We start from the raw sequence: 61,313 nt of genomic DNA, 5'->3' as shown, positions 1-61,313 counted from the left end.
GCCCGAAACCCTTCTTATCCCCGTTCCGCTCGCCAACAGGTTCTGAAATTCGCCGCTTTTTTGCCCACTTCTCTACGTTTTCACCATTTATCTCTCTCCCAAACGCTCCAACTGGGGCCTCGACAAATTTATTCTGGGGGCTGAACATCAGGTTTTTGGTCCCTTTGGTCTCGGAGGAGGCCGTAGGAGGATCTTGGAGGTGGGTTCCTCGCGCAAGCTCGTTGCCGATAATACGGCTATGATGGGCGTCGGGAAGGTCGAGGATTCCCGAGAATGTTGGGGTTTGGCTTTCGCCGCCTTCATCGTGGCGATGTCAGCGAGGAATTTTTCCACCACTCTCTCTGCTCCTCGTCCTCCTTCTCCTCCTCGTCCTCCTTCTCCTCCTCGTCCTCCTTCTCCTCCTCGTCCTCCTCCTCCGTCGCTCTGAGGTTTCGTTGACGTTGGACCTCTGGATTTGCATCGGCTCTTGGATTGGCTGTTCACCGTCTGGTTTTTTCCTGAGGAATTCCCCAGGATCACCGGCTGCCGTCTGGAAGGACACAGCGGGAGAAGACACGATGGGTTTGGGGCCACATCCTGCCCCAACCAGGCCAGGTTGCTCTGAGCCCCGTTCAACCCTGGCCGTGAACTTTTCCAAGGACGAGGCACCTCCCCACCTCCCTGGGCATAACGACCCCGTGCAGACGCCAGCCCTGAGCCTTCGGCCTCACCTGACCCGAGATTTTTTCCTCTTCTTCGGCACCGTGATTTCCCACAACGGCGGTGTTTCAGTGTTCATCGACTTCGGAGTAGCAGCAAATGGAAAACCAGAAGGTCCCACTGGAACCAGAAAGGAGACACCTCATCAGAAGAGCGTTCCCCAAAACCTCCAAAGGAGCCGTTCCGCTCCCCTGGGAGCCACCATGGCAGCATTGGTTGCCCACACGCTACGGGAAGGAGCCGCGAGCTGCTTTCACTTTCCGACCTCGCCCAAGAGGTGGCAACGTCATTCTTCTCATCCCTTTGTCCTCACCACGACCTTGGCTCGAGATCTTGAGAGCCCTGGGCGGTGGTTTGGGCACAACCTGCATTTCAAACCTGGAGACAAGGAGAAGACATGAGCCGGAGAACCACCAAGCCTCGGCACGACCATCTGCTCACAGGCAGTTACTGGTGTTGCCGTAAAGGCCCTTGTTTTCCCAAATCCACCCTATTTTTCCCCCAGTCTACCATGCCCCATCCCCAAGGATCATCGTGGGAAATGGAATCAACCAACAAAGAAGTCCAGGCCATGATGGGAAGAAAACGTCGCCTAAATTCTTCCGTCTTTCCCATCGCATCTACGTTACGGCAGGGACGATGCCTTGGGGACATCAAGGAGAGTCGCTGCCTGGTGTCTCCATGGCATCTGCATCCAACAGCGGCTACGGCCACCATCGTACTCACTCGGGAAAGAGGATGATGCGGCCAGAAAACGTCAGCGAGGCCACGGGCACCAGCGGGGACACCACCATGTCCAGCAGCCAAGGGACCTGCAACGGAGGAGCACGAAGATGGTGGCACGTCCTCAGCGTGGCTGAGGCACTCGCTATCGGAGGAGCCCAAAGAGGGCGGGATGGCCTCAGCGAAACGCTCACCTTAAAAACAGCTTTCTCCAAACTCTCCTGCCCAGAGATCTTCTCCAGGAATTCATAGTAGAACTTCATTTCTACCCTCGTGCCTTCCATGAGGAGCACCCCCACGCCCTTCAGGACAAGGGCGACGTTCTCCCCCTTCCACAGGCAGTAGGACAGGAGGGACACGGTGCCTTGGATGCAGTTCTCCGCTTTCTGCCGGGACACCGAGGCGGCATCGGCCACCTTGGCGTATTTGAGGGCCTCCAGCTCCTTATTGCCTGTAAAACCACACGAGAGGGATGGAGGTGCTCACCCAGTGCTCCTGCTGCAGGCCAACGTTTCCCAAGGGCTGCCTCTTGCAGTCACCCACAAACCCCCCCTTTTTGGACCTTCTCCGCAGAGAGGACAGTTTGCTTTAGAGAAGCGTCTCAGATCCAGGGGAGGGACGCGATGAGCACGCAACCAACCAGGGCTTAATCCTCCTGCTTACCGGGCAGGTAGTCCTTGTTGTCCCTGAGGTTGTGGACAGCCACGAGGTTCCTGGCCAGCCGAAACACGGGCCTCTGCATAATCACAACCTCGTCCCCATCCTGGATGCGTGTGGGGACCATGTCAAAGGAGCCAAGGGCGGGAATTCGGACCCCCTGCAAGCAGGGAAGAGAAGGGAAGGGCAGAAGGGTGAGGACTGGCCGGAGGAAAGAGCTGGAAGTGGTCCTGTCCAGGGATGGACCTCAAGGACCATCTGGTCCAACCTTTCTTGGCAAAAGCACGCTCTAGACAAGATGGCCCAGCACCTCATCCAGCTGAATCTTAAGAGTGTCCAATGTTGGGGACGTGTCCTCTCCCTCTGGACCACCCTCTCCCCACCCTGTGGACAAGGTGGTGGTCAAGGAGTTGACCCACCTTCTCCAGCAGCAGCTGTTCTAGGATATAGTTGGCCACTGCATCCCAGATGGCTGTTCTCTCTGGAAAGCAAAGGAAAACGAGGTCACACTCCGTTTGCACGAGGTCACACCAGCTCTTGACGGTCCAACAAGCCCTGAAGCGGGATGCGTTGGCAGATACAGAGTCACCACCCTCCCCAGCCCCAGATGCAGACCCCCCCAAGTCTCGCCAAGGCAATGCCACAACCCTTGGTCACCCCAACATCTGTGCGGTGGCTGTGGACGCCTGTACCTTCATCGGTGATGCTGGGCATGATGAAGGTGTACTCCATCCCGTCCCAGAAGTCTATCTTTCTCTGCCTCACGTGGGCGGGTTGCTCCTTAGTGGGCACAGGCTTGTCGGAACTCATCTCTGTTCGTCCTCTGGACACTTCTCCAGGGTGCGAGACCCACCGCCCTGCGGCTCCTTTCATACCCCTGTGTGTCCCAGACCCATTGTGACATCGTGGTGACACGGCCACTGCTGACTATGCTGCCCATTGTGACATGCCCACAGCTGATGCCACGTGGCACCTGCCGACCTGCTGCCCTCTGTGATGGGACTGCCGTCGCCCCTTCATAGAACGTTTTGGGTTGGAAGGGGCCTTTCGCGGTCACCTCATCCCGGCCACGAGCAGGGACATCTTCAACCAAACCACGTTGCTCCACGCCCCGTCCAACCTGACCGTCAATGTTTCCAGGGATGGAGCATCTCCCACCTCTCTGGGCAACCTGACGTGACCGTGGGCCTCCTCAGCAGGACCTTGGCCTTCTCAGGTGGACCTTGGACCCACCTCGTCCCACCTGGCTTCTCCAGGGACCTCTGGGTTGTGTCTGACTCTGGTTACCACCACTGAACCTCAACCCAACCCGTGTTCTTGCCTTGACCTTGGAACGGCCTCATCACCGCGGTCTTTGCCTGATGGTCTGGGCTTTGGGCTGATCTTGCCTTACCGAGCACATGACCAAGCTCAGGCCCCAGTCCCTTGGGCAGCAGTTGGCCCTCGCTACCCAGCAACTACAGAAACGTGGAACCATGGAATCGTTTTGCTTGGAAAAGACCTTTAAGATCGTCGGGTCCAACCGTTAACCCAACACAGCCAAGTTCAACCACTAAACCATGTCCCCAGGCACCACATCAACGCGTCTCTTAGATACCTCCAGGGATGGTGGCTCCACCACCTCCCTGGGCAGCCTGGTCCAATGCCTGACCACTCTTTCAGTAAAGAGATTTCTCCTCGTCTCCAATCTAAACCTCCCCTGATGCAACTTGAGGCCGTTTCCTGTCGTCCTCTCACTTGTTGCTTGGGAGAAGAGACCAACCCCACCTGGCTCCAACCTCCTTTCAGGTAGTTGTAGAGAGCCATCAGGTCTCTCCTCAGCCTCCTCCAGGCTCAACAACCCCAGGTTCCTCAGCTGCTCCTCATCAGACTTGTGCTCCAGACCCTTCCCCACGTCCTTGCCCTTCTCTGGACACGCTCCAGCACCTCAATGTCCTTCTCGGAGTGAGGGGCCCAAAACTGAACTCAGAATTCAAGGCTGAGCACAGGGGGAGGGTCGCTGCTCTGGTCCTGCTGGCCACACCATTGCTGACCACCCAGGGCTCGGTCACCCTCGGAGGGAAGACCTTTTTCCTCATGAAGGTCCCTTTCCAGCGGGCAGCTCTTCCCCAAGCCCGTAGCGTTGCCTGGGAGCCTTCTGCTGCCGCCGCGCCTGAAGAACCCCTCCTGGTTGTCCTCGACCTCCCTTGCCAGATCCAGTTCCAACGGGCCTTGGTCTTCCCCACCGACTCCTTTCTGGAACGTTCCTGAGCGCACACTGCGCCTCTCGGTGAGGGCAGACCCTGCCTACGGGGAACACTTTGGGTGATAAAAGGGGGAAACGCACGGTTTTGGCACGCGGCCCCCTTTTCCTTCCTTCTCCTTTTCCTTTTCCTTTTCTTTTTCCTTTTCCATTCCCTTCCCTTTCCCCTGTCTTTCTTCCTTCCTTCCTTCCTCCCTCCCTTCCTCCGGAGTTTTAAGGAAATTAGTGATTTAATTAAGTACTTGTTGTTACTCCTGATTACCGCACACCGGGGGTCAATTAATAAACTTTTGGCTTAATAATTTTTGGGGGTCAATTAATAATTTTTTTTTAGCTACTTAACTTTTGGAGTCAATTAATTATCTTCTGGCTTAATTATTAACTTGGACCACAAAAATGAAGGTTTAGACCCCACAAAAGGCGGGTTTGGAACCCCAAAATGGGCAGTTGGACACCCAAAATGGGGGTTTGGACCAAAAACTGCGGGTTTGGGCCGCAGAAATGAGGGTTTGGACCCTGCCATGAGGGGTTGGAACCCCAAAATGGGGGGGTTAGACCCCAAAATGAAAGTTTGGGCCCCCAAAATTAGGCTTTGGACCTCACAAAATGAGGCTCTGGACCCCAAAAATGAAAGTTGAGACCCAAAAGTGAAGGTTTGGACCCCACACAACTGAGGGTTTGAACCCTAACAGGAGGGTTTGGAACCCCAAAATGGCGGGTGGCACCACAAAAATGAAGCTTTGGAGACCAAAAACGTGGGCTTGGACCCCCAAATGAGGATTTGGAGCCAAAAGGAAGGTTTGGAGCCCTCCAAAGGAGGCTTTCAACCCAAAAAGTGAAGGTTTGGACACCAAGCCTGAGGGTTTGGAACCTGAAAATGAAGGTTTGGACCCAAAACCCAGGGTTTGAACCCCGCCAAAATGTGGGTTTGGACCCCCCAAAATGAGGTGTTGGACCCTACCATGAGATTTTAGACTCTAAAATGAGGCTTTCGACCCTCCAGAATGAGCATGTAGACCCTAAAATGAGGCTTTGGACCCCAAAAATCAGGTTTTGGACCCTACAATGAGGCTTTGGAATCTAAAAAGAAAGTTTAGATCCAAAAAGTGAAGGTTTGGACCACAAAAATGAGGGTTTGGATTAAAAAAAATGAAGATTTGAACCCTACAAACAGGGTTTGGAACCTTAAACACACACCACCCCCCCCCCCCAAAGCCAGACTTGGCGTAGTTTAGTAAAACTAAAACTGAAGCTTTGGACCCTACAATGAGGCTTTAGACTCCAAAATAAGGCTCAGGACCCCCCAGAATGAGGATTTAGACCCTCAAATGAGGGTTTGGAACCCCCAAAATGAGGTTTTAGCCCCCAAAAATGAGGGTTTGGACCCCCCAAAATCAGGCTTTCGACCCTCAGTCTTGGGCTTCGGACCCTCACGGCTTTGCCTGAAGGCTCAGGTGGCCTCCATCCCTCCCCTCTTTGTCCTCCCAAAAAGCAGATTTCTTTCCATAACGCCCATGGAAAAGGTGCCTCCGATGGAACAAGTCCTGAGGGAAGGTCCCCGAGATGACCCGACGTCCACCACCACCACCTGGGCTTGATCTCAGAGCAACGGCCAGCCCGAAACCCTTCTTATCCCCGTTCCGCTCGCCAACAGGTTCTGAAATTCGCCGCTTTTTTGCCCACTTCTCTACGTTTTCACCATTTATCTCTCTCCCAAACGCTCCAACTGGGGCCTCGACAAATTTATTCTGGGGGCTGAACATCAGGTTTTTGGTCCCTTTGGTCTCGGAGGAGGCCGTAGGAGGATCTTGGAGGTGGGTTCCTCGCGCAAGCTCGTTGCCGATAATACGGCTATGATGGGCGTCGGGAAGGTCGAGGATTCCCGAGAATGTTGGGGTTTGGCTTTCGCCGCCTTCATCGTGGCGATGTCAGCGAGGAATTTTTCCACCACTCTCTCTGCTCCTCGTCCTCCTTCTCCTCCTCGTCCTCCTTCTCCTCCTCGTCCTCCTTCTCCTCCTCGTCCTCCTCCTCCGTCGCTCTGAGGTTTCGTTGACGTTGGACCTCTGGATTTGCATCGGCTCTTGGATTGGCTGTTCACCGTCTGGTTTTTTCCTGAGGAATTCCCCAGGATCACCGGCTGCCGTCTGGAAGGACACAGCGGGAGAAGACACGATGGGTTTGGGGCCGCATCCTGCCCCAACCAGGCCAGGTTGCTCTGAGCCCCGTCCAACCCTGGCCGTGAACTTTTCCAAGGACGAGGCACCTCCCCACCTCCCTGGGCATAACGACCCCGTGCAGACGCCAGCCCTGAGCCTTCGGCCTCACCTGACCCGAGATTTTTTCCTCTTCTTCGGCACCGTGATTTCCCACAACAGCGGTGTTTCAGTGTTCATCGACTTCGGAGTAGCAGCAAATGGAAAACCAGAAGGTCCCACTGGAACCAGAAAGGAGACACCTCATCAGAAGAGCGTTCCCCAAAACCTCCAAAGGAGCCGTTCCGCTCCCCTGGGAGCCACCATGGCAGCATTGGTTGCCCACACGCTACGGGAAGGAGCCGCGAGCTGCTTTCACTTTCCGACCTCGCCCAAGAGGTGGCAACGTCATTCTTCTCATCCCTTTGTCCTCACCACGACCTTGGCTCGAGATCTTGAGAGCCCTGGGCGGTGGTTTGGGCACAACCTGCATTTCAAACCTGGAGACAAGGAGAAGACATGAGCCGGAGAACCACCAAGCCTCGGCACGACCATCTGCTCACAGGCAGTTACTGGTGTTGCCGTAAAGGCCCTTGTTTTCCCAAATCCACCCTATTTTTCCCCAAGTCTACCATGCCCCATCCCCAAGGATCATCGTGGGAAATGGAATCAACCAACAAAGAAGTCCAGGCCATGATGGGAAGAAAACGTCGCCTAAATTCTTCCGTCTTTCCCATCGCATCTACGTTACGGCAGGGACGATGCCTTGGGGACATCAAGGAGAGTCGCTGCCTGGTGTCTCCATGGCATCTGCATCCAACAGTGGCTACGGCCACCATCGTACTCACTCGGGAAAGAGGATGATGCGGCCAGAAAACGTCAGCGAGGCCACGGGCACCAGCGGGGACACCACCATGTCCAGCAGCCAAGGGACCTGCAACGGAGGAGCACGAAGATGGTGGCACGTCCTCAGCGTGGCTGAGGCACTCGCTATCGGAGGAGCCCAAAGAGGGCGGGATGGCCTCAGCGAAACGCTCACCTTAAAAACAGCTATCTCCAAACTCTCCTGCCCAGAGATCTTCTCCAGGAATTCATAGTAGAACTTCATTTCTACCCTCGTGCCTTCCATGAGGAGCACCCCCACGCCCTTCAGGACAAGGGCGACGTTCTCCCCCTTCCACAGGCAGTAGGACAGGAGGGACACGGTGCCTTGGATGCAGTTCTCCGCTTTCTGCCGGGACACCGAGGCGGCATCGGCCACCTTGGCGTATTTGAGGGCCTCCAGCTCCTTATGGCCTGTAAAACCACACGAGAGGGATGGAGGTGCTCACCCAGTGCTCCTGCTGCAGGCCAACGTTTCCCAAGGGCTGCCTCTTGCAGTCACCCACAAACCCCCCCTTTTTGGACCTTCTCCGCAGAGAGGACAGTTTGCTTTAGAGAAGCGTCTCAGATCCAGGGGAGGGACGCGATGAGCACGCAACCAACCAGGGCTTAATCCTCCTGCTTACCGGGCAGGTAGTCCTTGTTGTCCCTGAGGTTGTGGACAGCCACGAGGTTCCTGGCCAGCCGAAACACGGGCCTCTGCATAATCACAACCTCGTCCCCATCCTGGATGCGTGTGGGGACCACGTCAAAGGAGCCAAGGGCGGGAATTCGGACCCCCTGCAAGCAGGGAAGAGAAGGGAAGGGCAGAAGGGTGAGGACTGGCCGGAGGAAAGAGCTGGAAGTGGTCCTGTCCAGGGATGGACCTCAAGGACCATCTGGTCCAACCTTTCTTGGCAAAAGCACGGTCTAGACAAGATGGCCCAGCACCTCATCCAGCTGAATCTTAAGAGTGTCCAATGTTGGGGACGTGTCCTCTCCCTCTGGACCACCCTCTCCCCACCCTGTGGACAAGGTGGTGGTCAAGGAGTTGACCCACCTTCTCCAGCAGCAGCTGTTCTAGGATATAGTTGGCCACTGCATCCCAGATGGCTGTTCTCTCTGGAAAGCAAAGGAAAACGAGGTCACACTCCGTTTGCACGAGGTCACACCAGCTCTTGACGGTCCAACAAGCCCTGAAGCGGGATGCGTTGGCAGATACAGAGTCACCACCCTCCCCAGCCCCAGATGGAGACCCCCCCAAGTCTCGCCAAGGCAATGCCACAACCCTTGGTCACCCCAACATCTGTGCGGTGGCTGTGGACGCCTGTACCTTCATCGGTGATGCTGGGCATGATGAAGGTGTACTCCATCCCGTCCCAGAAGTCTATCTTTCTCTGCCTCACGTGGGCGGGTTGCTCCTTAGTGGGCACAGGCTTGTCGGAACTCATCTCTGTTCGTCCTCTGGACACTTCTCCAGGGTGCGAGACCCACCGCCCTGCGGCTCCTTTCATACCCCTGTGTGTCCCACACCCATTGTGACATCGTGGTGACACGGCCACTGATGACTATGCTGCCCATTGTGACACGCCCACAGCTGATGCCACGTGGCACCTGCCGACCTGCTGCCCTCTGTGATGGGACTGCCGTCGCCCCTTCATAGAACGTTTTGGGTTGGAAGGGGCCTTTCGAGGTCACCTCATCCCGGCCACGAGCAGGGACATCTTCAACCAAACCACGTTGCTCCACGCCCCGTCCAACCTGACCGTGAATGTTTCCAGGGATGGAGCATCTCCCACCTCTCTGGGCAACCTGACGTGACCGTGGGCCTCCTCAGCAGGACCTTGACCTTCTCAGGTGGACCTTGGACCCACCTCGTCCCACCTGGCTTCTCTAGGGACCTCTGGGTTGTGTCTGACTCTGGTTACCACCACTGAACCTCAACCCAACCCGTGTTCTTGCCTTGACCTTGGAACGGCCTCATCACCGCGGTCTTTGCCTGATGGGCTGGGCTTTGGGCTGATCTTGCCTTACCGAGCACATGACCAAGCTCAGGCCCCAGTCCCTTGGGCAGCAGTTGGCCCTCGCTACCCAGCAACTACAGAAACGTGGAACCATGGAATCGTTTTGCTTGGAAAAGACCTTTAAGATCGTCGGGTCCAACCGTTAACCCAACACAGCCAAGTTCAACCACTAAACCATGTCCCCAGGCACCACATCAACGCGTCTCTTAGATACCTCCAGGGATGGTGGCTCCACCACCTCCCTGGGCAGCCTGGTCCAATGCCTGACCACTCTTTCAGTAAAGAGATTTCTCCTCGTCTCCAATCTAAACCTCCCCTGATGCAACTTGAGGCCGTTTCCTGTCGTCCTCTCACTTGTTGCTTGGGAGAAGAGACCAACCCCACCTGGCTCCAACCTCCTTTCAGGTAGTTGTAGAGAGCCATCAGGTCTCTCCTCAGCCTCCTCCAGGCTCAACAACCCCAGGTTCCTCAGCTGCTCCTCATCAGACTTGTGCTCCAGACCCTTCCCCACGTCCTTGCCCTTCTCTGGACACGCTCCAGCACCTCAATGTCCTTCTCGGAGTGAGGGGCCCAAAACTGAACTCAGAATTCAAGGCTGAGCACAGGGGGAGGGTCGCTGCTCTGGTCCTGCTGGCCACACCATTGCTGACCACCCAGGGCTCGGTCACCCTCGGAGGGAAGACCTTTTTCCTCATGAAGGTCCCTTTCCAGCGGGCAGCTCTTCCCCAAGCCCGTAGCGTTGCCTGGGAGCCTTCTGCTGCCGCCGCGCCTGAAGAACCCCTCCTGGTTGTCCTCGACCTCCCTTGCCAGATCCAGTTCCAACGGGCCTTGGTCTTCCCCACCGACTCCTTTCTGGAACGTTCCTGAGCGCACACTGCGCCTCTCGGTGAGGGCAGACCCTGCCTACGGGGAACACTTTGGGTGATAAAAGGGGGAAACGCGCGGTTTCGGCACGCGGCCCCCTTTTCCTTCCTTCTCCTTTTCCTTTTCCTTTTCTTTTTCCTTTTCCATTCCCTTCCCTTTCCCCTGTCTTTCTTCCTTCCTTCCTTCCTTCCTCCCTCCCTCCCTTCCTCCGGAGTTTTAAGGAAATTAGTGATTTAATTAAGTACTTGTTGTTACTCCTGATTACCGCACACCAGGGGCCAATTAATAAACTTTTGGCTTAATAATTTTTTGGGTCAATTAATAATTTTTTTTTAGCTACTTAACTTTTGGAGTCAATTAATTATCTTCTGGCTTAATTATTAACTTGGACCACAAAAATGAAGGTTTAGACCCCACAAAAGGTGGGTTTGGAACCCCAAAATGGGGGGTTGGACACCCAAAATGGGGGTTTGGACCAAAAACTGCGGGTTTGGGCCGCAGAAATGAGGGTTTGGACCCTGCCATGAGGGGTTGGAACCCCAAAATGGGGGGGTTAGACCCCAAAATGAAAGTTTGGGCCCCCAAAATTAGGCTTTGGACCTCACAAAATGAGGCTCTGGACCCCAAAAATGAAAGTTGAGACCCAAAAGTGAAGGTTCGGACCCCACACAACTGAGGGTTTGAACCCTAACAGGAGGGGTTGGAACCCCAAAATGGCGGGTGGCACCACAAAAATGAAGCTTTGGAGACCAGAAACGTGGGCTTGGACCCCCAAATGAGGATTTGGAGCCAAAATGAAGGTTTGGAGCCCTCCAAAGGAGGCTTTCAACCCAAAAAGTGAAGGTTTGGACACCAAGCCTGAGGGTTTGGAACCTGAAAATGAAGGTTTGGACCCAAACCCCAGGGTTTGAACCCCCCCAAAATGTGGGTTTGGACCCCCCAAAATGAGGTTTTGGACCCTAACATGAGATTTTAGACTCTAAAATGAGGCTTTCGACCCTCCAGAATGAGCATGTAGACCCTAAAATGAGGCTTTGGACCCCAAAAATCAGGTTTTGGACCCTACAATGAGGCTTTGGAATCTAAAAAGAAAGTTTAGATCCAAAAAGTGAAGGTTTGGACCACAAAAATGAGGGTTTGGATTAAAAAAAATGAAGATTTGAACCCTACAATCAGGGTTTGGAACCTTACCCCCCCCCCTCCGCCCCAAAGCCAGACTTGGCGTAGTTTAGTAAAACTAAAACTGAAGCTTTGGACCCTACAATGAGGCTTTAGACTCCAAAATAAGGCTCAGGACCCCCCAGAATGAGGATTTAGACCCTCAAATGAGGGTTTGGAACCCCCAAAATCAGGCTTTCGACCCTCAGTCTTGGGCTTCGGACCTTCACGGCTTTGCCTGAAGGCTCAGGTGGCCTCCATCCCTCCCCTCTTTGTCCTCCCAAAAAGCAGATTTCTTTCCGTAACACCCATGGAAAAGGTGCCTCCGATGGAACAAGTCCAGAGGGAAGGTCCCCGAGATGACCTGACGTCCACCACCACCACCTGGGCTTGATCTCAGAGCAACGGCCAGCGCGAAACCCTTCTTATCCCTGTTCCGCTCGCCAACAGATTCTGAAATTTGACGCTTTTTTACCCACTTCTCTACGTTTTCACCATTTATCTCTCTCCCAAACGCTCCAACTGGGGCCTCGACAAATTTATTCTGGGGGCTGAACATCAGGTTTTTGGTCCCTTTGGTCTCGGAGGAGGCTGTAGGAGGATCTTGGAGGTGGGTTCCTCGCGCAAGCTCGTTGCGGATAATACGGCTATGATGGGCGTCGGGAAGGTCGAGGATTCCCGAGAATGTTGGGGTTTGGCTCTCGCCGCCTTCATCGTGGCGATGTCAGCGAGGAATTTTTCCACCACTCTCTCTGCTCCTCCTCCTCCTTCTCCTCCTCGTCCTCCTTCTCCTCCTCGTCCTCCTTCTTCTCCTCGTCCTTGTCCTCCTCCTCCTCCTCCGTCGCTCTGAGGTTTCGTTGACGTTGGACCTCTGGATTTGCATCGGCTCTTGGATTGGCTGTTCACCGTCTGGTTTTTTCCCGAGGAATTCCCCAGGATCACCGGCTGCCGTCTGGAAGGACACAGCGGGAGAAGACACGATGGGTTTGGGGCCGCATCCTGCCCCAAGCAGGCCAGGTTGCTCTGAGCCCCGTCCAACCCTGGCCGTGAACTTTTCCAAGGACAAGGCACCTCCCCACCTCTCTGGGCATAACGACCCCGCATGCAGACGCCAGCCCTGAGCCTTCGGCCTCACCTGACCCGAGATTTTTTCCTCTTCTTCGGCACCGTGATTTCCCACAACGGCGGTGTTTCAGTGTTCCTTGACTTCGGAGTAGCAGCAAATGGAAAACCAGAAGGTCCCGCTGGAACCAGAAAGGAGACACCTCATCAGAAGAGCGTTCCCCAAAACCTCCAAAGGAGCCGTTCCGCTCCCCTGGGAGCCACCATGGCAGCATTGGTTGCCCACACACTACGGGAAGGAGCCGGGAGCTGCTTTCACTTTCCGACCTCGCCCAAGAGGTGGCAACGTCATTCTTCTCATCCCTTTGTCCTCACCACGACCTTGGCTCGAGATCTTGAGAGCCCTGGGCGGTGGTTTGGGCACAACCTGCATTTCAAACCTGGAGACAAGGAGAAGACATGAGCCGGAGAACCACCAAGCCTCGGCACGACCATCTGCTCACAGGCAGTTACTGGTGTTGCCGTAAAGGCCCTTGTTTTCCCAAATCCACCCTATTTTTCCCCAAGTCTACCATGCCCCATCCCCAAGGATCATCGTGGGAAATGGAATCAACCAACAAAGAAGTCCAGGCCATGATGGGAAGAAAACGTCGCCTAAATTCTTCCGTCTTTCCCATCGCATCTACGTTACGGCAGGGACGATGCCTTGGGGACATCAAGGAGAGTCGCTGCCTGGTGTCTCCATGGCATCTGCATCCAACAGCGGCTACGGCCACCATCGTACTCACTCGGGAAAGAGGATGATGCGGCCAGAAAACGTCAGCGAGGCCACAGGCACCAGCGGGGACACCACCATGTCCAGCAGCCAAGGGACCTGCAACGGAGGAGCATGAAGATGGTGGCACGTCCTCAGCGTGGCTGAGGCACTCGCTATCGGAGGAGCCCAAAGATGGCGGGATGGCCTCAGCGAAACGCTCACCTTAAAAACAGCTATCTCCAAACTTTCATGCCCAGAGATCTTCTCCAGGAATTCATAGTAGAACTTCATTTCTACCCTCGTGCCTTCCATGAGGAGCACCCCCACGTCCTTCAGGACAAGGGCGACGTTCTCCCCCTTCCACAGGCAGTAGGACAGGAGGGACACGGTGCCTTGGATGCAGTTCTCCGCTTTCTGCCGGGACACCGAGGCGGCATCGGCCACCTTGGCGTATTTGAGGGCCTCCAGCTCCTTATGGCCTGTAAAACCACACGAGAGGGATGGAGGTGCTCACCCAGTGCTCCTGCTGCAGGCCAACGTTTCCCAAGGGCTGCCTCTTGCAGTCACCCACAAAACCCCCCCTTTTTGGACCTTCTCCGCAGAGAGGACAGTTTGCTTTAGAGAAGCGTCTCAGATCCAGGGGAGGGACACGATGAGCACGCAACCAACCAGGGCTTAATCCTCCTGCTTACCGGGCAGGTAGTCCTTGTTGTCCCTGAGGTTGTGGACAACCACGAGGTTCCTGGCCAGCCGAAACACGGGCCTCTGCATAATCACCACCTTATCCCCATCCTGGATGCGTGTGGGGACCACGTCAAAGGAGCCAAGGGCGGGAATTCGGACCCCCTGCAAGCAGGGAAGAGAAGGGAAGGGCAGAAGGGTGAGGACTGGCCGGAGGAAAGAGCTGGAAGTGGTCCTGTCCAGGGATGGACCTCAAGGACCATCTGGTCCAACCTTTCTTGGCAAAAGCATGGTCTAGACAAGATGGCCCAGCACCTCATCCAGCTGAATCTTAAGAGTGTCCAATGTTGGGGACGTGTCCTCTCCCTCTGGACCACCCTCTCCCCACCCTGTGGACAAGGTGGTGGTCAAGGAGTTGACCCACCTTCTCCAGCAGCAGCTGTTCTAGGATATAGTTGGCCACTGCATCCCAGATGGCTGTTCTCTCTGGAAAGCAAAGGAAAACGAGGTCACACTCCGTGTCCACCAGCTCTCGACGGTCCAACAAGCCCTGAAGCGGGATGCGTTGGCAGATACAGAGTCACCACCCTCCCCAGCCCCAGATGAAGACCCCCCCAAGTCTCGCCAAGGCAATGCCACACCCCTTGGTCACCCCAACGTCTGTGCGGTGTCTGTGGACGCCTGTACCTTCATCGGTGATGCTGGGCATGATGAAGGTGTACTCCATCCCGTCCCAGAAGTCTATCTTTCTCTGCCTCACGTGGGCGGGTTGCTCCTTAGTGGGCACAGGCTTGTCGGAACTCATCTCCGTTCGTCCTCTGGACACTTCTCCAGGGTGCGAGACCCACCGCCCTGCGGCTCCTTTCATACCCCTGTGTGTCCCAGACCCATTGTGACATCGTGGTGACACGGCCACTGCTGACTATGCTGCCCATTGTGACACGCCCACAGCTGATGCCACGTGGCACCTGCCGACCTGCTGCCCTCTGTGATGGGACTGCCGTCGCCCCTTCATAGAACGTTTTGGGTTGGAAGGGGCCTTTCGCGGTCACCTCATCCCGGCCACGAGCAGGGACATCTTCAACCAAACCACGTTGCTCCACGCCCCGTCCAACCTGACCGTCAATGTTTCCAGGGATGGAGCATCTCCCACCTCTCTGGGCAACCTGACGTGACCATGGGCCTCCTCAGCAGGACCTTGACCTTCTCAGGTGGACCTTGGACCCACCTCGTCCCACCTGGCTTCTCCAGGGACCTCTGGGTTGTGTCTGACTCTGGTTACCACCACTGAACCTCAACCCAACCCGTGTTCTTGCCTTGACCTTGGAACGGCCTCATCACCGCGGTCTTTGCCTGATGGTCTGGGCTTTGGGCTGATCTTGCCTTACCGAGCACATGACCAAGCTCAGGCCCCAGTCCCTTGGGCAGCAGTTGGCCCTCGCTACCCAGCAACTACAGAAACGTGGAACCATGGAATCGTTTTGCTTGGAAAAGACCTTTAAGATCGTCGGGTCCAACCGTTAACCCAACACAGCCAAGTTCAACCACTAAACCATGTCCCCAGGCACCACATCAACGCGTCTCTTAGATACCTCCAGGGATGGTGGCTCCACCACCTCCCTGGGCAGCCTGGTCCAATGCCTGACCACTCTTTCAGTAAAGAGATTTCTCCTCGTCTCCAATCTAAACCTCCCCTGATGCAACTTGAGGCCGTTTCCTGTCGTCCTCTCACTTGTTGCTTGGGAGAAGAGACCAACCCCACCTGGCTCCAACCTCCTTTCAGGTAGTTGTAGAGAGCGATCAGGTCTCTCCTCAGCCTCCTCCAGGCTCAACAACCCCAGGTTCCTCAGCTGCTCCTCATCAGACTTGTGCTCCAGACCCTTCCCCACGTCCTTGCCCTTCTCTGGACACGCTCCAGCACCTCAATGTCCTTCTCGGAGTGAGGGGCCCAAAACTGAACTCAGAATTCAAGGCTGAGCACAGGGGGAGGGTCGCTGCTCTGGTCCTGCTGGCCACACCATTGCTGACCACCCAGGGCTCGGTCACCCTCGGAGGGAAGACCTTTTTCCTCATGAAGGTCCCTTTCCAGCGGGCAGCTCTTCCCCAAGCCCGTAGCGTTGCCTGGGAGCCTTCTGCTGCCGCCGCGCCTGAAGAACCCCTCCTGGTTGTCCTCGACCTCCCTTGCCAGATCCAGTTCCAACGGGCCTTGGTCTTCCCCACCGACTCCTTTCTGGAACGTTCCTGAGCGCACACTGCGCCTCTCGGTGAGGGCAGACCCTGCCTACGGGGAACACTTTGGGTGATAAAAGGGGGAAACGCGCGGTTTTGGCACGCGGCCCCCTTTTCCTTCCTTCTCCTTTTCCTTTTCCTTTTCTTTTTCCTTTTCCATTCCCTTCCCTTTCCCCTGTCTTTCTTCCTTCCTCCCTCCCTCCCTCCCTCCCGTCCTCCGGAGTTTTAAGTAAATTAGTGATTTAATTAAGTACTTGTTGTTACTCCTGATTACCGCACACCGGGGGTCAATTAATAAACTTTTGGCTTAATAATTTTTTGGGGTCAATTAATAATTTTTTTTTAGCTACTTAACTTTTGGAGTCAATTAATTATCTTCTGGCTTAATTATTAACTTGGACCACAAAAATGAAGGTTTGGACCCCACAAAAGGCGGGTTTGGAACCCCAAAATGGGGGGTTGGACACCCAAAATGGGGGTTTGGACCAAAAACTGCGGGTTTGGGCCACAGAAATGAGGGTTTGGACCCTGCCATGAGGGGTTGGAACCCCAAAATGGGGGGGTTAGACCCCAAAATGAAAGTTTGGGCCCCCAAAATTAGGCTTTGGACCTCACAAAATGAGGCTCTGGACCCCAAAAATGAAAGTTGAGACCCAAAAGTGAAGGTTCGGACCCCACACAACTGAGGGTTTGAACCCTAACAGGAGGGTTTGGAACCCCAAAATGGCGGGTGGCACCACAAAAATGAAGCTTTGGAGACCAAAAACGTGGGCTTGGACCCCCAAATGAGGATTTGGAGCCAAAATGAAGGTTTGGAGCCCTCCAAAGGAGGCTTTCAACCCAAAAAGTGAAGGTTTGGACACCAAGCCCGAGGGTTTGGAACCTGAAAATGAAGGTTTGGACCCAAACCCCAGGGTTTGAACCCCCCCAAAATGTGGGTTTGGACCCCCCAAAATGAGGTTTTGGACCCTACCATGAGATTTTAGACTCTAAAATGAGGCTTTCGACCCTCCAGAATGAGCATTTAGACCCTAAAATGAGGCTTTGGACCCCAAAAATCAGGTTTTGGACCCTACAATGAGGCTTTGGAATCTAAAAAGAAAGTTTAGATCCAAAAAGTGAAGGTTTGGACCACAAAAATGAGGGTTTGGATTAAAAAAAATGAAGATTTGAACCCTACAAATCAGGGTTTGGAACCTTAAACACACACCACCCCCCCCCCCAAAGCCAGACTTGGCGTAGTTTAGTAAAACTAAAACTGAAGCTTTGGACCCTACAATGAGGCTTTAGACTCCAAAATAAGGCTCAGGACCCCCCAGAATGAGGATTTAGACCCTCAAATGAGGGTTTGGAACCCCCAAAATGAGGTTTTAGCCCCCAAAAATGAGGGTTTGGAACCCCCAAAATCAGGCTTTCGACCCTCAGTCTTGGGCTTCGGACCCTCACGGCTTTGCCTGAAGGCTCAGGTGGCCTCCATCCCTCCCCTCTTTGTCCTCCCAAAAAGCAGATTTCTTTCCATAACGCCCATGGAAAAGGTGCCTCCGATGGAACAAGTCCTGAGGGAAGGTCCCCGAGATGACCCGACGTCCACCACCACCACCTGGGCTTGATCTCAGAGCAACGGCCAGCCCGAAACCCTTCTTATCCCCGTTCCGCTCGCCAACAGGTTCTGAAATTCGCCGCTTTTTTGCCCACTTCTCTACGTTTTCACCATTTATCTCTCTCCCAAACGCTCCAACTGGGGCCTCGACAAATTTATTCTGGGGGCTGAACATCAGGTTTTTGGTCCCTTTGGTCTCGGAGGAGGCCGTAGGAGGATCTTGGAGGTGGGTTCCTCGCGCAAGCTCGTTGCCGATAATACGGCTATGATGGGCGTCGGGAAGGTCGAGGATTCCCGAGAATGTTGGGGTTTGGCTTTCGCCGCCTTCATCGTGGCGATGTCAGCGAGGAATTTTTCCACCACTCTCTCTGCTCCTCCTCCTCCTTCTCCTCCTCGTCCTCCTTCTCCTCCTCGTCCTCCTTCTCCTCCTCGTCCTCGTCCTCCTCCTCCTCCTCCGTCGCTCTGAGGTTTCGTTGACGTTGGACCTCTGGATTTGCATCGGCTCTTGGATTGGCTGTTCACCGTCTGGTTTTTTCCCGAGGAATTCCCCAGGATCACCGGCTGCCGTCTGGAAGGACACAGCGGGAGAAGACACGATGGGTTTGGGGCCGCATCCTGCCCCAACCAGGCCAGGTTGCTCTGAGCCCCGTCCAACCCTGGCCGTGAACTTTTCCAAGGACGAGGCACCTCCCCACCTCTCTGGGCATAACGACCCCGTGCAGACGCCAGCCCTGAGCCTTCGGCCTCACCTGACCCGAGATTTTTTCCTCTTCTTCGGCACCGTGATTTCCCACAACAGCGGTGTTTCAGTGTTCCTTGACTTCGGAGTAGCAGCAAATGGAAAACCAGAAGGTCCCGCTGGAACCAGAAAGGAGACACCTCATCAGAAGAGCGTTCCCCAAAACCTCCAAAGGAGCCGTTCCGCTCCCCTGGGAGCCACCATGGCAGCATTGGTTGCCCACACGCTACGGGAAGGAGCCGGGAGCTGCTTTCACTTTCCGACCTCGCCCAAGAGGTGGCAACGTCATTCTTCTCATCCCTTTGTCCTCACCACGACCTTGGCTCGAGATCTTGAGAGCCCTGGGCGGTGGTTTGGGCACAACCTGCATTTCAAACCTGGAGACAAGGAGAAGACATGAGCCGGAGAACCACCAAGCCTCGGCACGACCATCTGCTCACAGGCAGTTACTGGTGTTGCCGTAAAGGCCCTTGTTTTCCCAAATCCACCCTATTTTTCCCCAAGTCTACCATGCCCCATCCCCAAGGATCATCGTGGGAAATGGAATCAACCAACAAAGAAGTCCAGGCCATGATGGGAAGAAAACGTCGCCTAAATTCTTCCGTCTTTCCCATCGCATCTACGTTACGGCAGGGACGATGCCTTGGGGACATCAAGGAGAGTCGCTGCCTGGTGTCTCCATGGCATCTGCATCCAACAGCGGCTACGGCCACCATCGTACTCACTCGGGAAAGAGGATGATGCGGCCAGAAAACGTCAGCGAGGCCACGGGCACCAGCGGGGACACCACCATGTCCAGCAGCCAAGGGACCTGCAACGGAGGAGCACGAAGATGGTGGCACGTCCTCAGCGTGGCTGAGGCACTCGCTATCGGAGGAGCCCAAAGAGGGCGGGATGGCCTCAGCGAAACGCTCACCTTAAAAACAGCTTTCTCCAAACTCTCCTGCCCAGAGATCTTCTCCAGGAATTCATAGTAGAACTTCATTTCTACCCTCGTGCCTTCCATGAGGAGCACCCCCACGTCCTTCAGGACAAGGGCGACGTTCTCCCCCTTCCACAGGCAGTAGGACAGGAGGGACACGGTGCCTTGGATGCAGTTCTCCGCTTTCTGCCGGGACACCGAGGCGGCATCGGCCACCTTGGCGTATTTGAGGGCCTCCAGCTCCTTATGGCCTGTAAAACCACACGAGAGGGATGGAGGTGCTCACCCAGTGCTCCTGCTGCAGGCCAACGTTTCCCAAGGGCTGCCTCTTGCAGTCACCCACAAAACCCCCCCTTTTTGGACCTTCTCCGCAGAGAGGACAGTTTGCTTTAGAGAAGCGTCTCAGATCCAGGGGAGGGACGCGATGAGCACGCAACCAACCAGGGCTTAATCCTCCTGCTTACCGGGCAGGTAGTCCTTGTTGTCCCTGAGGTTGTGGACAGCCACGAGGTTCCTGGCCAGCCGAAACACGGGCCTCTGCATAATCACAACCTCGTCCCCATCCTGGATGCGTGTGGGGACCACGTCAAAGGAGCCAAGGGCGGGAATTCGGACCCCCTGCAAGCAGGGAAGAGAAGGGAAGGGCAGAAGGGTGAGGACTGGCCGGAGGAAAGAGCTGGAAGTGGTCCTGTCCAGGGATGGACCTCAAGGACCATCTGGTCCAACCTTTCTTGGCAAAAGCACGGCTCTAGACAAGATGGCCCAGCACCTCATCCAGCTGAATCTTAAGAGTGTCCAATGTTGGGGACGTGTCCTCTCCCTCTGGACCACCCTCTCCCCACCCTGTGGACAAGGTGGTGGTCAAGGAGTTGACCCACCTTCTCCAGCAGCAGCTGTTCTAGGATATAGTTGGCCACTGCATCCCAGATGGCTGTTCTCTCTGGAAAGCAAAGGAAAACGAGGTCACACTCCGTTGCACGAGGTCACACCAGCTCTCGACGGTCCAACAAGCCCTGAACCGGGATGCGTTGGCAGATACAGAGTCACCACCCTCCCCAGCCCCAGATGGAGACCCCCCCAAGTCTCGCCAAGGCAATGCCACAACCCTTGGTCACCCCAACGTCTGTGCGGTGGCTGTGGACGCCTGTACCTTCATCGGTGATGCTGGGCATGATGAAGGTGTACTCCATCCCGTCCCAGAAGTCTATCTTTCTCTGCCTCACGTGGGCGGGTTGCTCCTTAGTGGGCACAGGCTTGTCGGAACTCATCTCCGTTCGTCCTCTGGACACTTCTCCAGGGTGCGAGACCCACCGCCCTGCGGCTCCTTTCATACCCCTGTGTGTCCCAGACCCATTGTGACATCGTGGTGACACGGCCACTGCTGACTATGCTGCCCATTGTGACACGCCCACAGCTGATGCCACGTGGCACCTGCCGACCTGCTGCCCTCTGTGATGGGACTGCCGTCGCCCCTTCATAGAACTTTTTGGGTTGGAAGGGGCCTTTCGAGGTCACCTCATCCCGGCCACGAGCAGGGACATCTTCAACCAAACCACGTTGCTCCACGCCCCGTCCAACCTGACCGTGAATGTTTCCAGGGATGGAGCATCTCCCACCTCTCTGGGCAACCTGACGTGACCGTGGGCCTCCTCAGCAGGACCTTGGCCTTCTCAGGTGGACCTTGGACCCACCTCGTCCCACCTGGCTTCTCCAGGGACCTCTGGGTTGTGTCTGACTCTGGTTACCACCATTGAACCTCAACCCAACCCGTGTTCTTGCCTTGACCTTGGAACGGCCTCATCACCGCGGTCTTTGCCTGATGGTCTGGGCTTTGGGCTGATCTTGCCTTACCGAGCACATGACCAAGCTCAGGCCCCAGTCCCTTGGGCAGCAGTTGGCCCTCGCTACCCAGCAACTACAGAAACGTGGAACCATGGAATCGTTTTGCTTGGAAAAGACCTTTAAGATCGTTGGGTCCAACCGTTAACCCAACACAGCCAAGTTCAACCACTAAACCATGTCCCCAGGCACCACATCAACGCGTCTCTTAGATACCTCCAGGGATGGTGGCTCCACCACCTCCCTGGGCAGCCTGGTCCAATGCCTGACCACTCTTTCAGTAAAGAGATTTCTCCTCGTCTCCAATCTAAACCTCCCCTGATGCAACTTGAGGCTGTTTCCTGTCGTCCTCTCACTTGTTGCTTGGGAGAAGAGATCAACCCCACCTGGCTCCATCCTCCTTTCAGGTAGTTGTAGAGAGCGATCAGGTCTCTCCTCAGCCTCCTCCAGGCTCAACAACCCCAGGTTCCTCAGCTGCTCCTCATCAGACTTGTGCTCCAGACCCTTCCCCACGTCCTTGCCCTTCTCTGGACATGCTCCAGCACCTCAATGTCCTTCTCAGAGTGAGGGGCCCAAAACTGAACTCAGAATTCAAGGCTGAGCACAGGGGGAGGGTCACTGCTCTGGTCCTGCTGGCCACACCATTGCTGACCACCCAGGGCTCGGTCACCCTCGGAGGGAAGACATTTTTCCTCATGAAGGTCCCTTTCCAGCGGGCAGCTCTTCCCCAAGCCCGTAGCGTTGCCTGGGAGCCTTCTGCTGCCGCCGCGCCTGAAGAACCCCTCCTGGTTGTCCTCGACCTCCCTTGCCAGATCCAGTTCCAACGGGCCTTGGTCTTCCCCACCGACTCCTTTCTGGAACGTTCCTGAGCGCACACTGCGCCTCTCGGTGAGGGCAGACCCTGCCTACGGGGAACACTTTGGGTGATAAAAGGGGGAAACACGCGGTTTTGGCACGCGGCCCCCTTTTCCTTCCTTCTCCTTTTCCTTTTCCTTTTCCTTTTCCATTCCCTTCCCTTTCCCCTGTCTTTCTTCCTCCCTCCCTCCCTCCCTCCCTTCCTCCGGAGTTTTAAGTAAATTAGTGATTTAATTAAGTACTTGTTGTTACTCCTGATTACCGCACACCGGGGGTCAATTAATAAACTTTTGGCTTAATAATTTTTTGGGGTCAATTAATAATTTTTTTTTAGCTACTTAACTTTTGGAGTCAATTAATTATCTTCTGGCTTAATTATTAACTTGGACCACAAAAATGAAGGTTTAGACCCCACAAAAGGCGGGTTTGGAACCCCAAAATGGGCAGTTGGACACGCAAAATGGGGGTTTGGACCAAAAACTGCGGGTTTGGGCCGCAGAAATGAGGGTTTGGACCCTGCCATGAGGGGTTGGAACCCCAAAATGGGGGGGTTAGACCCCAAAATGAAAGTTTGGGCCCCCAAAATTAGGCTTTGGACCTCACAAAATGAGGCTCTGGACCCCAAAAATGAAAGTTGAGACCCAAAAGTGAAGGTTTGGACCCCACACAACTGAGGGTTTGAACCCTAACAGGAGGGTTTGGAACCCCAAAATGGCGGGTGGCACCACAAAAATGAAGCTTTGGAGACCAAAAACGTGGGCTTGGACCCCCAAATGAGGATTTGGAGCCAAAATGAAGGTTTGGAGCCCTCCAAAGGAGGCTTTCAACCCAAAAAGTGAAGGTTTGGACACCAAGCCCGAGGGTTTGGAACCTGAAAATGAAGGTTTGGACCCAAACCCCAGGGTTTGAACCCCCCCAAAATGTGGGTTTGGACCCCCCAAAATGAGGTTTTGGACCCTACCATGAGATTTTAGACTCTAAAATGAGGCTTTCGACCCTCCAGAATGAGCATTTAGACCCTAAAATGAGGCTTTGGACCCCAAAAATCAGGTTTTGGACCCTACAATGAGGCTTTGGAATCTAAAAAGAAAGTTTAGATCCAAAAAGTGAAGGTTTGGACCACAAAAATGAGGGTTTGGATTAAAAAAAATGAAGATTTGAACCCTACAATCAGGGTTTGGAACCTTAAACACACACCACCCCACCCCCCAAAGCCAGACTTGGCGTAGTTTAGTAAAACTAAAACTGAAGCTTTGGACCCTACAATGAGGCTTTAGACTCCAAAATAAGGCTCAGGACCCACCAGAATGAGGATTTAGACCCTCAAATGAGGGTTTGGAACCCCCAAAATGAGGTTTTAGCCCCCAAAAATGAGGGTTTGGAACCCCCAAAATCAGGCTTTCGACCCTCAGTCTTGGGCTTCGGACCCTCACGGCTTTGCCTGAAGGCTCAGGTGGCCTCCATCCCTCCCCTCTTTGTCCTCCCAAAAAGCAGATTTCTTTCCATAACGCCCATGGAAAAGGTGCCTCCGATGGAACAAGTCCTGAGGGAAGGTCCCCGAGATGACCCGACATCCACCACCACCACCTGGGCTTGATCTCAGAGCAACGGCCAGCCCGAAACCCTTCTTATCCCCGTTCCGCTCGCCAACAGATTCTGAAATTTGACGCTTTTTTACCCACTTCTCTACGTTTTCACCATTTATCTCTCTCCCAAACGCTCCAACTGGGGCCTCGACAAATTTATTCTGGGGCTGAACATCAGGTTTTTGGTCCCTTTGGTCTCGGAGGAGGCCGTAGGAGGATCTTGGAGGTGGGTTCCTCGCGCAAGCTCGTTGCCGATAATACGGCTATGATGGGCGTCGGGAAGGTCGAGGATTCCCGAGAATGTTGGGGTTTGGCTTTCGCCGCCTTCATCGTGGCGATGTCAGCGAGGAATTTTTCCACCACTCTCTCTGCTCCTCCTCCTCCTTCTCCTCCTCGTCCTCCTTCTCCTCCTCGTCCTCCTCCTCCTCGTCCTCGTCCTCCTCCTCCTCCGTCGCTCTGAGGTTTCGTTGACGTTGGACCTCTGGATTTGCATCGGCTCTTGGATTGGCTGTTCACCGTCTGGTTTTTTCCTGAGGAATTCCCCAGGATCACCGGCTGCCGTCTGGAAGGACACAGCGGGAGAAGACACGATGGGTTTGGGGCCGTATCCTGCCCCAAGCAGGCCAGGTTGCTCTGAGCCCCGTCCAACCCTGACCGTGAACTTTTCCAAGGACGAGGCACCTCCCCACCTCTCTGGGCATAACGACCCCGTGCAGACGCCAGCCCTGAGCCTTCGGCCTCACCTGACCCGAGATTTTTTCCTCTTCCTCGGCACCGTGATTTCCCACAACAGCGGTGTTTCAGTGTTCCTTGACTTCGGAGTAGCAGCAAATGGAAAACCAGAAGGTCCCGCTGGAACCAGAAAGGAGACACCTCATCAGAAGAGCGTTCCCCAAAACCTCCAAAGGAGCCGTTCCGCTCCCCTGGGAGCCACCATGGCAGCATTGGTTGCCCACACGCTACGGGAAGGAGCCGGGAGCTGCTTTCACTTTCCGACCTCGCCCAAGAGGTGGCAACGTCATTCTTCTCATCCCTTTGTCCTCACCACGACCTTGGCTCGAGATCTTGAGAGCCCTGGGCGGTGGTTTGGGCACAACCTGCATTTCAAACCTGGAGACAAGGAGAAGACATGAGCCGGAGAACCACCAAGCCTCGGCACGACCATCTGCTCACAGGCAGTTACTGGTGTTGCCGTAAAGGCCCTTGTTTTCCCAAATCCACCCTATTTTTCCCCCAGTCTACCATGCCCCATCCCCAAGGATCATCGTGGGAAATGGAATCAACCAACAAAGAAGTCCAGGCCATGATGGGAAGAAAACGTCGCCTAAATTCTTCCGTCTTTCCCATCGCATCTACGTTACGGCAGGGACGATGCCTTGGGGACATCAAGGAGAGTCGCTGCCTGGTGTCTCCATGGCATCTGCATCCAACAGCGGCTACGGCCACCATCGTACTCACTCGGGAAAGAGGATGATGCGGCCAGAAAACGTCAGCGAGGCCACGGGCACCAGCGGGGACACCACCATGTCCAGCAGCCAAGGGACCTGCAACGGAGGAGCACGAAGATGGTGGCACGTCCTCAGCGTGGCTGAGGCACTCGCTATCGGAGGAGCCCAAAGAGGGCGGGATGGCCTCAGCGAAACGCTCACCTTAAAAACAGCTTTCTCCAAACTCTCCTGCCCAGAGATCTTCTCCAGGAATTCATAGTAGAACTTCATTTCTACCCTCGTGCCTTCCATGAGGAGCACCCCCACGTCCCTTCAGGACAAGGGCGACGTTCTCCCCCTTCCACAGGCAGTAGGACAGGAGGGACACGGTGCCTTGGATGCAGTTCTCCGCTTTCTGCCGGGACACCGAGGCGGCATCGGCCACCTTGGCGTATTTGAGGGCCTCCAGCTCCTTATGGCCTGTAAAACCACACGAGAGGGATGGAGGTGCTCACCCAGTGCTCCTGCTGCAGGCCAACGTTTCCCAAGGGCTGCCTCTTGCAGTCACCCACAAAACCCCCATTTTTGGACCTTCTCCGCAGAGAGGACAGTTTGCTTTAGAGAAGCGTCTCAGATCCAGGGGAGGGACATGATGAGCACACAACCAACCAGGGCTTAATCCTCCTGCTTACCGGGCAGGTAGTCCTTGTTGTCCCTGAGGTTGTGGACAGCCACGAGGTTCCTGGCCAGCCGAAACACGGGCCTCTGCATAATCACCACCTTATCCCCATCCTGGATGCGTGTGGGGACCACGTCAAAGGAGCCAAGGGCGGGAATTCGGACCCCCTGCAAGCAGGGAAGAGAAGGGAAGGGCAGAAGGGTGAGGACTGGCTGGAGGAAAGAGCTGGAAGTGGTCCTGTCCAGGGATGGACCTCAAGGACCATCTGGTCCAACCTTTCTTGGCAAAAGCACGGTCTAGACAAGATGGCCCAGCACCTCATCCAGCTGAATCTTAAGAGTGTCCAATGTTGGGGACGTGTCCTCTCCCTCTGGACCACCCTCTCCCCACCCTGTGGACAAGGTGGTGGTCAAGGAGTTGACCCACCTTCTCCAGCAGCAGCTGTTCTAGGATATAGTTGGCCACTGCATCCCAGATGGCTGTTCTCTCTGGAAAGCAAAGGAAAACGAGGTCACACTCCGTGTCCACCAGCTCTCGACGGTCCAACAAGCCCTGAAGCGGGATGCGTTGGCAGATACAGAGTCACCACCCTCCCCAGCCCCAGATGGAGACCCCCCCCAAGTCTCGCCAAGGCAATGCCACAACCCTTGGTCACCCCAACGTCTGTGCGGTGGCTGTGGACGCCTGTACCTTCATCGGTGATGCTGGGCATGATGAAGGTGTACTCCATCCCGTCCCAGAAGTCTATCTTTCTCTGCCTCACGTGGGCGGGTTGCTCCTTAGTGGGCACAGGCTTGTCGGAACTCATCTCCGTTCGTCCTCTGGACACTTCTCCAGGGTGCGAGACCCACCGCCCTGCGGCTCCTTTCATACCCCTGTGTGTCCCAGACCCATTGTGACATCGTGGTGACACGGCCACTGCTGACTATGCTGCCCATTGTGACACGCCCACAGCTGATGCCACGTGGCACCTGCCGACCTGCTGCCCTCTGTGATGGGACTGCCGTTGCCCCTTCATAGAACTTTTTGGGTTGGAAGGGGCCTTTCGCGGTCACCTCATCCCAGCCACGAGCAGGGACATCTTCAACCAAACCACGTTGCTCCACGCCCCGTCCAACCTGACCGTCAATGTTTCCAGGGATGGAGCATCTCCCACCTCTCTGGGCAACCTGATGTGACCGTGGGCCTCCTCAGCAGGACCTTGACCTTCTCAGGTGGACCTTGGACCAACCTCGTCCCGCCTGGCTTCTCCAGGGACCTCTGGGTTGTGTCTGACTCTGGTTACCACCACTGAACCTCAACCCAACCCGTGTTCTTGCCTTGACCTTGGAACGGCCTCATCACCGCGGTCTTTGCCTGATGGTCTAGGCTTTGGGCTGATCTTGCCTTACCGAGCACATGACCAAGCTCAGGCCCCAGTCCCTTGGGCAGCAGTTGGCCCTCGCTACCCAGCAACTACAGAAACGTGGAACCATGGAATCGTTTTGCTTGGAAAAGACCTTTAAGATCGTCGGGTCCAACCGTTAACCCAACACAGCCAAGTTCAACCACTAAACCATGTCCCCAGGCACCACATCAACGCGTCTCTTAGATACCTCCAGGGATGGTGGCTCCACCACCTCCCTGGGCAGCCTGGTCCAATGCCTGACCACTCTTTCAGTAAAGAGATTTCTCCTCGTCTCCAATCTAAACCTCCCCTGATGCAACTTGAGGCCGTTTCCTGTCGTCCTCTCACTTGTTGCTTGGGAGAAGAGACCAACCCCACCTGGCTCCAACCTCCTTTCAGGTAGTTGTAGAGAGCCATCAGGTCTCTCCTCAGCCTCCTCCAGGCTCAACAACCCCAGGTTCCTCAGCTGCTCCTCATCAGACTTGTGCTCCAGACCCTTCCCCACGTCCTTGCCCTTCTCTGGACACGCTCCAGCACCTCAATGTCCTTCTCGGAGTGAGGGGCCCAAAACTGAACTCAGAATTCAAGGCTGAGCACAGGGGGAGGGTCGCTGCTCTGGTCCTGCTGGCCACACCATTGCTGACCACCCAGGGCTCGGTCACCCTCGGAGGGAAGACCTTTTTCCTCATGAAGGTCCCTTTCCAGCGGGCAGCTCTTCCCCAAGCCCGTAGCGTTGCCTGGGAGCCTTCTGCTGCCGCCGCGCCTGAAGAACCCCTCCTGGTTGTCCTCGACCTCCCTTGCCAGATCCAGTTCCAACGGGCCTTGGTCTTCCCCACCGACTCCTTTCTGGAACGTTCCTGAGCGCACACTGCGCCTCTCGGTGAGGGCAGACCCTGCCTACGGGGAACACTTTGGGTGATAAAAGGGGGAAACGCGCGGTTTTGGCACGCGGCCCCCTTTTCCTTCCTTCTCCTTTTCCTTTTCCTTTTCTTTTTCCTTTTCCATTCCCTTCCCTTTCCCCTGTCTTTCTTCCTTCCTTCCTTCCTCCCTCCCTTCCTCCGGAGTTTTAAGGAAATTAGTGATTTAATTAAGTACTTGTTGTTACTCCTGATTACCGCACACCGGGGGTCAATTAATAAATTTTTGTCTGAATAATTTTTGGGGGTCAATTAATAATTTTTTTTTAGCTACTTAACTTTTGGAGTCAATTAATTATCTTCTGGCTTAATTATTAACTTGGACCACAAAAATGAAGGTTTAGACCCCACAAAAGGTGGGTTTGGAACCCCAAAATGGGGGTTGGACACCCAAAATGGGGGTTTGGACCGAAAACTGCGGGTTTGGGCCGCAGAAATGAGGGTTTGGACCCTGCCATGAGGGGTTGGAACCCCAAAATGGGGGGGTTAGACCCCAAAATGAAAGTTTGGGCCCCCAAAATTAGGCTTTGGACCTCACAAAATGAGGCTCTGGACCCCAAAAATGAAAGTTGAGACCCAAAAGTGAAGGTTTGGACCGCACACAACTGAGGGTTTGAACCCTAACAGGAGGGTTTGGAACCCCAAAATGGCGGGTGGCACCACAAAAATGAAGCTTTGGAGACCAAAAACGTGGGCTTGGACCCCCAAATGAGGATTTGGAGCCAAAATGAAGGTTTGGAGCCCTCCAAAGGAGGCTTTCAACCCAAAAAGTGAAGGTTTGGACACCAAGCCCGAGGGTTTGGAACCTGAAAATGAAGGTTTGGACCCAAACCCCAGGGTTTGAACCCCCCCAAAATGTGGGTTTGGACCCCCCAAAATGAGGTTTTGGACCCTAACATGAGATTTTAGACTCTAAAATGAGGCTTTTGACCCTCCAGAATGAGCATTTAGACTCTAAAATGAGGCTTTGGCCCCCAAAAATCAGGTTTTGGACCCTACAATGAGGCTTTGGAATCTAAAAAGAAAGTTTAGATCCAAAAAGTGAAGGTTTGGACCACAAAAATGAGGGTTTGGATTAAAAAAAATGAAGATTTGAACCCTACAATCAGGGTTTGGAACCTTACCCCCCCCCCTCCGCCCCAAAGCCAGACTTGGCGTAGTTTAGTAAAACTAAAACTGAAGCTTTGGACCCTACAATGAGGCTTTAGACTCCAAAATAAGGCTCAGGACCCCCCAGAATGAGGATTTAGACCCTCAAATGAGGGTTTGGAACCCCCAAAATGAGGTTTTAGCCCCCAAAAATGAGGGTTTGGAACCCCCAAAATCAGGCTTTCGACCCTCAGTCTTGGGCTTCGGACCCTCACGGCTTTGCCTGAAGGCTCAGGTGGCCTCCATCCCTCCCCTCTTTGTCCTCCCAAAAAGCAGATTTCTTTCCATAACGCCCATGGAAAAGGTGCCTCCGATGGAACAAGTCCTGAGGGAAGGTCCCCGAGATGACCCGACGTCCACCACCACCACCTGGGCTTGATCTCAGAGCAACGGCCAGCCCGAAACCCTTCTTATCCCTGTTCCGCTCGCCAACAGATTCTGAAATTCGCTGCTTTTTTGCCCACTTCTCTACGTTTTCACCATTTATCTCTCTCCCAAACGCTCCAACTGGGGCCTCGACAAATTTATTCTGGGGGCTGAACATCAGGTTTTTGGTCCCTTTGGTCTCGGAGGAGGCTGTAGGAGGATCTTGGAGGTGGGTTCCTCGCGCAAGCTCGTTGCCGATAATACGGCTATGATGGGCGTCGGGAAGGTCGAGGATTCCCGAGAATGTTGGGGTTTGGCTCTCGCCGCCTTCATCGTGGCGATGTCAGCGAGGAATTTTTCCACCACTCTCTCTGCTCCTCCTCCTCCTTCTCCTCCTCGTCCTCCTTCTCCTCCTCGTCCTCCTTCTTCTCCTCGTCCTTGTCCTCCTCCTCCTCCTCCGTCGCTCTGAGGTTTCGTTGACGTTGGACCTCTGGATTTGCATCGGCTCTTGGATTGGCTGTTCACCGTCTGGTTTTTTCCTGAGGAATTCCCCAGGATCACCGGCTGCCGTCTGGAAGGACACAGCGGGAGAAGACACGATGGGTTTGGGGCCGTATCCTGCCCCAAGCAGGCCAGGTTGCTCTGAGCCCCGTCCAACCCTGACCGTGAACTTTTCCAAGGACGAGGCACCTCCCCACCTCTCTGGGCATAACGACCCCGTGCAGACACCAGCCCCGAGCCTTCGGCCTCACCTGACCCGAGATTTTTTCCTCTTCTTCGGCACCGTGATTTCCCACAACAGCGGTGTTTCAGTGTTCCTTGACTTCGGAGTAGCAGCAAATGGAAAACCAGAAGGTCCCGCTGGAACCAGAAAGGAGACACCTCATCAGAAGAGCGTTCCCCAAAACCTCCAAAGGAGCCGTTCCGCTCCCCTGGGAGCCACCATGGCAGCATTGGTTGCCCACACGCTACGGGAAGGAGCCGGGAGCTGCTTTCACTTTCCGACCTCGCCCAAGAGGTGACAACGTCATTCTTCTCATCCCTTTGTCCTCACCACGACCTTGGCTCGAGATCTTGAGAGCCCTGGGCGGTGGTTTGGGCACAACCTGCATTTCAAACCTGGAGACAAGGAGAAGACATGAGCCGGAGAACCACCAAGCCTCGGCACGACCATCTGCTCACAGGCAGTTACTGGTGTTGCCGTAAAGGCCCTTGTTTTCCCAAATCCACCCTATTTTTCCCCAAGTCTACCATGCCCCATCCCCAAGGATCATCGTGGGAAATGGAATCAACCAACAAAGAAGTCCAAGCCATGATGGGAAGAAAACGTCGCCTAAATTCTTCCGTCTTTCCCATCGCATCTACGTTACGGCAGGGACGATGCCTTGGGGACATCAAGGAGAGTCGCTGCCTGGTGTCTCCATGGCATCTGCATCCAACAGCGGCTACGGCCACCATCGTACTCACTCGGGAAAGAGGATGATGCGGCCAGAAAACGTCAGCGAGGCCACGGGCACCAGCGGGGACACCACCATGTCCAACAGCCAAGGGACCTGCAACGGAGGAGCACGAAGATGGTGGCACGTCCTCAGCGTGGCTGAGGCACTCGCTATCGGAGGAGCCCAAAGAGGGCGGGATGGCCTCAGCGAAACGCTCACCTTAAAAACAGCTATCTCCAAACTCTCCTGCCCAGAGATCTTCTCCAGGAATTCATAGTAGAACTTCATTTCTACCCTCGTGCCTTCCATGAGGAGCACCCCCACGTCCTTCAGGACAAGGGCGACGTTCTCCCCCTTCCACAGGCAGTAGGACAGGAGGGACACGGTGCCTTGGATGCAGTTCTCCGCTTTCTGCCGGGACACCGAGGCGGCATCGGCCACCTTGGCGTATTTGAGGGCCTCCAGCTCCTTATGGCCTGTAAAACCACACGAGAGGGATGGAGGTGCTCACCCAGTGCTCCTGCTGCAGGCCAACGTTTCCCAAGGGCTGCCTCTTGCAGTCACCCACAAAACCCCCCCTTTTTGGACCTTCTCCGCAGAGAGGACAGTTTGCTTTAGAGAAGCGTCTCAGATCCAGGGGAGGGACGCGATGAGCACGCAACCAACCAGGGTTTAATCCTCCTGCTTACCGGGCAGGTAGTCCTTGTTGTCCCTGAGGTTGTGGACAGCCACGAGGTTCCTGGCCAGCCGAAACACGGGCCTCTGCATAATCACCACCTTATCCCCATCCTGGATGCGTGTGGGGACCACGTCAAAGGAGCCAAGGGCGGGAATTCGGACCCCCTGCAAGCAGGGAAGAGAAGGGAAGGGCAGAAGGGTGAGGACTGGCCGGAGGAAAGAGCTGGAAGTGGTCCTGTCCAGGGATGGACCTCAAGGACCATCTGGTCCAACCTTTCTTGGCAAAAGCACGGTCTAGACAAGATGGCCCAGCACCTCATCCAGCTGAATCTTAAGAGTGTCCAATGTTGGGGACGTGTCCTCTCCCTCTGGACCACCCTCTCCCCACCCTGTGGACAAGGTGGTGGTCAAGGAGTTGACCCACCTTCTCCAGCAGCAGCTGTTCTAGGATATAGTTGGCCACTGCATCCCAGATGGCTGTTCTCTCTGGAAAGCAAAGGAAAACGAGGTCACACTCCGTTTGCACAAGGTCACACCAGCTCTCAACGGTCCAACAAGCCCTGAAGCGGGATGCGTTGGCAGATACAGAGTCACCACCCTCCCCAGCCCCAGATGGAGACCCCCCCAAGTCTCGCCAAGGCAATGCCACACCCCTTGGTCACCCCAACGTCTGTGCGGTGGCTGTGGACGCCTGTACCTTCATCGGTGATGCTGGGCATGATGAAGGTGTACTCCATCCCGTCCCAGAAGTCTATCTTTCTCTGCCTCACGTGGGCGGGTTGCTCCTTAGTGGGCACAGGCTTGTTGGAACTCATCTCCGTTCGTCCTCTGGACACTTCTCCAGGGTGCGAGACCCACCGCCCTGCGGCTCCTTTCATACCCCTGTGTGTCCCAGACCCATTGTGACATCGTGGTGACACGGCCACTGCTGACTATGCTGCCCATTGTGACATGCCCACAGCTGATGCCACGTGGCACCTGCCGACCTGCTGCCCTCTGTGATGGGACTGCCATTGCCCCTTCATAGAACTTTTTGGGTTGGAAGGGGCCTTTCGAGGTCACCTCATCCCGGCCATGAGCAGGGACATCTTCAACCAAACCACGTTGCTCCACGCCCCGTCCAACCTGACCGTGAATGTTTCCAGGGATGGAGCATCTCCCACCTCTCTGGGCAACCTGACGTGACCGTGGGCCTCCTCAGCAGGACCTTGGCCTTCTCAGGTGGACCTTGGACCCACCTCGTCCCACCTGGCTTCTCCAGGGACCTCTGGGTTGTGTCTGACTCTGGTTACCACCATTGAACCTCAACCCAACCCGTGTTCTTGCCTTGACCTTGGAACGGCCTCATCACCGCGGTCTTTGCCTGATGGTCTGGGCTTTGGGCTGATCTTGCCTTACCGAGCACATGACCAAGCTCAGGCCCCAGTCCCTTGGGCAGCAGTTGGCCCTCGCTACCCAGCAACTACAGAAACGTGGAACCATGGAATCGTTTTGCTTGGAAAAGACCTTTAAGATCGTCGGGTCCAACCGTTAACCCAACACAGCCAAGTTCAACCACTAAACCATGTCCCCAGGCACCACATCAACGCGTCTCTTAGATACCTCCAGGGATGGTGGCTCCACCACCTCCCTGGGCAGCCTGGTCCAATGCCTGACCACTCTTTCAGTAAAGAGATTTCTCCTCGTCTCCAATCTAAACCTCCCCTGATGCAACTTGAGGCCGTTTCCTGTCGTCCTCTCACTTGTTGCTTGGGAGAAGAGACCAACCCCACCTGGCTCCAACCTCCTTTCAGGTAGTTGTAGAGAGCGATCAGGTCTCTCCTCAGCCTCCTCCAGGCTCAACAACCCCAGGTTCCTCAGCTGCTCCTCATCAGACTTGTGCTCCAGACCCTTCCCCACGTCCTTGCCCTTCTCTGGACACGCTCCAGCACCTCAATGTCCTTCTCGGAGTGAGGGGCCCAAAACTGAACTCAGAATTCAAGGCTGAGCACAGGGGGAGGGTCGCTGCTCTGGTCCTGCTGGCCACACCATTGCTGACCATCCAGGGCTCGGTCACCCTCGGAGGGAAGACCTTTTTCCTCATGAAGGTCCCTTTCCAGCGGGCAGCTCTTCCCCAAGCCCGTAGCGTTGCCTGGGAGCCTTCTGCTGCCGCCGCGCCTGAAGAACCCCTCCTGGTTGTCCTCGACCTCCCTTGCCAGATCCAGTTCCAACGGGCCTTGGTCTTCCCCACCGACTCCTTTCTGGAACGTTCCTGAGCGCACACTGCGCCTCTCGGTGAGGGCAGACCCTGCCTACGGGGAACACTTTGGGTGATAAAAGGGGGAAACGCGCGGTTTTGGCACGCGGCCCCCTTTTCCTTCCTTCTCCTTTTCCTTTTCCTTTTCTTTTTCCTTTTCCATTCCCTTCCCTTTCCCCTGTCTTTCTTCCTTCCTTCCTTCCTCCCTCCCTTCCTCCGGAGTTTTAAGGAAATTAGTGATTTAATTAAGTACTTGTTGTTACTCCTGATTACCGCACACCGGGGGTCAATTAATAAACTTTTGGCTTAATAATTTTTGGGGGTCAATTAATAATTTTTTTTTAGCTACTTAACTTTTGGAGTCAATTAATTATCTTCTGGCTTAATTATTAACTTGGACCACAAAAATGAAGGTTTAGACCCCACAAAAGGCGGGTTTGGAACCCCAAAATGGGGGGTTGGACACCCAAAATGGGGGTTTGGACCAAAAACTGCGGGTTTGGGCCGCAGAAATGAGGGTTTGGACCCTGCCATGAGGGGTTGGAACCCCAAAATGGGGGGGTTAGACCCCAAAATGAAAGTTTGGGCCCCCAAAATTAGGCTTTGGACCTCACAAAATGAGGCTCTGGACCCCAAAAATGAAAGTTGAGACCCAAAAGTGAAGGTTTGGACCCCACACAACTGAGGGTTTGAACCCTAACAGGAGGGTTTGGAACCCCAAAATGGCGGGTGGCACCACAAAAATGAAGCTTTGGAGACCAAAAACGTGGGCTTGGACCCCCAAATGAGGATTTGGAGCCAAAATGAAGGTTTGGAGCCCTCCAAAGGAGGCTTTCAACCCAAAAAGTGAAGGTTTGGACACCAAGCCTGAGGGTTTGGAACCTGAAAATGAAGGTTTGGACCCAAAACCCAGGGTTTGAACCCCCCCAAAATGTGGGTTTGGACCCCCCAAAATGAGGTTTTGGACCCTAACATGAGATTTTAGACTCTACAATGAGGCTTTCGACCCTCCAGAATGAGCATGTAGACCCTAAAATGAGGCTTTGGACCCCAAAAATCAGGTTTTGGACCCTACAATGAGGCTTTGGAATCTAAAAAGAAAGTTTAGATCCAAAAAGTGAAGGTTTGGACCACAAAAATGAGGGTTTGGATTAAAAAAAATGAAGATTTGAACCCTACAAACAGGGTTTGGAACCTTAAACACACACCACCCCCCCCCCCCCAAAGCCAGACTTGGCATAGTTTAGTAAAACTAAAACTGAAGCTTTGGACCCTACAATGAGGCTTTAGACTCCAAAATAAGGCTCAGGACCCCCCAGAATGAGGATTTAGCCCCTCAAATGAGGGTTTGGAACCCCCAAAATGAGGTTTTAGCCCCCAAAAATGAGGGTTTGGAACCCCCAAAATCAGGCTTTCGACCCTCAGTCTTGGGCTTCGGACCCTCACGGCTTTGCCTGAAGGCTCAGGTGGCCTCCATCCCTCCCCTCTTTGTCCTCCCAAAAAGCAGATTTCTTTCCATAATGCCCATGGAAAAGGTCCCCGAGATGACCCGACGTCCACCACCACCACCTGGGCTTGATCTCAGAGCAACGGCCAGCCCGAAACCCTTCTTATCCCCGTTCCGCTCGCCAACAGGTTCTGAAATTCGCCGCTTTTTTGCCCACTTCTCTATGTTTTCACCATTTATCTCTCTCCCAAACGCTCCAACTGGGGCCTCGACAAATTTATTCTGGGGGCTGAACATCAGGTTTTTGGTCCCTTTGGTCTCGGAGGAGGCCGTAGGAGGATCTTGGAGGTGGGTTCCTCGCGCAAGCTCGTTGCCGATAATACGGCTATGATGGGCGTCGGGAAGGTCGAGGATTCCCGAGAATGTTGGGGTTTGGCTTTCGCCGCCTTCATCGTGGCGATGTCAGCGAGGAATTTTTCCACCACTCTCTCTGCTCCTCCTTCTCCTCCGTCGCTCTGAGGTTTCGTTGATGTTGGACCTCTGGATTCGCATCGGCTCTTGGATTGGCTGTTCACCTTCTGTTATTTACCTGAGGAATTCCCCAGGATCACCGGCTGCCGTCTGGAAGGACACAGCGGGAGAAGACACGATGGGTTTGGGGCCGCATCCTGCCCCAAGCAGGCCAGGTTGCTCTGAGCCCCGTCCAACCCTGGCCGTGAACTTTTCCAAGGACGAGGCACCTCCCCACCTCCCTGGGCATAACGACCCCGTGCAGACGCCAGCCCTGAGCCTTCGGCCTCACCTGACCCGAGATTTTTTCCTCTTCTTCGGCACCGTGATTTCCCACAACAGCGGTGTTTCAGTGTTCATCGAGTTCAGAGTAGCAGCAATGGAAACCAGAAGGTCCCGCTGGAACCAGAAAGGAGACACCTCATCAGAAGAGCGTTCCCCAAAACCTCCAAAGGAGCCGTTCCGCTCCCCTGGGAGCCACCATGGCAGCATTGGTTGCCCACACGCTACGGGAAGGAGCCGCGAGCTGCTTTCACTTTCTGACCTCGCCCAAGAGGTGGCAACGTCATTCTTCTCATCCCTTTGTCCTCACCATGACCTTGGCTCGAGATCTTGAGAGCCCTGGGCGGTGGTTTGGGCACAACCTGCATTTCAAACCTGGAGACAAGGAGAAGACATGAGCCGGAGAACCACCAAGCCTCGGCACGACCATCTGCTCACAGGCAGTTACTGGTGTTGCCGTAAAGGCCCTTGTTTTCCCAAATCCACCCCATTTTTCCCCAAGTCTACCATGCCCCATCCCCAAGGATCATCGTGGGAAATGGAATCAACCAACAAAGAAGTCCAGGCCATGATGGGAAGAAAACGTCGCCTAAATTCTTCCGTCTTTCCCATCGCATCTCCGTTACGGCAGGGACGATGCCTTGGGGACATCAAGGAGAGTCGCTGCCTGGTGTCTCCATGGCATCTGCATCCAACAGCGGCTACGGCCACCATCGTACTCACTCGGGAAAGAGGATGATGCGGCCAGAAAACGTCAGCGAGGCCACGGGCACCAGCGGGGACACCACCATGTCCAGCAGCCAAGGGACCTGCAACGGAGGAGCACGAAGATGGTGGCACGTCCTCAGCGTGGCTGAGGCACTCGCTATCGGAGGAGCCCAAAGAGGGCGGGATGGCCTCAGCGAAACGCTCACCTTAAAAACAGCTTTCTCCAAACTCTCCTGCCCAGAGATCTTCTCCAGGAATTCATAGTAGAATTTCATTTCTACCCTCGTGCCTTCCATGAGGAGCACCCCCACGCCCTTCAGGACAAGGGCGACGTTCTCCCCCTTCCACAGGCAGTAGGACAGGAGGGACACGGTGCCTTGGATGCAGTTCTCCGCTTTCTGCCGGGACACCGAGGCGGCATCGGCCACCTTGGCGTATTTGAGGGCCTCCAGCTCCTTATGGCCTGTAAAACCACACGAGAGGGATGGAGGTGCTCACCCAGTGCTCCTGCTGCAGGCCAACGTTTCCCAAGGGCTGCCTCTTGCAGTCACCCACAAAACCCCCCCTTTTTGGACCTTCTCCGCAGAGAGGACAGTTTGCTTTAGAGAAGCATCTCAGATCCAGGGGAGGGACGCGATGAGCACGCAACCAACCAGGGCTTAATCCTCCTGCTTACCGGGCAGGTAGTCCTTGTTGTCCCTGAGGTTGTGGACAACCACGAGGTTCCTGGCCAGCCGAAACACGGGCCTCTGCATAATCACAACCTCGTCCCCAACCCGGGTCCAGGTGCAGACCACGTCAAAGGAGCCAAGGGTGGGAATTCAGACCCCCTGCAAGGGGAAGGGAAGGGAAGGGAAGGGAAGGGAAGGGAAGGGAAGGGAAGGGAAGGGAAGGGAAGGGAAGGGAAGGGAAGGGAAGGGAAGGGAAGGGAAGGGAAGGGAAGGGAAGGGAAGGGAAGGGAAGGGAAGGGAAGGGAAGGGAAGGGAAGGGAAGGGAAGGGAAGGGAAGGGAAGGGAAGGGAAGGGAAGGGAAGGGAAGGGAAGGGAAGGGAAGGGCAGGGCAGGGCGCAGCCTCCTCTTCCTTTTCCTTCCCTTCTTTCCCCTTCCGCAAACTCTCCTTTCCCCGCGAGGCTGCGATTAGCGCGATACAGACCTTGTGAGGGGATGAATCGGGGATGGGGGTGGTGGGAGCCGGGACGGGCAGGTGATCACTGCCGCCCTGACAGGAGCCGGGCTGTGAGGAGAGCGCTGCGCATGCGCAGAGCGGAGCGCGTGAGTGGAACGGCCGTGCTGGGCGAGACCGTTGGGGGGATTGGGGGGGGGGGGGGGGGAGAGGGCGAGACCGTTGGGGGAGATGGGGGGAACCATTGCGGTAAGGGGGGGGTGATGGGGGGGCAGAGGAGCGGAGAGCAGCACCCAGACCCCAAACTTGGGGCTTCTGGACCCAAATTCAGGGTTTGAAACGTCACTTCGGACAGCTACAGGAGGATGTGGGCCCCTAAAGTGAGGGTTTGGACCCTAAAAGGCAGGTTTGGACCCCCAAAACGGGGGGTTGGAGACCCCAAAATGAGGGTTTGGACCTACAAACGGGGGTTGGAGACCCCAAAATGAGGGTTTGGACCCTCCCATGATAGGTTGGACCCCAAAATCAAAGTTTGGGCCCCCAAAATCAGGCTTTGGAACTCACAAAATGAGGCTCTGGACCCCAAAACCGAAGGTTTGAACCCCACAAAACTGAGGGTTTGGACCCTAACAGGAGGGGTTGGAACCCCAAAATGGCGGGTGGCACCACAAAAATGAAGCTTTGAACCCCAAAACTGAGGGTTTGGACCCCTAAATGAGGATTTGGAGCCAAAATGAAGGTTTGGAGCCCTCCAAAGGAGGCTTTCAACCCAAAAAGTGAAGGTTTGGACACCAAGCCTGAGGGTTTGGAACTCAAAAATGAATGTTGGGACCCCAAAGCTGTGGGTTTGGACCCTACCATGAGGGGTTGGAACCCCAAAATGGGGGGGTTGGACCCCAAAATGAAAGTTTGGGCCCCAAAATCAGGCTTTGGAACTCACAAAATGAGGCTCTGGACCCCAAAAATGAGGGTTTGGACCCTAACAGGAGGGTTTGGAACCCCAAAATGGCAGGTGGCACCACAAAAATGAAGCTTTGGACCCCAAAACTGAGGGTTTGGACCCCCAAATGAGGATTTGGAGCCAAAATGAAGGTTTGGAGCCCTCCAAAGGAGGCTTTCAACCCAAAAAGTGAAGGTTTGGACACCAAGCCTGAGGGTTTGGAACCTGAAAATGAAGGTTTGGACCCAAAACCCAGGGTTTGAACCCCCCAAAATGTGGGTTTGGACCCCCCAAAATGAGGTTTTGGACCCTAACATGAGATTTTAAACTCTAAAATGAGGCTTTCGACCCTCCAGAATGAGCATGTAGACCCTAAAATGAGGCTTTGGACCCCAAAAATCAGGTTTTGGACCCTACAATGAGGCTTTGGAATCTAAAAAGAAAGTTTAGATCCAAAAAGTGAAGGTTTGGACCACAAAAATGAGGGTTTGGATTAAAAAAAATGAAGATTTGAACCCTACAAACAGGGTTTGGAACCTTACCCCCCCCCCCTCCGCCCCAAAGCCAGACTTGGCGTAGTTTAGTAAAACTAAAACTGAAGCTTTGGACCCTACAGTGAGGCTTTAGACTCCAAAATAAGGCTCAGGACCCCCCAGAATGAGGATTTAGACCCTCAAATGAGGGTTTGGAACCCCCAAAATGAGGTTTTAGCCCCCAAAAATGAGGGTTTGGAACCCCCAAAATCAGGCTTTCGACCCTCAGTCTTGGGCTTCGGACCCTCACGGCTTTGCCTGAAGGCTCAGGTGGCCTCCATCCCTCCCCTCTTTGTCCTCCCAAAAAGCAGATTTCTTTCCATAACGCCCATGGAAAAGGTGCCTCCGATGGAACAAGTCCTGAGGGAAGGTCCCCGAGATGACCCGACGTCCACCACCACCACCTGGGCTTGATCTCAGAGCAACGGCCAGCCCGAAACCCTTCTTATCCCCGTTCCGCTCGCCAACAGTTTCTGAAATTTGACGCTTTTTTGCCCACTTCTCTACAGTTTTCACCATTTATCTCTCTCCCAAACGCTCCAACTGGGGCCTCGACAAATTTATTCTGGGGGCTGAACATCAGGTTTTTGGTCCCTTTGGTCTCGGAGGAGGCCGTAGGAGGATCTTGGAGGTGGGTTCCTCGCGCAAGCTCGTTGCCGATAATACGGCTATGATGGGCGTCGGGAAGGTCGAGGATTCCCGAGAATGTTGGGGTTTGGCTTTCGCCGCCTTCATCGTGGCGATGTCAGCGAGGAATTTTTCCACCACTCTCTCTGCTCCTCCTCCTCCTTCTCCTCCTCGTCCTCCTTCTCCTCCTCGTCCTCGTCCTCCTCCTCCTCCGTCGCTCTGAGGTTTCGTTGACGTTGGACCTCTGGATTTGGATCGGCTCTTGGATTGGCTGTTCACCGTCTGGTTTTTTCCCGAGGAATTCCCCAGGATCACCGGCTGCCGTCTGGAAGGACACAGCGGGAGAAGACACGATGGGTTTGGGGCCGCATCCTGCCCCAACCAGGCCAGGTTGCTCTGAGCCCCGTCCAACCCTGGCCTTGAACTTTTCCAAGGACGAGGCACCTCCCCACCTCTCTGGGCATAACGACCCCGTGCAGACGCCAGCCCTGAGCCTTCGGCCTCACCTGACCCGAGATTTTTTCCTCTTCTTCGGCACCGTGATTTCCCACAACAGCGGTGTTTCAGTGTTCATTCGACTTCGGAAGTAGCAGCAAATGGAAACCAGAAGGTCCCGCTGGAACCAGAAAGGAGACACCTCATCAGAAGAGCGTTCCCCAAAACCTCCAAAGGAGCCGTTCCGCTCCCCTGGGAGCCACCATGGCAGCATTGGTTGCCCACACGCTACGGGAAGGAGCCGGGAGCTGCTTTCACTTTCCGACCTCGCCCAAGAGGTGGCAACGTCATTCTTCTCATCCCTTTGTCCTCACCACGACCTTGGCTCGAGATCTTGAGAGCCCTGGGCGGTGGTTTGGGCACAACCTGCATTTCAAACCTGGAGACAAGGAGAAGACATGAGCCGGAGAACCACCAAGCCTCGGCACGACCATCTGCTCACAGGCAGTTACTGGTGTTGCCGTAAAGGCCCTTGTTTTCCCAAATCCACCCTATTTTTCCCCAAGTCTACCATGCCCCATCCCCAAGGATCATCGTGGGAAATGGAATCAACCAACAAAGAAGTCCAGGCCATGATGGGAAGAAAACGTCGCCTAAATTCTTCCGTCTTTCCCATCGCATCTACGTTACGGCAGGGACGACGCCTTGGGGACATCAAGGAGAGTCGCTGCCTGGTGTCTCCATGGCATCTGCATCCAACAACTGGCTACGGCCACCATCGTACTCACTCGGGAAAGAGGATGATGCGGCCAGAAAACGTCAGCGAGGCCACGGGCACCAGCGGGGACACCACCATGTCCAGCAGCCAAGGGACCTGCAACGGAGGAGCACGAAGATGGTGGCACGTCCTCAGCGTGGCTGAGGCACTCGCTATCGGAGGAGCCCAAAGAGGGCGGGATGGCCTCAGCGAAACGCTCACCTTAAAAACAGCTTTCTCCAAACTCTCCTGCCCAGAGATCTTCTCCAGGAATTCATAGTAGAACTTCATTTCTACCCTCGTGCCTTCCATGAGGAGCACCCCCACGTCCTTCAGGACAAGGGCGACGTTCTCCCCCTTCCACAGGCAGTAGGACAGGAGGGACACGGTGCCTTGGATGCAGTTCTCCGCTTTCTGCCGGGACACCGAGGCGGCATCGGCCACCTTGGCGTATTTGAGGGCCTCCAGCTCCTTATTGCCTGTAAAACCACACGAGAGGGATGGAGGTGCTCACCCAGTGCTCCTGCTGCAGGCCAACGTTTCCCAAGGGCTGCCTCTTGCAGTCACCCACAAACCCCCCCTTTTTGGACCTTCTCCGCAGAGAGGACAGTTTGCTTTAGAGAAGCGTCTCAGATCCAGGGGAGGGACGCGATGAGCACGCAACCAACCAGGGTTTAATCCTCCTGCTTACCGGGCAGGTAGTCCTTGTTGTCCCTGAGGTTGTGGACAGCCACGAGGTTCCTGGCCAGCCGAAACACGGGCCTCTGCATAATCACAACCTCGTCCCCATCCTGGATGCGTGTGGGGACCACGTCAAAGGAGCCAAGGGCGGGAATTCGGACCCCCTGCAAGCAGGGAAGAGAAGGGAAGGGCAGAAGGGTGAGGACTGGCCGGAGGAAAGAGCTGGAAGTGGTCCTGTCCAGGGATGGACCTCAAGGACCATCTGGTCCAACCTTTCTTGGCAAAAGCACGCTCTAGACAAGATGGCCCAGCACCTCATCCAGCTGAATCTTAAGAGTGTCCAATGTTGGGGACGTGTCCTCTCCCTCTGGACCACCCTCTCCCCACCCTGTGGACAAGGTGGTGGTCAAGGAGTTGACCCACCTTCTCCAGCAGCAGCTGTTCTAGGATATAGTTGGCCACTGCATCCCAGATGGCTGTTCTCTCTGGAAAGCAAAGGAAAACGAGGTCACACTCCGTTTGCACGAGGTCACACCAGCTCTCAACGGTCCAACAAGCCCTGAAGCGGGATGCGTTGGCAGATACAGAGTCACCACCCTCCCCAGCCCCAGATGGAGACCCCCCCAAGTCTCGCCAAGGCAATGCCACACCCCTTGGTCACCCCAACGTCTGTGCGGTGGCTGTGGACGCCTGTACCTTCATCGGTGATGCTGGGCATGATGAAGGTGTACTCCATCCCGTCCCAGAAGTCTATCTTTCTCTGCCTCACGTGGGCGGGTTGCTCCTTAGTGGGCACAGGCTTGTTGGAACTCATCTCCGTTCGTCCTCTGGACACTTCTCCAGGGTGCGAGACCCACCGCCCTGCGGCTCCTTTCATACCCCTGTGTGTCCCAGACCCATTGTGACATCGTGGTGACACGGCCACTGATGACTATGCTGCCCATTGTGACACGCCCACAGCTGATGCCACGTGGCACCTGCCGACCTGCTGCCCTCTGTGATGGGACTGCCGTCGCCCCTTCATAGAACGTTTTGGGTTGGAAGGGGCCTTTCGAGGTCACCTCATCCCGGCCACTGAGCAGGGACATCTTCAACCAAACCACGTTGCTCCACGCCCCGTCCAACCTGACCGTGAATGTTTCCAGGGATGGAGCATCTCCCACCTCTCTGGGCAACCTGACGTGACCGTGGGCCTCCTCAGCAGGACCTTGGCCTTCTCAGGTGGACCTTGGACCCACCTCGTCCCACCTGGCTTCTCCAGGGACCTCTGGGTTGTGTCTGACTCTGGTTACCACCATTGAACCTCAACCCAACCCGTGTTCTTGCCTTGACCTTGGAACGGCCTCATCACCGCGGTCTTTGCCTGATGGTCTGGGCTTTGGGCTGATCTTGCCTTACCGAGCACATGACCAAGCTCAGGCCCCAGTCCCTTGGGCAGCAGTTGGCCCTCGCTACCCAGCAACTACAGAAACGTGGAACCATGGAATCGTTTTGCTTGGAAAAGACCTTTAAGATCGTCGGGTCCAACCGTTAACCCAACACAGCCAAGTTCAACCACTAAACCATGTCCCCAGGCACCACATCAACGCGTCTCTTAGATACCTCCAGGGATGGTGGCTCCACCACCTCCCTGGGCAGCCTGGTCCAATGCCTGACCACTCTTTCAGTAAAGAGATTTCTCCTCGTCTCCAATCTAAACCTCCCCTGATGCAACTTGAGGCCGTTTCCTGTCGTCCTCTCACTTGTTGCTTGGGAGAAGAGACCAACCCCACCTGGCTCCAACCTCCTTTCAGGTAGTTGTAGAGAGCGATCAGGTCTCTCCTCAGCCTCCTCCAGGCTCAACAACCCCAGGTTCCTCAGCTGCTCCTCATCAGACTTGTGCTCCAGACCCTTCCCCACGTCCTTGCCCTTCTCTGGACACGCTCCAGCACCTCAATGTCCTTCTCGGAGTGAGGGGCCCAAAACTGAACTCAGAATTCAAGGCTGAGCACAGGGGGAGGGTCGCTGCTCTGGTCCTGCTGGCCACACCATTGCTGACCACCCAGGGCTCGGTCACCCTCGGAGGGAAGACCTTTTTCCTCATGAAGGTCCCTTTCCAGCGGGCAGCTCTTCCCCAAGCCCGTAGCGTTGCCTGGGAGCCTTCTGCTGCCGCCGCGCCTGAAGAACCCCTCCTGGTTGTCCTCGACCTCCCTTGCCAGATCCAGTTCCAACGGGCCTTGGTCTTCCCCACCGACTCCTTTCTGGAACGTTCCTGAGCGCACACTGCGCCTCTCGGTGAGGGCAGACCCTGCCTACGGGGAACACTTTGGGTGATAAAAGGGGGAAACGCGCGGTTTTGGCACGCGGCCCCCTTTTCCTTCCTTCTCCTTTTCCTTTTCCTTTTCTTTTTCCTTTTCCATTCCCTTCCCTTTCCCCTGTCTTTCTTCCTTCCTTCCTTCCTCCCTCCCTTCCTCCGGAGTTTTAAGGAAATTAGTGATTTAATTAAGTACTTGTTGTTACTCCTGATTACCGCACACCGGGGGTCAATTAATAAATTTTTGTCTGAATAATTTTTGGGGGTCAATTAATAATTTTTTTTTAGCTACTTAACTTTTGGAGTCAATTAATTATCTTCTGGCTTAATTATTAACTTGGACCACAAAAATGAAGGTTTAGACCCCACAAAAGGTGGGTTTGGAACCCCAAAATGGGGGGTTGGACACCCAAAATGGGGGTTTGGACCGAAAACTGCGGGTTTGGGCCGCAGAAATGAGGGTTTGGACCCTGCCATGAGGGGTTGGAACCCCAAAATGGGGGGGTTAGACCCCAAAATGAAAGTTTGGGCCCCCAAAATTAGGCTTTGGACCTCACAAAATGAGGCTCTGGACCCCAAAAATGAAAGTTGAGACCCAAAAGTGAAGGTTTGGACCGCACACAACTGAGGGTTTGAACCCTAACAGGAGGGTTTGGAACCCCAAAATGGCGGGTGGCACCACAAAAATGAAGTTTGGAGACCAAAAACGTGGGCTTGGACCCCCAAATGAGGATTTGGAGCCAAAATGAAGGTTTGGAGCCCTCCAAAGGAGGCTTTCAACCCAAAAAGTGAAGGTTTGGACACCAAGCCCGAGGGTTTGGAACCTGAAAATGAAGGTTTGGACCCAAACCCCAGGGTTTGAACCCCCCCAAAATGTGGGTTTGGACCCCCCAAAATGAGGTTTTGGACCCTAACATGAGATTTTAGACTCTAAAATGAGGCTTTTGACCCTCCAGAATGAGCATTTAGACTCTAAAATGAGGCTTTGGCCCCCAAAAATCAGGTTTTGGACCCTACAATGAGGCTTTGGAATCTAAAAAGAAAGTTTAGATCCAAAAAGTGAAGGTTTGGACCACAAAAATGAGGGTTTGGATTAAAAAAAATGAAGATTTGAACCCTACAATCAGGGTTTGGAACCTTACCCCCCCCCCCCTCCGCCCCAAAGCCAGACTTGGCGTAGTTTAGTAAAACTAAAACTGAAGCTTTGGACCCTACAATGAGGCTTTAGACTCCAAAATAAGGCTCAGGACCCCCCAGAATGAGGATTTAGCCCCTCAAATGAGGGTTTGGAACCCCCAAAATGAGGTTTTAGCCCCCAAAAATGAGGGTTTGGAACCCCCAAAATCAGGCTTTCGACCCTCAGTCTTGGGCTTCGGACCCTCACGGCTTTGCCTGAAGGCTCAGGTGGCCTCCATCCCTCCCCTCTTTGTCCTCCCAAAAAGCAGATTTCTTTCCATAACGCCCATGGAAAAGGTGCCTCCGATGGAACAAGTCCTGAGGGAAGGTCCCCGAGATGACCCGACGTCCACCACCACCACCTGGGCTTGATCTCAGAGCAACGGCCAGCCCGAAACCCTTCTTATCCCCGTTCCGCTCGCCAACAGATTCTGAAATTCGCTGCTTTTTTGCCCACTTCTCTACGTTTTCACCATTTATCTCTCTCCCAAACGCTCCAACTGGGGCCTCGACAAATTTATTCTGGGGGCTGAACATCAGGTTTTTGGTCCCTTTGGTCTCGGAGGAGGCTGTAGGAGGATCTTGGAGGTGGGTTCCTCGCGCAAGCTCGTTGCCGATAATACGGCTATGATGGGCGTCGGGAAGGTCGAGGATTCCCGAGAATGTTGGGGTTTGGCTCTCGCCGCCTTCATCGTGGCGATGTCAGCGAGGAATTTTTCCACCACTCTCTCTGCTCCTCCTCCTCCTTCTCCTCCTCGTCCTCCTTCTCCTCCTCGTCCTCCTTCTTCTCCTCGTCCTTGTCCTCCTCCTCCTCCTCCGTCGCTCTGAGGTTTCGTTGACGTTGGACCTCTGGATTTGCATCGGCTCTTGGATTGGCTGTTCACCGTCTGGTTTTTTCCCGAGGAATTCCCCAGGATCACCGGCTGCCGTCTGGAAGGACACAGCGGGAGAAGACACGATGGGTTTGGGGCCGCATCCTGCCCCAAGCAGGCCAGGTTGCTCTGAGCCCCGTCCAACCCTGACCGTGAACTTTTCCAAGGACGAGGCACCTCCCCACCTCTCTGGGCATAACGACCCCGTGCAGACGCCAGCCCCGAGCCTTCGGCCTCACCTGACCCGAGATTTTTTCCTCTTCTTCGGCACCGTGATTTCCCACAACAGCGGTGTTTCAGTGTTCCTTGACTTCGGAGTAGCAGCAAATGGAAAACCAGAAGGTCCCGCTGGAACCAGAAAGGAGACACCTCATCAGAAGAGCGTTCCCCAAAACCTCCAAAGGAGCCGTTCCGCTCCCCTGGGAGCCACCATGGCAGCATTGGTTGCCCACACGCTACGGGAAGGAGCCGGGAGCTGCTTTCACTTTCCGACCTCGCCCAAGAGGTGGCAACGTCATTCTTCTCATCCCTTTGTCCTCACCACGACCTTGGCTCGAGATCTTGAGAGCCCTGGGCGGTGGTTTGGGCACAACCTGCATTTCAAACCTGGAGACAAGGAGAAGACATGAGCCGGAGAACCACCAAGCCTCGGCACGACCATCTGCTCACAGGCAGTTACTGGTGTTGCCGTAAAGGCCCTTGTTTTCCCAAATCCACCCTATTTTTCCCCAAGTCTACCATGCCCCATCCCCAAGGATCATCGTGGGAAATGGAATCAACCAACAAAGAAGTCCAAGCCATGATGGGAAGAAAACGTCGCCTAAATTCTTCCGTCTTTCCCATCGCATCTACGTTACGGCAGGGACGATGCCTTGGGGACATCAAGGAGAGTCGCTGCCTGGTGTCTCCATGGCATCTGCATCCAACAGCGGCTACGGCCACCATCGTACTCACTCGGGAAAGAGGATGATGCGGCCAGAAAACGTCAGCGAGGCCACGGGCACCAGCGGGGACACCACCATGTCCAACAGCCAAGGGACCTGCAACGGAGGAGCACGAAGATGGTGGCACGTCCTCAGCGTGGCTGAGGCACTCGCTATCGGAGGAGCCCAAAGAGGGCGGGATGGCCTCAGCGAAACGCTCACCTTAAAAACAGCTATCTCCAAACTCTCCTGCCCAGAGATCTTCTCCAGGAATTCATAGTAGAACTTCATTTCTACCCTCGTGCCTTCCATGAGGAGCACCCCCACGTCCTTCAGGACAAGGGCGACGTTCTCCCCCTTCCACAGGCAGTAGGACAGGAGGGACACGGTGCCTTGGATGCAGTTCTCCGCTTTCTGCCGGGACACCGAGGCGGCATCGGCCACCTTGGCGTATTTGAGGGCCTCCAGCTCCTTATGGCCTGTAAAACCACACGAGAGGGATGGAGGTGCTCACCCAGTGCTCCTGCTGCAGGCCAACGTTTCCCAAGGGCTGCCTCTTGCAGTCACCCACAAAACCCCCCCTTTTTGGACCTTCTCCGCAGAGAGGACAGTTTGCTTTAGAGAAGCGTCTCAGATCCAGGGGAGGGACGCGATGAGCACGCAACCAACCAGGGTTTAATCCTCCTGCTTACCGGGCAGGTAGTCCTTGTTGTCCCTGAGGTTGTGGACAACCACGAGGTTCCTGGCCAGCCGAAACACGGGCCTCTGCATAATCACCACCTTATCCCCATCCTGGATGCGTGTGGGGACCACGTCAAAGGAGCCAAGGGCGGGAATTCGGACCCCCTGCAAGCAGGGAAGAGAAGGGAAGGGCAGAAGGGTGAGGACTGGCCGGAGGAAAGAGCTGGAAGTGGTCCTGTCCAGGGATGGACCTCAAGGACCATCTGGTCCAACCTTTCTTGGCAAAAGCACGGTCTAGACAAGATGGCCCAGCACCTCATCCAGCTGAATCTTAAGAGTGTCCAATGTTGGGGACGTGTCCTCTCCCTCTGGACCACCCTCTCCCCACCCTGTGGACAAGGTGGTGGTCAAGGAGTTGACCCACCTTCTCCAGCAGCAGCTGTTCTAGGATATAGTTGGCCACTGCATCCCAGATGGCTGTTCTCTCTGGAAAGCAAAGGAAAACGAGGTCACACTCCGTTTGCACAAGGTCACACCAGCTCTCAACGGTCCAACAAGCCCTGAAGCGGGATGCGTTGGCAGATACAGAGTCACCACCCTCCCCAGCCCCAGATGGAGACCCCCCCAAGTCTCGCCAAGGCAATGCCACACCCCTTGGTCACCCCAACGTCTGTGCGGTGGCTGTGGACGCCTGTACCTTCATCGGTGATGCTGGGCATGATGAAGGTGTACTCCATCCCGTCCCAGAAGTCTATCTTTCTCTGCCTCACGTGGGCGGGTTGCTCCTTAGTGGGCACAGGCTTGTTGGAACTCATCTCCGTTCGTCCTCTGGACACTTCTCCAGGGTGCGAGACCCACCGCCCTGCGGCTCCTTTCATACCCCTGTGTGTCCCAGACCCATTGTGACATCGTGGTGACACGGCCACTGCTGACTATGCTGCCCATTGTGACATGCCCACAGCTGATGCCACGTGGCACCTGCCGACCTGCTGCCCTCTGTGATGGGACTGCCATTGCCCCTTCATAGAACTTTTTGGGTTGGAAGGGGCCTTTCGAGGTCACCTCATCCCGGCCACGAGCAGGGACATCTTCAACCAAACCACGTTGCTCCACGCCCCGTCCAACCTGACCGTGAATGTTTCCAGGGATGGAGCATCTCCCACCTCTCTGGGCAACCTGATGTGACCGTGGGCCTCCTCAGCAGGACCTTGGCCTTCTCAGGTGGACCTTGGACCCACCTCGTCCCACCTGGCTTCTCCAGGGACCTCTGGGTTGTGTCTGACTCTGGTTACCACCATTGAACCTCAACCCAACCCGTGTTCTTGCCTTGACCTTGGAACGGCCTCATCACCGCGGTCTTTGCCTGATGGTCTGGGCTTTGGGCTGATCTTGCCTTACCGAGCACGTGACCAAGCTCAGGCCCCAGTCCCTTGGGCAGCAGTTGGCCCTCGCTACCCAGCAACTACAGAAACGTGGAACCATGGAATCGTTTTGCTTGGAAAAGACCTTTAAGATCGTCGGGTCCAACCGTTAACCCAACACAGCCAAGTTCAACCACTAAACCATGTCCCCAGGCACCACATCAACGCGTCTCTTAGATACCTCCAGGGATGGTGGCTCCACCACCTCCCTGGGCAGCCTGGTCCAATGCCTGACCACTCTTTCAGTAAAGAGATTTCTCCTCGTCTCCAATCTAAACCTCCCCTGATGCAACTTGAGGCCGTTTCCTGTCGTCCTCTCACTTGTTGCTTGGGAGAAGAGACCAACCCCACCTGGCTCCAACCTCCTTTCAGGTAGTTGTAGAGAGCGATCAGGTCTCTCCTCAGCCTCCTCCAGGCTCAACAACCCCAGGTTCCTCAGCTGCTCCTCATCAGACTTGTGCTCCAGACCCTTCCCCACGTCCTTGCCCTTCTCTGGACACGCTCCAGCACCTCAATGTCCTTCTCGGAGTGAGGGGCCCAAAACTGAACTCAGAATTCAAGGCTGAGCACAGGGGGAGGGTCGCTGCTCTGGTCCTGCTGGCCACACCATTGCTGACCATCCAGGGCTCGGTCACCCTCGGAGGGAAGACCTTTTTCCTCATGAAGGTCCCTTTCCAGCGGGCAGCTCTTCCCCAAGCCCGTAGCGTTGCCTGGGAGCCTTCTGCTGCCGCCGCGCCTGAAGAACCCCTCCTGGTTGTCCTCGACCTCCCTTGCCAGATCCAGTTCCAACGGGCCTTGGTCTTCCCCACCGACTCCTTTCTGGAACGTTCCTGAGCGCACACTGCGCCTCTCGGTGAGGGCAGACCCTGCCTACGGGGAACACTTTGGGTGATAAAAGGGGGAAACGCGCGGTTTTGGCACGCGGCCCCCTTTTCCTTCCTTCTCCTTTTCCTTTTCCTTTTCTTTTTCCTTTTCCATTCCCTTCCCTTTCCCCTGTCTTTCTTCCTTCCTTCCTTCCTCCCTCCCTTCCTCCGGAGTTTTAAGGAAATTAGTGATTTAATTAAGTACTTGTTGTTACTCCTGATTACCGCACACCGGGGGTCAATTAATAAACTTTTGGCTTAATAATTTTTGGGGGTCAATTAATAATTTTTTTTTAGCTACTTAACTTTTGGAGTCAATTAATTATCTTCTGGCTTAATTATTAACTTGGACCACAAAAATGAAGGTTTAGACCCCACAAAAGGCGGGTTTGGAACCCCAAAATGGGGGGTTGGACACCCAAAATGGGGGTTTGGACCAAAAACTGCGGGTTTGGGCCGCAGAAATGAGGGTTTGGACCCTGCCATGAGGGGTTGGAACCCCAAAATGGGGGGGTTAGACCCCAAAATGAAAGTTTGGGCCCCCAAAATTAGGCTTTGGACCTCACAAAATGAGGCTCTGGACCCCAAAAATGAAAGTTGAGACCCAAAAGTGAAGGTTTGGACCCCACACAACTGAGGGTTTGAACCCTAACAGGAGGGTTTGGAACCCCAAAATGGCGGGTGGCACCACAAAAATGAAGCTTTGGAGACCAAAAACGTGGGCTTGGACCCCCAAATGAGGATTTGGAGCCAAAATGAAGGTTTGGAGCCCTCCAAAGGAGGCTTTCAACCCAAAAAGTGAAGGTTTGGACACCAAGCCTGAGGGTTTGGAACCTGAAAATGAAGGTTTGGACCCAAAACCCAGGGTTTGAACCCCCCCAAAATGTGGGTTTGGACCCCCCAAAATGAGGTTTTGGACCCTAACATGAGATTTTAGACTCTACAATGAGGCTTTCGACCCTCCAGAATGAGCATGTAGACCCTAAAATGAGGCTTTGGACCCCAAAAATCAGGTTTTGGACCCTACAATGAGGCTTTGGAATCTAAAAAGAAAGTTTAGATCCAAAAAGTGAAGGTTTGGACCACAAAAATGAGGGTTTGGATTAAAAAAAATGAAGATTTGAACCCTACAAACAGGGTTTGGAACCTTAAACACACACCACCCCCCCCCCCCCCAAAGCCAGACTTGGCATAGTTTAGTAAAACTAAAACTGAAGCTTTGGACCCTACAATGAGGCTTTAGACTCCAAAATAAGGCTCAGGACCCCCCAGAATGAGGATTTAGCCCCTCAAATGAGGGTTTGGAACCCCCAAAATGAGGTTTTAGCCCCCAAAAATGAGGGTTTGGAACCCCCAAAATCAGGCTTTCGACCCTCAGTCTTGGGCTTCGGACCCTCACGGCTTTGCCTGAAGGCTCAGGTGGCCTCCATCCCTCCCCTCTTTGTCCTCCCAAAAAGCAGATTTCTTTCCATAATGCCCATGGAAAAGGTCCCCGAGATGACCCGACGTCCACCACCACCACCTGGGCTTGATCTCAGAGCAACGGCCAGCCCGAAACCCTTCTTATCCCCGTTCCGCTCGCCAACAGGTTCTGAAATTCGCCGCTTTTTTGCCCACTTCTCTATGTTTTCACCATTTATCTCTCTCCCAAACGCTCCAACTGGGGCCTCGACAAATTTATTCTGGGGGCTGAACATCAGGTTTTTGGTCCCTTTGGTCTCGGAGGAGGCCGTAGGAGGATCTTGGAGGTGGGTTCCTCGCGCAAGCTCGTTGCCGATAATACGGCTATGATGGGCGTCGGGAAGGTCGAGGATTCCCGAGAATGTTGGGGTTTGGCTTTCGCCGCCTTCATCGTGGCGATGTCAGCGAGGAATTTTTCCACCACTCTCTCTGCTCCTCCTTCTCCTCCGTCGCTCTGAGGTTTCGTTGATGTTGGACCTCTGGATTCGCATCGGCTCTTGGATTGGCTGTTCACCTTCTGTTATTTACCTGAGGAATTCCCCAGGATCACCGGCTGCCGTCTGGAAGGACACAGCGGGAGAAGACACGATGGGTTTGGGGCCGCATCCTGCCCCAAGCAGGCCAGGTTGCTCTGAGCCCCGTCCAACCCTGGCCGTGAACTTTTCCAAGGACGAGGCACCTCCCCACCTCCCTGGGCATAACGACCCCGTGCAGATGCCAGCCCTGAGCCTTCGGCCTCACCTGACCCGAGATTTTTTCCTCTTCTTCGGCACCGTGATTTCCCACAACAGCGGTGTTTCAGTGTTCATCGAGTTCAGAGTAGCGGGAAACCAGAAGGTCCCGCTGGAACCAGAAAGGAGACACCTCATCAGAAGAGCGTTCCCCAAAACCTCCAAAGGAGCCGTTCCGCTCCCCTGGGAGCCACCATGGCAGCATTGGTTGCCCACACGCTACGGGAAGGAGCCGCGAGCTGCTTTCACTTTCTGACCTCGCCCAAGAGGTGGCAACGTCATTCTTCTCATCCCTTTGTCCTCACCATGACCTTGGCTCGAGATCTTGAGAGCCCTGGGCGGTGGTTTGGGCACAACCTGCATTTCAAACCTGGAGACAAGGAGAAGACATGAGCCGGAGAACCACCAAGCCTCGGCACGACCATCTGCTCACAGGCAGTTACTGGTGTTGCCGTAAAGGCCCTTGTTTTCCCAAATCCACCCCATTTTTCCCCAAGTCTACCATGCCCCATCCCCAAGGATCATCGTGGGAAATGGAATCAACCAACAAAGAAGTCCAGGCCATGATGGGAAGAAAACGTCGCCTAAATTCTTCCGTCTTTCCCATCGCATCTCCGTTACGGCAGGGACGATGCCTTGGGGACATCAAGGAGAGTCGCTGCCTGGTGTCTCCATGGCATCTGCATCCAACAGCGGCTACGGCCACCATCGTACTCACTCGGGAAAGAGGATGATGCGGCCAGAAAACGTCAGCGAGGCCACGGGCACCAGCGGGGACACCACCATGTCCAGCAGCCAAGGGACCTGCAACGGAGGAGCACGAAGATGGTGGCACGTCCTCAGCGTGGCTGAGGCACTCGCTATCGGAGGAGCCCAAAGAGGGCGGGATGGCCTCAGCGAAACGCTCACCTTAAAAACAGCTTTCTCCAAACTCTCCTGCCCAGAGATCTTCTCCAGGAATTCATAGTAGAATTTCATTTCTACCCTCGTGCCTTCCATGAGGAGCACCCCCACGCCCTTCAGGACAAGGGCGACGTTCTCCCCCTTCCACAGGCAGTAGGACAGGAGGGACACGGTGCCTTGGATGCAGTTCTCCGCTTTCTGCCGGGACACCGAGGCGGCATCGGCCACCTTGGCGTATTTGAGGGCCTCCAGCTCCTTATGGCCTGTAAAACCACACGAGAGGGATGGAGGTGCTCACCCAGTGCTCCTGCTGCAGGCCAACGTTTCCCAAGGGCTGCCTCTTGCAGTCACCCACAAAACCCCCCCTTTTTGGACCTTCTCCGCAGAGAGGACAGTTTGCTTTAGAGAAGCATCTCAGATCCAGGGGAGGGACGCGATGAGCACGCAACCAACCAGGGCTTAATCCTCCTGCTTACCGGGCAGGTAGTCCTTGTTGTCCCTGAGGTTGTGGACAACCACGAGGTTCCTGGCCAGCCGAAACACGGGCCTCTGCATAATCACAACCTCGTCCCCAACCCGGGTCCAGGTGCAGACCACGTCAAAGGAGCCAAGGGTGGGAATTCAGACCCCCTGCAAGGGGAAGGGAAGGGAAGGGAAGGGAAGGGAAGGGAAGGGAAGGGAAGGGAAGGGAAGGGAAGGGAAGGGAAGGGAAGGGAAGGGAAGGGAAGGGAAGGGAAGGGAAGGGAAGGGAAGGGAAGGGAAGGGAAGGGAAGGGAAGGGAAGGGAAGGGAAGGGAAGGGAAGGGAAGGGAAGGGAAGGGAAGGGAAGGGAAGGGAAGGGAAGGGAAGGGCAGGGCGCAGCCTCCTCTTCCTTTTCCTTCCCTTCTTTCCCCTTCCGCAAACTCTCCTTTCCCCGCGAGGCTGCGATTAGCGCGATACAGACCTTGTGAGGGGATGAATCGGGGATGGGGGTGGTGGGAGCCGGGACGGGCAGGTGATCACTGCCGCCCTGACAGGAGCCGGGCTGTGAGGAGAGCGCTGCGCATGCGCAGAGCGGAGCGCGTGAGTGGAACGGCCGTGCTGGGCGAGACCGTTGGGGGGATTGGGGGGGGGGGGGGGGGGGGGGCGAGACCGTTGGGGGAGATGGGGGGAACCATTGCAGTAAGGGGGGGGGGATGGGGGGGCAGAGGAGCGGAGAGCAGCACCCAGACCCCAAACTTGGGGCTTCTGGACCCAAATTCAGGGTTTGAAACGTCACTTCGGACAGCTACAGGAGGATGTGGGCCCCTAAAGTGAGGGTTTGGACCCTAAAAGGCAGGTTTGGACCCCCAAAACGGGGGGTTGGAGACCCCAAAATGAGGGTTTGGACCTACAAAACGGGGGGTTGGAGACCCCAAAATGAGGGTTTGGACCCTCCCATGATAGGTTGGACCCCAAAATCAAAGTTTGGGCCCCCAAAATCAGGCTTTGGAACTCACAAAATGAGGCTCTGGACCCCAAAACCGAAGGTTTGAACCCCACAAAACTGAGGGTTTGGACCCTAACAGGAGGGGTTGGAACCCCAAAATGGCGGGTGGCACCACAAAAATGAAGCTTTGAACCCCAAAACTGAGGGTTTGGACCCCTAAATGAGGATTTGGAGCCAAAATGAAGGTTTGGAGCCCTCCAAAGGAGGCTTTCAACCCAAAAAGTGAAGGTTTGGACACCAAGCCTGAGGGTTTGGAACTCAAAAATGAATGTTGGGACCCCAAAGCTGTGGGTTTGGACCCTACCATGAGGGGTTGGAACCCCAAAATGGGGGGGTTGGACCCCAAAATGAAAGTTTGGGCCCCAAAATCAGGCTTTGGAACTCACAAAATGAGGCTCTGGACCCCAAAAATGAGGGTTTGGACCCTAACAGGAGGGTTTGGAACCCCAAAATGGCAGGTGGCACCACAAAAATGAAGCTTTGGACCCCAAAACTGAGGGTTTGGACCCCCAAATGAGGATTTGGAGCCAAAATGAAGGTTTGGAGCCCTCCAAAGGAGGCTTTCAACCCAAAAAGTGAAGGTTTGGACACCAAGCCTGAGGGTTTGGAACCTGAAAATGAAGGTTTGGACCCAAAACCCAGGGTTTGAACCCCCCAAAATGTGGGTTTGGACCCCCCAAAATGAGGTTTTCGACCCTAACATGAGATTTTAGACTCTAAAATGAGGCTTTCGACCCTCCAGAATGAGCATGTAGACCCTAAAATGAGGCTTTGGACCCCAAAAATCAGGTTTTGGACCCTACAATGAGGCTTTGGAATCTAAAAAGAAAGTTTAGATCCAAAAAGTGAAGGTTTGGACCACAAAAATGAGGGTTTGGATTAAAAAAAATGAAGATTTGAACCCTACAAACAGGGTTTGGAACCTTACCCCCCCCCCCCCCGCCCCAAAGCCAGACTTGGCGTAGTTTAGTAAAACTAAAACTGAAGCTTTGGACCCTACAGTGAGGCTTTAGACTCCAAAATAAGGCTCAGGACCCCCCAGAATGAGGATTTAGCCCCTCAAATGAGGGTTTGGAACCCCCAAAATGAGGTTTTAGCCCCCAAAAATGAGGGTTTGGAACCCCCAAAATCAGGCTTTCGACCCTCAGTCTTGGGCTTCGGACCCTCACGGCTTTGCCTGAAGGCTCAGGTGGCCTCCATCCCTCCCCTCTTTGTCCTCCCAAAAAGCAGATTTCTTTCCATAACGCCCATGGAAAAGGTGCCTCCGATGGAACAAGTCCTGAGGGAAGGTCCCCGAGATGACCCGACGTCCACCACCACCACCTGGGCTTGATCTCAGAGCAACGGCCAGCCCGAAACCCTTCTTATCCCCGTTCCGCTCGCCAACAGTTTCTGAAATTTGACGCTTTTTTGCCCACTTCTCTACATTTTCACCATTTATCTCTCTCCCAAACGCTCCAACTGGGGCCTCGACAAATTTATTCTGGGGGCTGAACATCAGGTTTTTGGTCCCTTTGGTCTCGGAGGAGGCCGTAGGAGGATCTTGGAGGTGGGTTCCTCGCGCAAGCTCGTTGCCGATAATACGGCTATGATGGGCGTCGGGAAGGTCGAGGATTCCCGAGAATGTTGGGGTTTGGCTTTCGCCGCCTTCATCGTGGCGATGTCAGCGAGGAATTTTTCCACCACTCTCTCTGCTCCTCCTTCTCCTCCGTCGCTCTGAGGTTTCGTTGATGTTGGACCTCTGGATTCGCATCGGCTCTTGGATTGGCTGTTCACCTTCTGTTATTTACCTGAGGAATTCCCCAGGATCACCGGCTGCCGTCTGGAAGGACACAGCGGGAGAAGACACGATGGGTTTGGGGCCGCATCCTGCCCCAAGCAGGCCAGGTTGCTCTGAGCCCCGTCCAACCCTGACCGTGAACTTTTCCAAGGACGAGGCACCTCCCCACCTCCCTGGGCATAACGACCCCGTGCAGACGCCAGCCCTGAGCCTTCGGCCTCACCTGACCCGAGATTTTTTCCTCTTCTTCGGCACCGTGATTTCCCACAACAGCGGTGTTTCAGTGTTCATCGAGTTCGGAGTAGCGGGAAACCAGAAGGTCCCGCTGGAACCAGAAAGGAGACACCTCATCAGAAGAGCGTTCCCCAAAACCTCCAAAGGAGCCGTTCCGCTCCCCTGGGAGCCACCATGGCAGCATTGGTTGCCCACACGCTACGGGAAGGAGCCGGGAGCTGCTTTCACTTTCCGACCTCGCCCAAGAGGTGGCAACGTCATTCTTCTCATCCCTTTGTCCTCACCACGACCTTGGCTCGAGATCTTGAGAGCCCTGGGCGGTGGTTTGGGCACAACCTGCATTTCAAACCTGGAGACAAGGAGAAGACATGAGCCGGAGAACCACCAAGCCTCGGCACGACCATCTGCTCACAGGCAGTTACTGGTGTTGCCGTAAAGGCCCTTGTTTTCCCAAATCCACCCTATTTTTCCCCCAGTCTACCATGCCCCATCCCCAAGGATCATCGTGGGAAATGGAATCAACCAACAAAGAAGTCCAGGCCATGATGGGAAGAAAACGTCGCCTAAATTCTTCCGTCTTTCCCATCGCATCTACGTTACGGCAGGGACGACGCCTTGGGGACATCAAGGAGAGTCGCTGCCTGGTGTCTCCATGGCATCTGCATCCAACAGTGGCTACGGCCACCATCGTACTCACTCGGGAAAGAGGATGATGCGGCCAGAAAACGTCAGCGAGGCCACGGGCACCAGCGGGGACACCACCATGTCCAGCAGCCAAGGGACCTGCAACGGAGGAGCACGAAGATGGTGGCACGTCCTCAGCGTGGCTGAGGCACTCGCTATCGGAGGAACCCAAAGAGGGCGGGATGGCCTCAGCGAAACGCTCACCTTAAAAACAGCTATCTCCAAACTCTCCTGCCCAGAGATCTTCTCCAGGAATTCATAGTAGAACTTCATTTCTACCCTCGTGCCTTCCATGAGGAGCACCCCCACGTCCTTCAGGACAAGGGCGACGTTCTCCCCCTTCCACAGGCAGTAGGACAGGAGGGACACGGTGCCTTGGATGCAGTTCTCCGCTTTCTGCCGGGACACCGAGGCGGCATCGGCCACCTTGGCGTATTTGAGGGCCTCCAGCTCCTTATTGCCTGTAAAACCACACGAGAGGGATGGAGGTGCTCACCCAGTGCTCCTGCTGCAGGCCAACGTTTCCCAAGGGCTGCCTCTTGCAGTCACCCACAAACCCCCCCTTTTTGGACCTTCTCCGCAGAGAGGACAGTTTGCTTTAGAGAAGCGTCTCAGATCCAGGGGAGGGACGCGATGAGCACGCAACCAACCAGGGCTTAATCCTCCTGCTTACCGGGCAGGTAGTCCTTGTTGTCCCTGAGGTTGTGGACAGCCACGAGGTTCCTGGCCAGCCGAAACACGGGCCTCTGCATAATCACAACCTCGTCCCCATCCTGGATGCGTGTGGGGACCACGTCAAAGGAGCCAAGGGCGGGAATTCGGACCCCCTGCAAGCAGGGAAGAGAAGGGAAGGGCAGAAGGGTGAGGACTGGCCGGAGGAAAGAGCTGGAAGTGGTCCTGTCCAGGGATGGACCTCAAGGACCATCTGGTCCAACCTTTCTTGGCAAAAGCACGCTCTAGACAAGATGGCCCAGCACCTCATCCAGCTGAATCTTAAGAGTGTCCAATGTTGGGGACGTGTCCTCTCCCTCTGGACCACCCTCTCCCCACCCTGTGGACAAGGTGGTGGTCAAGGAGTTGACCCACCTTCTCCAGCAGCAGCTGTTCTAGGATATAGTTGGCCACTGCATCCCAGATGGCTGTTCTCTCTGGAAAGCAAAGGAAAACGAGGTCACACTCCGTTTGCACGAGGTCACACCAGCTCTCAACGGTCCAACAAGCCCTGAAGCGGGATGCGTTGGCAGATACAGAGTCACCACCCTCCCCAGCCCCAGATGGAGACCCCCCCAAGTCTCGCCAAGGCAATGCCACACCCCTTGGTCACCCCAACGTCTGTGCGGTGGCTGTGGACGCCTGTACCTTCATCGGTGATGCTGGGCATGATGAAGGTGTACTCCATCCCGTCCCAGAAGTCTATCTTTCTCTGCCTCACGTGGGCGGGTTGCTCCTTAGTGGGCACAGGCTTGTTGGAACTCATCTCCGTTCGTCCTCTGGACACTTCTCCAGGGTGCGAGACCCACCGCCCTGCGGCTCCTTTCATACCCCTGTGTGTCCCAGACCCATTGTGACATCGTGGTGACACGGCCACTGATGACTATGCTGCCCATTGTGACACGCCCACAGCTGATGCCACGTGGCACCTGCCGACCTGCTGCCCTCTGTGATGGGACTGCCGTCGCCCCTTCATAGAACGTTTTGGGTTGGAAGGGGCCTTTCGAGGTCACCTCATCCCGGCCATGAGCAGGGACATCTTCAACCAAACCACGTTGCTCCACGCCCCGTCCAACCTGACCGTGAATGTTTCCAGGGATGGAGCATCTCCCACCTCTCTGGGCAACCTGACGTGACCGTGGGCCTCCTCAGCAGGACCTTGGCCTTCTCAGGTGGACCTTGGACCCACCTCGTCCCACCTGGCTTCTCCAGGGACCTCTGGGTTGTGTCTGACTCTGGTTACCACCATTGAACCTCAACCCAACCCGTGTTCTTGCCTTGACCTTGGAACGGCCTCATCACCGCGGTCTTTGCCTGATGGTCTGGGCTTTGGGCTGATCTTGCCTTACCGAGCACATGACCAAGCTCAGGCCCCAGTCCCTTGGGCAGCAGTTGGCCCTCGCTACCCAGCAACTACAGAAACGTGGAACCATGGAATCGTTTTGCTTGGAAAAGACCTTTAAGATCGTCGGGTCCAACCGTTAACCCAACACAGCCAAGTTCAACCACTAAACCATGTCCCCAGGCACCACATCAACGCGTCTCTTAGATACCTCCAGGGATGGTGGCTCCACCACCTCCCTGGGCAGCCTGGTCCAATGCCTGACCACTCTTTCAGTAAAGAGATTTCTCCTCGTCTCCAATCTAAACCTCCCCTGATGCAACTTGAGGCCGTTTCCTGTCGTCCTCTCACTTGTTGCTTGGGAGAAGAGACCAACCCCACCTGGCTCCAACCTCCTTTCAGGTAGTTGTAGAGAGCGATCAGGTCTCTCCTCAGCCTCCTCCAGGCTCAACAACCCCAGGTTCCTCAGCTGCTCCTCATCAGACTTGTGCTCCAGACCCTTCCCCACGTCCTTGCCCTTCTCTGGACACGCTCCAGCACCTCAATGTCCTTCTCGGAGTGAGGGGCCCAAAACTGAACTCAGAATTCAAGGCTGAGCACAGGGGGAGGGTCGCTGCTCTGGTCCTGCTGGCCACACCATTGCTGACCACCCAGGGCTCGGTCACCCTCGGAGGGAAGACCTTTTTCCTCATGAAGGTCCCTTTCCAGCGGGCAGCTCTTCCCCAAGCCCGTAGCGTTGCCTGGGAGCCTTCTGCTGCCGCCGCGCCTGAAGAACCCCTCCTGGTTGTCCTCGACCTCCCTTGCCAGATCCAGTTCCAACGGGCCTTGGTCTTCCCCACCGACTCCTTTCTGGAACGTTCCTGAGCGCACACTGCGCCTCTCGGTGAGGGCAGACCCTGCCTACGGGGAACACTTTGGGTGATAAAAGGGGGAAACGCGCGGTTTTGGCACGCGGCCCCCTTTTCCTTCCTTCTCCTTTTCCTTTTCCTTTTCTTTTTCCTTTTCCATTCCCTTCCCTTTCCCCTGTCTTTCTTCCTTCCTTCCTTCCTCCCTCCCTTCCTCCGGAGTTTTAAGTAAATTAGTGATTTAATTAAGTACTTGTTGTTACTCCTGATTACCGCACACCGGGGGTCAATTAATAAACTTTTGGCTTAATAATTCTTTGGGGTCAATTAATAATTTTTTTTTAGCTACTTAACTTTTGGAGTCAATTAATTATCTTCTGGCTTAATTATTAACTTGGACCACAAAAATGAAGGTTTAGACCCCACAAAAGGCGGGTTTGGAACCCCAAAATGGGGGGTTGGACACCCAAAATGGGGGTTTGGACCAAAAACTGCGGGTTTGGGCCGCAGAAATGAGGGTTTGGACCCTGCCATGAGGGGTTGGAACCCCAAAATGGGGGGGTTAGACCCCAAAATGAAAGTTTGGGCCCCCAAAATTAGGCTTTGGACCTCACAAAATGAGGCTCTGGACCCCAAAAATGAAAGTTGAGACCCAAAAGTGAAGGTTTGGACCGCACACAACTGAGGGTTTGAACCCTAACAGGAGGGTTTGGAACCCCAAAATGGCGGGTGGCACCACAAAAATGAAGCTTTGGAGACCAAAAACGTGGGCTTGGACCCCCAAATGAGGATTTGGAGCCAAAATGAAGGTTTGGAGCCCTCCAAAGGAGGCTTTCAACCCAAAAAGTGAAGGTTTGGACACCAAGCCTGAGGGTTTGGAACCTGAAAATGAAGGTTTGGACCCAAAACCCAGGGT

General features: G+C 55.0%; 4 protein-coding genes and 2 long non-coding RNA genes across 6 annotated transcripts; all 6 read right to left on the bottom strand.

The window, feature by feature from the left end:
* Positions 1–6,862: 6,862 nt before the first annotated feature.
* On the bottom strand, positions 6,863–8,825 carry LOC142599670 (coiled-coil domain-containing protein 81-like). The gene is made up of 6 exons (XM_075741401.1): positions 8,646–8,825; positions 8,435–8,551; positions 8,022–8,175; positions 7,553–7,809; positions 7,362–7,447; positions 6,863–7,013 (listed from the first exon to the last, which is right to left on the bottom strand). Exons 1-6 carry the CDS (start codon positions 8,823–8,825, stop codon positions 6,863–6,865), a joined length of 945 nt encoding a protein of 314 aa, XP_075597516.1.
* Positions 8,826–13,266: 4,441 nt separating this feature from the next.
* Positions 13,267–14,725, bottom strand: LOC142599669 (coiled-coil domain-containing protein 81-like). The gene is made up of 5 exons (XM_075741400.1): positions 14,573–14,725; positions 14,345–14,470; positions 13,932–14,085; positions 13,462–13,718; positions 13,267–13,356 (listed from the first exon to the last, which is right to left on the bottom strand). The coding sequence occupies exons 1-5, from the start codon at positions 14,723–14,725 to the stop codon at positions 13,267–13,269; spliced, it is 780 nt and encodes a 259-aa protein (XP_075597515.1).
* A 3,989-nt stretch (positions 14,726–18,714) lies between these two features.
* LOC142599667 (coiled-coil domain-containing protein 81-like) lies at positions 18,715–20,678 on the bottom strand. The gene is made up of 6 exons (XM_075741398.1): positions 20,499–20,678; positions 20,289–20,378; positions 19,875–20,028; positions 19,405–19,661; positions 19,214–19,299; positions 18,715–18,865 (listed from the first exon to the last, which is right to left on the bottom strand). The coding sequence occupies exons 1-6, from the start codon at positions 20,676–20,678 to the stop codon at positions 18,715–18,717; spliced, it is 918 nt and encodes a 305-aa protein (XP_075597513.1).
* A 3,260-nt stretch (positions 20,679–23,938) lies between these two features.
* Positions 23,939–29,815, bottom strand: LOC142599679 (uncharacterized). The gene is made up of 3 exons (XR_012833214.1): positions 29,722–29,815; positions 24,434–24,542; positions 23,939–24,252 (listed from the first exon to the last, which is right to left on the bottom strand). It is a non-coding gene; the product is annotated as an uncharacterized LOC142599679 (long non-coding RNA).
* Positions 29,816–30,056: 241 nt separating this feature from the next.
* LOC142599678 (uncharacterized) lies at positions 30,057–46,038 on the bottom strand. The gene is made up of 3 exons (XR_012833213.1): positions 45,945–46,038; positions 30,368–30,476; positions 30,057–30,186 (listed from the first exon to the last, which is right to left on the bottom strand). It is a non-coding gene; the product is annotated as an uncharacterized LOC142599678 (long non-coding RNA).
* Positions 46,039–46,806: 768 nt separating this feature from the next.
* LOC142599682 (coiled-coil domain-containing protein 81-like) lies at positions 46,807–48,770 on the bottom strand. The gene is made up of 6 exons (XM_075741413.1): positions 48,607–48,770; positions 48,380–48,515; positions 47,967–48,120; positions 47,497–47,753; positions 47,306–47,391; positions 46,807–46,957 (listed from the first exon to the last, which is right to left on the bottom strand). Exons 1-6 carry the CDS (start codon positions 48,768–48,770, stop codon positions 46,807–46,809), a joined length of 948 nt encoding a protein of 315 aa, XP_075597528.1.
* Positions 48,771–61,313: the final 12,543 nt, after the last annotated feature.

Source organism: Balearica regulorum, unplaced genomic scaffold (assembly GCF_011004875.1).
Source record: "Balearica regulorum gibbericeps isolate bBalReg1 unplaced genomic scaffold, bBalReg1.pri S36, whole genome shotgun sequence".
NCBI classification, from domain to species: domain Eukaryota; kingdom Metazoa; phylum Chordata; class Aves; order Gruiformes; family Gruidae; genus Balearica; species Balearica regulorum.
This window is presented reverse-complemented; position numbering and strand designations above follow the sequence as displayed.

Coding starts and splice junctions, on each gene's coding strand:
- LOC142599670 (XM_075741401.1), bottom strand. CDS start 8,825: ATGAGTTCCGACAAGCCTGTGCCCACTAAGGAGCAACCCGCCCACGTG. Junction 8,552..8,645: donor AGGGTTGTGGCATTGCCTTG/GCGAGACTTGGG, acceptor TGGACCGTCAAG/AGCTGGTGTGACCTCGTGCA. Junction 7,448..7,552: donor TGGAGATAGCTGTTTTTAAG/GTGAGCGTTTCG, acceptor CCTCCGTTGCAG/GTCCCTTGGCTGCTGGACAT.
- LOC142599669 (XM_075741400.1), bottom strand. CDS start 14,725: ATGAGTTCCGACAAGCCTGTGCCCACTAAGGAGCAACCCGCCCACGTG. Junction 13,719..13,931: donor CAACAAGGACTACCTGCCCG/GTAAGCAGGAGG, acceptor GTGGTTTTACAG/GCCATAAGGAGCTGGAGGCC. Junction 13,357..13,461: donor TGGAGATAGCTGTTTTTAAG/GTGAGCGTTTCG, acceptor CCTCCGTTGCAG/GTCCCTTGGCTGCTGGACAT.
- LOC142599667 (XM_075741398.1), bottom strand. CDS start 20,678: ATGAGTTCCGACAAGCCTGTGCCCACTAAGGAGCAACCCGCCCACGTG. Junction 20,029..20,288: donor AACAGCTGCTGCTGGAGAAG/GTGGGTCAACTC, acceptor CCCTGCTTGCAG/GGGGTCCGAATTCCCGCCCT. Junction 19,300..19,404: donor TGGAGAAAGCTGTTTTTAAG/GTGAGCGTTTCG, acceptor CCTCCGTTGCAG/GTCCCTTGGCTGCTGGACAT.
- LOC142599682 (XM_075741413.1), bottom strand. CDS start 48,770: ATGAGTTCCAACAAGCCTGTGCCCACTAAGGAGCAACCCGCCCACGTG. Junction 48,121..48,379: donor AACAGCTGCTGCTGGAGAAG/GTGGGTCAACTC, acceptor CCCTGCTTGCAG/GGGGTCCGAATTCCCGCCCT. Junction 46,958..47,305: donor CGCATCATCCTCTTTCCCGA/GTGAGTACGATG, acceptor CCTTGTCTCCAG/GTTTGAAATGCAGGTTGTGC.